The sequence below is a fragment of the Pinus tabuliformis genome, chromosome Q, assembly GCF_031772625.1.
Source record: "Pinus tabuliformis cultivar Carrire ecotype Pingquan chromosome Q, CPIR1, whole genome shotgun sequence".
In the NCBI taxonomy this organism is placed as follows: domain Eukaryota; kingdom Viridiplantae; phylum Streptophyta; class Pinopsida; order Pinales; family Pinaceae; genus Pinus; species Pinus tabuliformis.
Window position 1 is genome coordinate 64,660,981 of NC_142296.1, and position 72,089 is coordinate 64,733,069.

Genomic DNA, 72,089 nt, shown 5'->3' on the forward strand with positions numbered 1-72,089 from the left:
GTGAATGGAATGAGATACATTTCACACATATAAGCATCATATGGCAATACAAACATATGGAAAAAGGTTCAAATACTTATTGAATAGAAGAAGGAATTACAACCATTGTGTCTGATTCAAAGCCATTCCTCCAGCTTCGATCCCATCCAAATCACATAAAAAGCATGAAAAAATTGTAGCATTACAATACTTACCTCAAAGCCAATTCTCATAGCAACATTATCTCCTTACAATTCATCATATTCTAGCCGTTGATCGCTTAGATGCGTGGTCACTTTATAGGGAGATGAAGGAGGTTATGTCATAAATGGTGGTATTGAATGGCCTTCCATACTTAGAATTAGTTTCATGGAGAAAGTAATGATAGGATAGGATGAATCTTAATTCATTCCTCATCCATTTTTGAGCTTATACGAGTTGATAAGTGAGGTAACCTTCTAGATGACTCCAAAAGATAAGAATATTCCCCAAACCCTATGTGAATTTCGCTCAATCTCTCCTAGCGTGGGTGAATGAAGGCCTAAGTGCTCTGTAGAGCACCTTGGCATGGACTTAACTACTTTGTAGCGCACCCCTACATGGGCCTACCTTTGTTGGTCCCTCTATAGGTCATTTAAGGATGTCTTCAAGTCATGAAACTATTTGGGAAGGAGGCATTCAAAAGGGTGACTTGTTTAGGTCATGTAGCAATTGAAATTAGGGTTTGATGAGAGCTAAAACAGTGATCTGGATGATGGGAGTGATGTGCCCAAATGGATCTGTAACAACCTTAGCCCTTGTAGGTCATCATAAGAGTTGACATAGCTATCAAGTTGTTAACACTTATGGCAAATGCTTTAGGAACTTGAAGGGTTACCTCCTAAAACAGGAATCCAACATGAGATTCATTTGTAGCAAGATGCACCACTTACAAATATTGGCATGTACATAATGTTGTTTTTGGAGAACGCATAAATGAAGAAGAAAATTCAAGAGTTGCTTCACAAAGGGGTCATCAGGCCTAGCACATCTCCTTATGGGTCTCCTATCATCTTGGTTCCAAACATGGATGCTACATAGTGCATGTATGTGGATTTTAGAGCTTTGAAAAAAATCACGATAGAGAATCACTATCCTCTTCCTCATATTGATGATTTGCTAGATCAGTTAAAGGACATTGTCTATTTCTTCCTCATGCCTTGCAACAGTTTGGGAAGTAGAAAACTTGGGAGCTTCAGGTTCACTGCATGAAGAGACATGAACCAAGCACTCGAACTATTATTTCAAGAAATCCCAATTCACATTTTCTTCTGGAATTTCATAGCAAAGGTGAAGAAATCGATCAGAAAATTTCTCAACTAATTTGTTAGGTTCCATTCTTAATAGTTTGATTCTTCCACAAACATATTGGTAGTTATACTTACCGAATACTTGATGGAGATCCTTGAGGAAAGGGAGAAGGGAATGGACAGAAGTAGCTGGTAGGGTATAACACCACTGATTAGCACGAAATTCAAGGGTGAGGAAGAAAAACACACAAGAAGACTCCTCATTATCGATTTCATAAGGTTCGCAAAATCAAATAAAATCATAAATGTGCTTGGATGTGGACATTCCATCCTCACAACCAAAATTTAACTAGGACAAGTGATAGAGAAGCTCATCGGTGAGTGAAATTTTATCGAGGGAAAAATTGGAGAAACACGACGAGAGCATGATTGGTTTATGAGCCATTTTAGATAAGAGAGTCAAACCAGATGCAATGTGCTCAACTTATCACCCGGTCCTCCTTCTAGCGACATTTTGTTGACGATGTTGGACCCACCAACAAAGGGGATCTCCCTGGCATGAAGTCCCAACTAGACCTCACACCGTTTGGTGTAGGAGTCCCATATGGTACGATGGCCTGGTTGCCATTATCATACATATCTACCTTGGCTCTAGCTATAAACACATGAGGGTGTTACCCTGGTATCCACAAATAACGAGGTACATGTTCCTAGTGAGATCGTAATGTAACTCGTGTCTAGGTTATCTTACTATAAAATGGGAAAGTGAAGTGAACCTCTTAATGAGAAAGAGTAGTCCCAACCTAGGAAGAAAAACACATGAAAACAACAAGGTTTTGTCCAACATCTAGTGGATAGTCCACATCAGATGAGATAGTTGTTAAGACCAAAGTTGAAGAGAAAACACGTACACCATTCAATGGAATAGTCCACATGGGGGTGACAGTCATTAAAACCAAGAAAACGCAAGGATGGTATGTCTAATGACTGACGGAGTAGTCCATACGGATAAGACAACAATGATAAACAATACAAAACATCTTCAACAATGTAAGTACTAAAATAACCTAAGTAGTTGAACTATCTTAGTACAAGTTAAGAAAACATGCATTATAAACATTTAAAGAATAGTCTTACAAACATATACAAAACATGTGTGAAAGTGTGCTGGCTTGAGACAGGTTTCTCAATTAAGAAAAAGTTCCAAGACACATCCATACTCCATACATCACTAACCCCAGTAGTGGGACATTGGATCCACTCCTCCCTCCTCAAAGAATAGACTACAGACTCTCAAGTCTATGTGGGAGGAGCTAAGGTGAAAAGTCCCTTGCTAATACAATGAGGGGGTATATATAACCAAGGGGGAATAACTGACCCTTGTGACTCTTTGACTTCACTCATGACTGTTTGACTTCCTATCACTTTTCGAATTTACATGATTCTTCAACTTGATATGTGGGTCTCTTGGACTTCCACTTTATATTACATTGATTACAACAAGTATGGCCCATAGTAGTGATGTGGCTGAGACAACTCATGACACAATGTGATATGACACTGCTGACATGTACTAGATGACTATGGTGTCCGTGTCAAGTTGTTGTGATGCTGAGTGATGGTATACTCTCGGTGTAACATGTCTTCACCTTTGCATGGCAAAGTGCATGCAGTCTTCGATGGTCTTGGTATTTTCTTAATAGTGCATGTGTATGTGTCCCTTCCACTCGCTGCTCAATGTGTTTCGTGTTTTCGTTCAACTACAAGCAAGTCTTCTAGCATGCAGTCCTTTTTCCATCTTGTTCGTCGTCACACCATGTTTCATCGATGTACTTGTGCCTACAGTCACTCATGATGAGACAAAATCAAATCAAAAAATCTCGTAGTCTAGCATGATGCATTATTTTCCATTTTGGTGTAGGTGACTAGGAGAGGGACAAAGCACTGAAACTGCGTAGAGCACATCTCATGCCTAAGTGCGAGGCTACGGAGCACTATCGGGAAAAACTATGAATATGTAACTAGGAGGCAGATTTTCACAATTTGGGATAACAATTACTGCAAGGGGGAAGAAAACCAGTTGGGAGGTAGAATTGTGCAGTTTCCAAAAGGAAGGCTAGGTAGGGTATTGGGGAAGTGCTGGGCCAATCTGCACAATTTCCAAGGGGAGCACTCGGCAAGACATCCAGCTGGAGCTTGCGCAGTTTCTCTGGGGAAGACAGTGTGGGCAATAGGAAGCATTGGTAGGAAAATATGCCCATCTTTCCTGAGGAAGACATGATCAGGCTGTAGGAGCTGCTGGGCAAAATTGCACAATTTTTGGAAACAGTTCAGAATTGGACATAACTACGCAATTTCTTGGCTGATTTTAGAGCAAGGAAGAAGAGCTAGTGATAGGAAAATGTTAGGCCCATGTACTACTAGTGTAACCCATTATTGTTAGTAGTACAACCCCCTTATTATATTGTTGTACCCATGTAGTCCCCATATTGTTATTATTGTGCCCCATAGAAGCCCATTATTGTTATTATTGTGCTCTTACATTATTATTGTTATGTCGGCTCTGATCATATTATGACCCCTTAGACTTGGATATATAGAAAGGAGGTCTTGTCATTTGTATCATCTAAGAATTATTCATTTGTGTAATGTAAAGGAGGTTTCCCACTCGAAGAGGCTAAATTATAAGGCATTGATCTATCTTTTCTATCTTTTTGTGAGCTGGTTTCATAACATTTGGTATCATAGTTGAGGATTCTAGGGTTTCGTTGCTCTAAACAGGTCATCGTGGAATTTTCGCTATAATATTTTTGCTACGAAGTTTCATAAGCTAAAAAAAAACCCATTTGAGAAGAAATCGGTCTCAACCTCGCGTCTAAATTTGAGATATTGTCTTGGTATATTTTCGGAGATATGACCTGAGGAAGTTAGGGTTTTTACATGCTCTAGAATTTGATCTCAAACAGGTCATCGTGGAATGTTCACTATAATATTTGTCCTATGAAGGTTCAGACTCTGAAATTAAAACCCATTTGAAAGGAAATATTGGTGAAGCTTATGTCCGAATTTTAGATCTTGTCTCGCTATATTTTTGGAGATAGAATCTGAGCCACTTAGGGTTTCTGCAGGTTCCCGAATTACATCCTAAACAGGTGACCTAGGGAAAATCATCTTAACTTTCTCTCTGAGCATCAAATTGAAATTTCGTAAGAAGTTGAAGAAAGAGGACGAACTTTAGTTTTCTGTGTATCAGTTTTCTATTGGGGAGTTGACATAACGCTTCTTTACAAAATCCAATCTTGATCAGACTTTTAGGATTAGAAAGAGGACTCAAAAGGATACTACAAGATGAAATTTTAGGACTTGGAGATATGAAATTACAGAGTTACAATCATTTCAAGATCGAGCTCCTAAAATCAAGAAAAATCGAGATGAGAAAGTTATATGGCAAGGATCTTATAAATTGGATATTACAAATGGAGAAATATTTTGATCTACATGGTGTACCATTGTTACAAAAGGTATGTATTGCATCTAATTATTTAGAACCAAATCATTTCTTATGGTATAAAGGGATTTGTTCTCATAAATCACTTGTTACGTGGTCAATTTTCATGGAGGAAATGATAACACATTATGAGGATAGAAAGAGAAACACCTTCTTTAGCCTATTGATAAACCTCAAACAAAAGTGTTCAATGGTAGAGAACAGTGAGGAATTTCAAAAATTGAATATAAGGGAAAATGATATTCTAGAGAAGTAGAGGATTGATGTCTCCATAGGGACTTTAAAGGATAACATTCAACATGATTTTCATCATTGGGAACTTGATTCATTGGAGAGGGCAAGAAAAGTGCAAAGCAAAATTATGGCAACAAGGAATTCTACCCCTCACAACTATAAACATGGAATTATTGTTTCTCCTATCCTTCCACAACCTACAAGGTTGACACCACAACAATTGGAAGAAAAAAGTGCAAAAGGGCTTTGTTACAATTGTGATAAAAAATACACTAAAAGTCATAAGTGTGCCGGGAAGAAATTATTTTACACAAATTATGAAGAGGAAGAAGAAAAGTGTTATGAAACCAGCTCAAGAAAAGATAGAAAAGATAGATCAACGCCTTAGAATTCAGCCTCTTCGAGGGGGCAACCTCCTTTACATTACATAAATGAACAATTCTTGGATGATACAAATAACGAAACCTCCTTTCTATATATAGGAGTCTAAGGAGTCACAGTATAATCCAGCCGACCTAACAATAATAATATAAAGCCACAAAAATAACAATAGAGGGATTCTATGGGGCACAGAAATAACAATATGGGGGTAATAGGGGCACAACAATATAAATAAGGGGTATAACTACAATATTAATGGGGTAATCACTAGTATTATAGGGACCCAACATGCCCCTCTCCTTCAAAAAAGTGTTGTCCTCAACGCTTGAGTAGTTCTGGATACTTCTGCATAAAATTCTCATCCTCCCATGTGGAATCTTCAGCGGATAAGTTCTTCCACTTGATAAGATACTCTGAAATTGATCGATTTCGTAGCTGTCGAGTTCTTGTTTCTGTGACTGCTTCCGGTTCCAATATAATTTTTCCTTCCTCATCAAGTTCTGGCAATATTGTTTGAATTGGGAGCTTGTCACCTATAACCTTCTTTAAACATGAAACATGGAAAATTGGGTGCAATCGAGAAGCTGCAGGAAGCTCCAATTTGTATGCCATAGTACCAATCTTTTGCAACACCTTGTACGGACCATAATACTTTGGTGATAATTTATTATCCTTCTTAGCTTGCTTTAGGGACATTTGCTTATATGGTTGTAGCCGTAGGAATACCCAATCACCTACATCAAAACTTCTTTCACTGCGATGTTGATCTGCCTGTTGTTTCATTCTATTTTGTGCCAACACGAGGTTATCCTTTAAGAGTTGGAGGACTTGTTGTTGATGTTCGATGTGATGTTCCACTGCCTGAACCTTAGAATTTTCTCTTAAATATGATGTGATGGATGGTGGTTGATACCCATAAAGTGCCATAAATGGGGTCATTTTTGTTGCTGTATGGAAGGAAGTGTTATACCACCATTCAGCCAGAGGCAACCATTTGACCCATTGTGTCTGTTTATCAGATACAAAGCAACGAAGATATCCTTCCAAACATTTGTTTACTATCTCAGTTTGCCCATCAGATTGAGGATGATAAGATGAGCTATGAGCTAACTGAGTACCAAGACAAGAAAATAATTCTGTCCAAAAATTTCCAGTGAAAATGGGATCTCTGTCACTTACAATAATCTTTGGGTTTCCATGTAGCTTTTGAACTGTTTCCATAAATGTAGTAGAAACTGTACTGGCTTTAAATGGATGTGATAATGCACAAAAGTGTGCATACTTGTTAAGTCTGTCAACTACCACCATGATGACACTCTTTCCCTCAAACTTGGGTAAACCTGTGATAAAATCCATTGAAACCTCCTCCCAATGTTGGCTTGGAATGGATAAAGGTTGTAATAGACCCGGTGTCTTAATTGTTTCAACTTTATTTTGCTGGCAAACCAAACATTCCGCCACAAACTTTTGAATATATGATTTAAGGCCATCCCAAAAAAATTCCTTCTTAACCTTGTGGTAAGTTTTTAAAAATCCTGAGTGCCCTCCTAAGGGAGAAGTGTGCAATTCCATAAGAATCTTTTGTTTTAGCTGGGAATTCTTACAGAGGTATAAGCGATCTTTGTACCATAACGAATCATTTTTCCAGCTAAATGTATCAGAAGTACTGGAATCTTGTTGTAGCTTTCGAATAAGTGCCCACACTTCTTCGTCTTTCTTCCATTCCTCCCTTGCTTCATTTATCCAATCTGGTTGGATAATAGAAATGGCACACAACAATGCTTCCACATCCTCATCCTTTCTTGAGAGTGCATCTGCCACCACATTTTGCTTCCCTTTTTTGTAGATGATTTCAAAGTCATAACCCAACATCTTTGTGACCCACTTTTGTTGCTCTTCAGAGGATAATCTTTGTTCTAAAAAGTATTTAAGGCTATCATGATCCGTTTTTACCTTGAAGTGTCTTCCCATTAGGTAGGGTCGCCATTTCTTAAGTGCATGGAGTATTGCCAACATTTCCTTCTCATAAATAGCTTTGCTTAAAAACTTTCCCTTGATTGGACGACTTTCAAAAGCAATGGGTCTTTCATCTTGCATTAGAACAACACCAATTCCATTTCCTGAAGCATCACATTCCACAATAAAGGTTTTTGTGAAGTCTGGCATAGCTAAGACCGGTGCTTGGCACATTGCCTCTTTAAGATGTTCAAAGGCCTTTGTTGCTTCTGGAGTCCATGAAAATGAATCTTTCTTCAATAATGTTGTTAGAGGTGCTGCTATTCTCCCATAATTCTTAACAAACTTGCGATAATACCCTGTCAACCCAAGAAATCCTCGCAGATGCTTTATGGATGTGGGGATTTTCCATTCCTTAATGGCTTTAATTTTGCTAGGGTCTACCTTAACTCCTTCATGAGATACAATATGACCCAAATATTCCACCTCCTGGACTCCAAAGAAACATTTGGATCTTTTTGCATATAATTGTTTCTCCTCCAATAGTTGTAGCACCCTGTCAACATGTTCAACATGATCCTTCCAAGACTTGTTGTAGATTAGTATATCATCAAAAAATACTAACACAAATTTTCTAAGGAATGGTTTGAAAATTGAATTCATCAAACCTTGAAATGTTGAAGGTGCATTGGTAAGGCCAAAAGGCATGACCAAAAATTCATAATGACCCTCATGAGTTCTAAATGCTATTTTCGGAATGTCTTCAATCTTCATTCTGATTTGATGATATCCCAAACGAAGATCCAACTTGGTGAAGTAAATTGATCCATGCAATTCATCCAATAATTCATCAATAACAAGAATGGGGAACTTATCTTTAATAGTGAGCTTGTTGAGCTCCCTATAATCCGGACACATGCGCCATGATCCATCCTTCTTGTGCACCAATACTACTGGAGCTGAGAAAGAACTTTGACTTGGTTGAATTATACCAGCCTCTAGCATTTCTGCAACCATACGTTCAATTTCACTTTTTTGGGCATAGGGATATCTGTACGGCCTGATGTTTGGAGGAACACTTCCTGGAATCAGATGAATAGCATGATCATGATCACGCATAGGTGGGAGACCTTTGGGAGTCTCAAATACCTTGGAATGATTGTCCAGGACATTTTGGAGATCTGGAGAAATAGATGATTCCAATGTGGAAACATCTAGCGAACATAATTGTGCAATTACACCTCTTTGCTCCTTTTTAAGAAGCTTAGTCATGCCATTAGAGCTGATTATCTTTCCTGGTTTCCCTGCAATACCCCTTAATTCAACTTCCTTTCCTTCTATAGAAAATTTGATGAAAAGTTCTTGAAAATTAAAAGCTATTGTACCCAAGGATTGTAGCCATTGGACTCCTAGTACAACATCAGCACCTCCCATTGGAATGGAAAGCATTGGGCTAGTCAATACATATTCTCCCATGGATAGCTTGATATTATGGCACTTTCCAGAGCAATTTATTGTTCCTCCATTTGCAATCATCACTTGACACTCTGGTGCTGTATATAGGAAGCAATTCAATTCTTTTGCTACCCTACAATGAATAAAATTGTGGGTGCTTCCTGAATCAATCAACACTATTACCTTTTTCTTCTTGATTTGTCCTTCTATCTTGATGGTTTGAGGAGTGGTAATTCCTGCCAATGCATTACAAGATATGGTCGGATTTATTTTTTCTTCATCTAGGCTTTGTTCTTGGAGTATATCTTCTTCTTTTGACCTTTCTTGCTCTGTTTCTTCTTCCTCTTCACAATCTATGTAGAATAATTTCTTCTCAGCACACTTATGACCTTTAGTGTATTTGCTATCACAACTGTAACAAAGCCATTTTGCTCTTTTTTCTTCCAATTGTTGTGGTGTCAACCTTATAGGTTGTGGAAGACTAGGGGCAACAACACTTCCGTCTTTATAGTTGTGAGTGGTATGCTTCCTGGTTGCCATAATTTTGCTTTCCATTTTTCTTGCTAACCTGAATGCCTTCTCTAATGAATCAGGTTCCCAAAGGTGAACATCATGTTGGATATTATCCTTTAAAGACCCTATGAACACATCAATCCTATGCTCCTCTGGATTATCTTTTACCCTTATGTTCAATTTTTGGAACTCCTCAATGTGCTCCATTACTGAACCCTTTTGTTTGAGACTTATCAATTGGCTAAAAAAAGTGTTGCTTTTTGTATCTTCATAATGTGCTATCAATTCTTCCATAAAAATTGCCCAAGTGATAAATTTTTTATGAGAGCAAAGCCATTGATACCATACAAACTGATTTGGTTCCAAATATACAGTTTCCATACGTACCTTTTGTGCGTTTTGCACATTATTGAGATCGAAGAATTGCTCCATCTGTAATATCCATGTGGCGGGATCCTTGCCATCAAACTTCCTCATATTGATTTTTGGAATATGGTGATTCTACGATCCAACATTAGCGTCTATGGAATCATGATTAACATTTCTTTTGTTCTCATCATGAGTTTCCTTTACTACCTTTTCACCATTAGTGACCCATTCTTGTAGCAACCTCTTCAATTCTTCAATGTCTGTCTTCAAATCTATCTTCAAATCTGCCATCGAATCCTCCATCTTAGCTTCCATGCCCTTTATCTTAGATTCCACTCCATTTATCTTAGATTCCACGCCACTTATCTTAGCTTCTGTTAGCTTTTGTGAGCGTGACATTTGTTGCACTTGTTCTTGTAATTTTGATATATCATGTAGCATTTCTTCCTCTTCTTCATGAGTCATGCTAGAGATTTCAGGTTCCTTACTAGGTGTTTGCATTTTCTTTCCTCGGGGCATCAGTTACTGATAATAATGCTTTACTATGCCCTTTGAATTCCTTTAAACCAAGCTTACACAAAAATTTAAAAAAAACTAGACACCTTTTTTCACTTTATAGAAGCCTGATATTGAATCTGATGTATCTCTGTAATTTCAGATCATCCAGTTCTGAAATTGCTACCTGTAGTAGCCTTCTACCTCCTCTTTCCAATGCCACAAGTGTGAGCCAAATTGGATTCTCCAAGGAAGAGTTATGTGAAATCTCCCATAGTGACTTGCTTTTAGACTGATTCAGTAGAGTGAACTTGTACGACGTGCCACGCATCACTGTTTCAACCTTTGAATCTGAAACATACACACAAGAAGCTACAGTCTGTCCTCTTTTTGTACCTTCTTACGAAATTTCAATCCGATCCCCAGAGAGAAAGTTATGACTATTTTGTCAAAGTCACCTGTTTTGAATGTAATTCAGGAGTCTACAGAAAGACCAACGTCCTCAGATCATATCTCCGCAAATATCGCGTGAAAAGTTCTGAAATTTGGACCCAAGGTTCAGCACGATTTCTTCTCAAATGGGTTTTTTTGCGACTTCTGAAACGTCACAGAAAAATAGTTATAGCGAAAATGCCACGATGACCTGTTTGGAGCAGCGAAACCCTAGAATCCAAAGCTCCGATACCAAATGTTATGAAACCAGCTCAAGAAAAGATAGAAAAGATAGATCAACGCCTTATAATTCAGCCTCTTCGAGGGGGCAACCTCCTTTACATTACGTAAATGAACAATTATTGGATGATACAAATGACAAAACCTCCTTTCTATATATAGGAGTCTAAGCAGTCACAATATAAACCAGCCGACCTAACAATAATAATATAAAGCCACAAAAATAACAATAGAGGGATGTTATGGGGCACAGAAATAACAATATGGGGGTAATAGGGGCACAAAAATATAAATAAGGGGTATAACTACAATATTAATTGGGTAATCACTAGTATTATAGGGACCCAACAAAAAGGATCAAGAAACATCAAAAGAAGAGGATATACACCAGGAACCAACCCTAGAGAAAGAATTTAATCCAACGATATCTTGTAAAGCATCGGCAATAATTACCACTCCTCAAACTATCAAGATAGAAGAACACATCAAGAAGAAAAAGGTTCAAGAAGTGAAAGATCACATCGAGAAAGAAGAAATGAATCTGACCATATCTTGTAATGCATTGGCCAGAATTACCACTCCTCAAACTATCAAGATAGAAGGACATATCAAGAAGAAAAATGTTCAAGAAGTTAAAGATCACATCGAGCAACAAGAAATGAATTTGACCATATCTTGTAATGCATTCAAAGAAATTACCACTCCTCAAACTCTCAAGATAGGACATATCAAGAAGAAAAATATTCAAGCAGTGAAAGATCACATCGAGCATCAACAAGTTCTCCAACTTTTAAAGGATAACGCCACTTTGGTGTAGAATCGAATGAGACAATAGGTAGATCAACATCGCAGTGAAAAAAGCTTTGATGTAGTTGATTGGGTATTTTTACGACTACATCTCAAGCAAGCTATTTATGAGAAGGACATGTTGGCAATACTACATGCACTTAAGAAACAATGACCTTACCCAATGGCAAGACACTTCAAGGTAAAAAATGGGTCATGATAGTCTTAAATACTTTTTAGGGAAAATATTATCTTTAGAAGAAAAAAAAAATGGGTCACAAATATGTTGGGTTATGACTTTGACATCATCTATAGAAAAGGGAAGAAAATTCTTGTTGCAAATGCACACTCAAGAAAAGATGAGGATCTGGAAGCATTTTTTTTGTTATTTCTATTATCCAACTAGATTGCATAAATGAACCAAGGGATGAATGGAAGAAGGATGAAGAAGTGTGGCCACTCATTCAAAAGTTGCAAAATATCCCAATTCAAACAATATTTCCAGAACTTGAAGAGGAAGGAAAAATCATATTGGAACCTGGTGCAGTCACAAAAACAAGAACCTAATAGCTATGAAATCTATCAATTTCAAAGTATCTCATCAAGTGGAAGAACTTACCCGTTGATGATTCCACATGGCAGGATAAGAATTTTATACAGAAGCATCAAGAACTACTCAAGCACTAAGGACAACACGTTTTGAAGGAGAGGCGCATGTTAGGCCCCTATATTACTAGTGTAACCCATTATTGTTATTAGTACAACCCCCTTATTATATTGTTGTACCCATGTATTCCCCATATTGTTATTATTGTGCCCCATAGAAGCCCACTATTGTTATTATTGTGCCCTTACATTATTATTGTTATGTCGGCTCTAATTATATTATGACCCCTTAGACTCTTTGTTGTGGAGGTAAATCCTCTCTGCGGACAGAGACGATCCCTACTAGCCCAGACCGGGTCTACCAACAATCACACAATGCTATCACGCAAGTTCCTAATTGCAAATAAAAAATGGATGGTGAGAACCTACTTGGATTCCAACGCTAATGTTCGTAGAAGAGACGTCGCTCTCGTTCCTTTGCCTCGGCCGGTCACGATCCCCACGATCTCCGTGATTGGACACCTGCACATGCAAAGAACAACATGAATAAGAGCATAAAATCTAGTAGATGCAATTATATATCGGTCAGAAAAGATATAACTAAACATCAAACATAGGACAATGAGAGTGGAACCATAATGATAGTCATCTATTATTGATAATTAACAAAGAAGAATACAACCATTGTTCTGACGTCAAATCCTCCTTTGGCTGGGTCGTCAGCTACACAAGTCTCGCAAAGCTTGTTGGGATGGGAACAAGCCTCTCTCTCTTTGGGTGACAAGAATCTCCTTACTTAGATTTGGCCTTATGGGTGCAAAGAAGGCTCTTGCAGCTTCAAACTCTTGAACTCCTGGAAAATACTGACTAGGACTACTAACTAGCTTGCTCAAGGCATAGAGGCAAGCTTTTATAGATAGAGAGGGAAGAGATAGGATCAACCACATTATTCATGGGATTGGCTTTATCACTTGGAAACTTCCATGAAAGGTGGCAAACCACTTCCCTTCTATGGAGATTCGAAGCCAAACCATCCTAGCTCAACATAGATTCAGTTGGTGAATGGGTTGAAGAGAACCTTCGGAAGTTTGTTGGTTAAAAACTTTACTCAAGTTGGTTGGCGCGAGTGCGACTCTGAGACAGAGCGCCAATGGCGCGCCCTCTTTAGAGGATTTCCCTCATTGGCGCGGGCATTACACTGTGGACCCGCGCTAACGCAAAAAGAGCTGTTTTCATGGATATTCTGTAGGAGATGTCTTCAGGGCATATGAAGCTCATACTTAGAGGAATGTGATGCAAGTGGTTTCAGGTCATGTCACTTCTCACAGGTCCTAGAATGAGTCCTCCAGTGCGTGGGTGAGGGGTAACGGGGACGGTGAAAAATGGTGACAAATTGTTGTGTAACAGATGCCTCCTAAAGCATGAGGCCCGAGAGAGAGAGGGGTGAAATGCTTTACAAGAACATGCGTGACTGAAAACACAGCCGCCGTAGAACCTACGTAAAGAAGTACAATTGATATCTCAAGTACATGATATATGTGGTGTGGGCGCAGCCATCCATAACAGAGCACATAATAATCTAGATCCAAGGTATGGGCGCAGCCATCCAGTGAGGATCGATAAATAGACTCAGGCATGGTCACAGCCATGCAATGAATGAGTCATGTAATGATCATAATAAGCCACAAATCGCAGCCTGGATTCCAATAGACAAAATCCAGGGTCTTGCGCTCCATCTCGACCCGAACAGAGTACAAGTTCAGGCATGCGAATACATGAGTTGAAGTCGAACATGCATGAACATTGTCTGATTACCAGTCAATGATGAAAACTGTTAATAGATGCGAGAGGTACCACAAATAATGACAATGGTCGTCAAGGTACTATAGGTACAATCTACGGCATGAGAATCAATGAGCTGGCGTCGAACACCCACAGAATCATTCGATCAGAGGCCAATGATGAAAACCTCTCGTCGAACACGAAGAACCTGCCATTGAGGCATGCAGGCTCCAAGGCACCAGAAGGGAGTCTCTAGATCAGCTTCCTGGATAATGAGCTGAAGTCGACAGGAAGTGACCTTGATCAAAGGTGGGCCATAATGTTTCCCACATCATTGACACGAGACAGAGGAAGAATGTTGTGGTGAATCATAATTATGTGAGGTATCAGAGGAGGGTTGTAATTCTGCAGAGGTCAACTTCTCTTGAACATATCGGTGGCACGACAGTGGACTTGGAAGTATTTGACATCAACGAATCAAAGGTCATGGTGACGAGGCAACGAGTAGATGAGAGGTCAAACAGGATCACCCAAAACCCACAGAGGCAAGTGAAAAGCGAGATGAGATGTCCCCACCTAGACACGAAAGCAGTCAAGTGCCATGTTCAAGAGCGACATACTGCCGACACGACAATAATTATGGTTCCATTTTCCCCACCATTTCTGGCGAGTACCCCAGTTATTTTTTATCAACAAGCTTGACGGGGATAGCATAGGCTTGTAAAACGTCATTTCGCATCATCCAATGTCATTAAATTTTAACGAGTCTGACAAAGGAAAACTCGGCGTCTTTTCATGCTTAGAGAGTTTGAAAAGACAGCAGAAAAGGAAACTCCAGGGGTGTCCTTTTTCATAAAGTTGTGCCTCCCGAGCCCGAAAAAGTATAAAACAATGCTCGAAAGAATCGCCCTATCATTACAATCGAGGATTACTTTTCATGTGTAATGACATCGACTTGAAAAAGTAAAGAAGCGATTCAACATCACGTCGTTTCGTAACCATTAACGAACCTGAAACGACAAGGGTCCGACGATCTTTTTGTTTTTACACGGTCGGAAAAGGGTTTAAAGATGACCGCCTCTTATTCACGTTTAACGAGTCAAGAGGGATAACTCGGCGATCTTTTCATTTTTAGCGAGTCAGAAAAGAGCTGAAAGATGACTCCACAGTGACTTTTTCGTGTATTTATCGAGTCCGAAAAAGTATAAAATACAACTCGTTTCACCATCGAAGTTGCAAAAAGACCTGTCATGGCACCAGAGGCAAGCGTAAAATCCATTTTCGACCAAAAATATATTAAAATATTCAAAAAACAACTTTTTAAACCTAATTACAAGTCAAAAAGTCTATAAATATGGTGAAAATGTAAAAAATAAAATTACTTTTACTTTTTACCTCTTGCATAGTAGTAGTGGTCCATTTGGGGAGCGAACTTCGAGCAGTGATTACCGCCAATCCGTGCAACCATTTGAGATTCCGCCAGTTCCAGGTAAGAGGTGCTTCCTTTAGCTCCATTTTCATATCCTTTTTATGCATTTTGTTTCCTGTTTGGGCCTCTACAAAGAGGATTTTAAAATTTAGGGTTGCGCCCCATTGGCGCGGGTATCCGGCACGGGTCCGTGCCAATGGGGTGATTTTCCCAAAGGTGCCGCGCCATTGGCGCGACTGTTTTAGAAACAGTCGCGCCAACCGCGCGACCTAACTTTTTACTTGAATTTTCTCATCATTTTTGAAATTTGTCCGGTTTGTAAGCCTACCAGTGTCTCAATAATGATTTATTCATCCTTGTGGGTGCAGGAAACCAGCAAAAATGGTGGTGGAATGGAAAGAACGGGAGCATGACGTCGTAGATGCCTTGGCCATAGGGGATGAGGGATGTATGAATGCTTTGAGAGACTGTGGTCTCAAAAAGTTCTTCCTCACATCTTATCTGCGAGCTCAACCGGAGTTATTACAGTTCATAGTAGATGCTTGGGATGTTGATGAACAAGTATTTCGTTTACGGGATCAAACCATAGAGCTGGATGTATCTGATGTGTACTTCATTACTGGGCTGTCACGGAGAGGGGTGAGCCCTATTTTTACCGGAATAAGACCTTCCGGAGAGAAGATAGGTGAAGTGAAGGCTCGAGTATGTCCGGAGGCACAATTCGGGAAGAACAGTGCCAAGGTGGATATCGCCACCATCCATGATTTAGTTCTTAAGGTGATACTATTCACCATCACACGTGCAGCTGGGGTACAGGCGCCCCATGAGGTGAGCAAAACTCATTTGTTACTATCGATAGAATGCCTCAACCCCACCATATTTGACTGGACTACAGCAGTGACTACAAGTATCAAAAGGCAGCTTACAAAGTGTAAGCACGGGGGAGTGAAACAGTTCGGGTATGGCTCGATTGTGGTGTCGTTCTTCTTGGAACGATTACCCCTCTTTCAGATCCAGGGAGCTGTAGTGGCAGATCCATTGCCACGAGAGCCTAGGATGGTTCGCTGGGCGGCATTGATGCCCAGAGGAGGAGGAGGCCAGTAGATGTCTTGGCGGCCCGAGTTCTTCATATGGCTTCGCCGTCAGCTGATTGTGGTAGAGGATTGGACATACGCGGGAACCAACTTCATGGGAGATCCAGACCTCCCACTGCCAGAGGGAGAGGAATGGGAAGAGGAGCTAGGTATGACCTCTTCGTTTTTTGATGTTTTATGTATTTTCATTTTTTTGTCAATACATGCATGTTCTGATGATAGTTGTATGTATATGCAGATGTGGGCCCAAAGCGACCAGCCGGCATGTCTCCTATAGCACGGAGGGTCCAACCGACAGCTGATCCTCAGGCAAGAGGTGCCATGGGGGAAGAGCTGGCGCGGAATCTCGAGGGACTCACCCAAGGGATTCCGGGTTATGCTAGATTGGCGGACGTGCCTTTTGCCTACCAGAGGCACACAGTGGGGGTGCCGACTCGCATCCATCATCTGTTGAGACGTTTGGTGCGCGCGGTGATGTGCTATCTGGAGCACCACCACGAATAGACTTCTAGGCTCCTTCCATGCATATTTTTTTTGAGGGACATGTCGTCCCAGGATGTATCAGGATGAACATGTATTATTTTTTGAACTATGTAATGCACGTGGTGCAAACATTACGACACACATATATATACATATGCCTATTGTTTATATGGATCTTTCACATGTGATGATGTGTTATATGCTATGCGAATATTTGACACAAAACGTAATCTAATGTATCAGTTGCGTAACAAACGACCCATTGTGAAATGTATTTACACACACGTATATTTTATTTTTACACAAGCTTGAAAACACACATGATACTCACATATGCAAACTATGCTTGAAGATAAAGGAACGGGCATGCCCCCCAACATGGTGTCTCAATTCGAGGTACATGCCCCCCAAGCTTCAGTCCATTAAAAATGGAGTGAAGGTTGACATTAGTGTTATTGCGCTCGAATTGCACGAGCTCTTGTTTCATTCTTTTAACGAGGTTGACACAGGTAAAAGAATTATCCTCGGAACACGTTGTTTCATTTTTTAACGAGGTCGTTACAAGATCAAAACTATCCTCGGGACACCTAGTTTCATTGTTTAAGGAGCTTGACACAGGGAAACGAACTATGCTCCATGGGAACTTCACCATAATGGATAGGAAGTTGGGGCTTCCAAGATTGCCACTCCTGGTGGAAGGGAAACATCTTGGAAGTCAGGGCCCAATGCCCCCAGGACACTATGCACGATGGCGGCATCACTGGATCCAGGCAAGGGATAGGTGGCCACGTAGTTGATCTGTGATGGGGCATATGCAACCGGTGGATGAAAAATAGGAGGGGATGAAAACTGCGCAGGAGGCACCCGAGGATGGACGAATGATAATTGTTCGATTGTTACGATTCTTCCATCATGTGGAAAGCAAACCACCCAGAAAAGTGAAGAGACCAGGGCCCCCATAGCATAAACATAGTCACGGCCAAGGAGAAGACTGAAGTCTAAAGAATCTTAGGTAACCGATACGTCTATATAGACGGTCTTGGCTCCCAAAGTAACAGGGAACTGTGGAAGGATCCCTAATGGTTGACTAGTTCCTCCGTCAAAAGCCATCAGACTAGGTGCGGCTGGCACAAGCTGTGGGGAACCCAAGGCTTGCCAAGTAGTGGTAGGCATAAGACTAACTGATGCTCCCTCATCCAACACAGTGCCACGTATCACCTTATTATAGGCATGTACCGTGACCCAGAAAGGCACATGGGATGGAAGGGGGGAGGTAGTCAAATGACTCCAGTCGAAGGAAACGACTGAACTACTTGGTGGGGGAATCATATGATTGCCCCCCTGCTCTAAAGGAACTAAAGCAGGACTCTCGGGAGTAGCGGGGATAGGAGAGTCATTTCCGGACTCAGGAGAATCTGAGGAGACGAGAAGAACATGGGAGTGATGCTCTTCTGAAACAGAGTGATCGACGGGTGGTGAACTCGAATCGACACTCTCTCCGACCAATGGTGGGTCTGGAACAGGCTGGGCACAGCCAGGTTTGGGAAGAGGAGGCTGGACAAGAGAAGAATATGAATCAATCTCTTTGTCAGCAGGGGAACGATCTGTGGCTACAGAGAGACGTTGATAACCAGCGGGAAGTTGGGGTGAAGGAGCTGTAAGACTTTCCAAGACAACGGAGGCTTTATCCATGAGTGGACAAAGGTGAAGGGGATGATTGCCTTCACAAAGTCTACAAGGGATTCGAATCTTCCCTTTTCCCTTACCATTCCCAACTGACAAGGTAGCATCGTCGTGAGCTTCAGAGGACGATGAGGGGCGGGTCAGATCACGAAACCATACTTCTAGTACCCTTGGAATGCTAGGACAATCGCGAAGAAGATGGTCCTCCTTGCATAATCGACAAGGAAACTTGACCTTCCGCGGAGGAGTGGAAGGGGGCCCGACTTCAGGTGTATTCGAGGGGGTATCTGCATTTGTAATCTCTCCCTTAGGAGCCTTTGTCTTCTTCGTCTTCTTCTTCTTCTTCTTAGCCACCTGGTGACTCGAATCTAGACTTTCACCAGGTGAAGTAGAAGATGAGGACGTAGAAGTGGGCATAGAAGGGGAGAGATCCACATTAGAATCAACATGATGTTGTTCAGGTGGAGGGACGGATTGACTAGACGATGAGACGATAGGGACCAAAGAGGTTGAGAACAACCAGACCGGCAACCCAACAGTTAACCCTGGGAGGGACAACGTTGCCATATAAGGAGCACCAACATTTCCAAAAGGAGTGAAATGACCAGGGTTCCCGTCAGAGGGGATCCCTGGGTTGGTGAACCCCGGAAAAGCTGCCATCGAGAAAAGAAGCCTACTCAAGCTAATGCACACAAGATCTAACCAGGTAATGTTAATCATGGCCAAATAAATTTTAAGACGCAAGGACACAACTTGACCTTTTCATGTTTTAAGAGTCGAGAAAAGGACAAAAAGATGACTCTAGTCGCCTTCGAATGTTTTGTGAGCCTGAAGTGACAAACTGCTCAAGTGAGCCTTTTCTTTTAAGGAGTCTGAAAAGAATCAAAAGTGACTACTCTGGAGAACTAGGAAAAAGGGTTTACCAAACAAATCCGTAAAACTGCATATACACCTTGGCAATCGTATGAAAACCAAGGACTTCCCGTACGGCAGTAAATCTTTCTGAATGCTGTGTTTCGTGCGTTACGGCTTGTAAGGCAGCAGACACGGCTTCCTGTGTGTTGGGTTGTGTTATATTCTTTCCACGTAGTTAATAGGGGGTTTTAAGGGCACCCGTAACCCCACTTTATGGGGTCCGGGGCAGCGCCCTGGAAAATTTTGGTTTTGGATCATATGTTAGGTTGGGCGGACCCACCTATGGTTTTGGTGCATGATTTTCACACATGTTTTTTGGACGCGATGGTTTTCGGTCCATGGTATTGGACGCGATGGTTTTTGGTCCATGGTATTGGATGCTTTGGCATGTATAAATATGTATTGTAACATTGAAAGGAACATAATGAAAAATCAAGCTGGTAGTCCCGGTTTTGGGATCCAGGGAAAAATCTCTGTGTATATGTGTTTTATGGGTTATGCTCTCGCATTGTTTATTTTCTTTGTTTAAGAATTCGTATGCAGGTAATTTTTGTACAGGGTTAAAACCTACATTTGGTATCAGAGCAGTTTTGACTTCAAGGGGACGCCTTTGTTGCTGAGGGGTTTCGCTCGGGCCTGTGGTAGACCCTGTTCAGTGGGAGATCTGTGAGATCGATTTTGGTGGGGAAAGAAGATGGTGAGCAGTGGAAAGATAGAGATTGAGAAGTTCAATGGTTAGAATTTTGAGTTGTGGAAACTCAAGATGGAGGACCTGTTGGTGGATAAAGATCAGTGGATCGCGGTAGATCCGGGTACTAAACCATCGGGAGTGACCGATGAAGAATGGAAGAAGTTGGATCGGAAGGCAAAGAGCAAAATACGATTGTGTGTCTCGGATTTAGTATTGCTGAACGTATCAGGGGAAGCTACGACAAAGGCTTTGTGGGTCAAGTTAGGGACTTTGTACCAATCTAAGTCTCTGGTGAATAAACTGTTCCTGCGGAAAAAGCTCTATAACCTGAGGATGAAAGATGGAGACTCGGTGACAGAGCATCTGAATGCGTTTAATACTGTGGTAAGTCAGTTATTATCTGTTGATATTAAAATTTCAGATGAAGATAAGTGCATCAGTCTGTTGTGTTCTCTACCAGATTCGTGGGATAGTCTGGTTATTGCAATAGGTAGCAATGCAACTGCTTTGCAGTTTGATGAAATAGTCTCAGCCCTGCTGACGGAGGAGATGAGACGGAAAAATATGGACAACCAGAATGGTGATGCCTTGTCTGTACGAGGACGGTCCCAGAACAGAAACAAAAATAAGTCATCGAGTGGGAGATCTAAATCTAGAGGGAGATCTAAATCTCCAGGAAAACCTACGAAGGTGGTGTGCTGGAAATGCGGAAAGGAAGGGCACTTCAGAAGGGATTGTAAATCTAAAGCTCCTGATAAAGCATAGGGATCTGATGATGCTCCTTCTACAAAGGCGAAAACCACCTCAGATGAAGGTGGGGATGTGTACTTGGCTTCTTCAAGTACACATGTAGATCATGAGGCATGGTTGATTGACTCAGGAGCATCCTTTCACTTCACTCCCCATAGAGAGTGGTTCTGCGAGTATGAGAAATATGATGGTGGTGATGTCTTCTTATGAGATGATAGGAAGGCTAGAATCATTGGTCGGGGAAAAGTAAAGTTGAAGTTGCAAGGTGGAAGGGTTAGAACACTTCCGGGTGTTCTACATATTCCTGTATTGGCCAGAAATTTGATTTCTGTAAGCAAGTTGGATGATGCAGGTGTAAAGACGGTGTTCGAGAAAGATACCTACAAGATGATTTGAGGAGCACTGATATTAATGTGGGGAGTTCGGATTGGAACTCTGTACAAGCTGTAAGGTAGCACTATTGTTGATGGGTGCAATAGTTCTATGGTTCCTGAAAATGGAGTAGAGAATCTAGTGGTCTCTAGAGAGAAGACCATGTTGTGGCATCAAAGGCTTGGACATATTAGAGAGAAGGGACTTCGAATACTTCATGGTAAGGGTATGGTAGAAGGTATGAATAATAGCTCTCTGGATTTTGATTTCTGTGAAAATTGTGTATATGCGAAGCAGAATCAGGTGAGTTTCCCCTCTGGTGGTAAGAGGATGAAACAGATATTAGAGCTTGTGCACAGTGATGTGTTTGGACCTATGAAGGTTCCATCACTGGGTAAGTCTGTGTACTATGTACCATTCATAGATGACTTCTCAAGGAATACATGGATATATTTTCTTAAGAAGAAATCTGAAGTCTTTGACAGGTTTAAAGAATTTAAGGCTCTGGTGGAAAATCAGACAGAGAAAAACATAAAGGAGCTGAGGACAGATAATGGTGGAGAATTTTGCAGCAAGGAATTTGAAGAATTTTGTAAGAAGTGTGGTATAGCACGGCAGAAGACTACTCCATATACACCTCAACAAAATGGATTCATAGAAAGAATGAACAAGACATTGATGGAAAGGGCAAGAAGCATGCTCAGTGGTGCCGGGTTAGGACAGGAATTCTGGGCAGAGGCGGTGGATACTGCATGTTACCTGATCAACAGATCACCTTCATCAGCGTTGGAGGATAAGACTCCACAAGAAGTATGGACTGGTAAGAAACCCTCTCTTTCACATCTAAGGGTATTTGGATGTGATGCATATGTACATGTTCCAAAGGAGAAACGAACCAAGTTGGATAGTAAATCTGAAAAGTGCATCTTTATTGGGTATAAGGATGATTTAAAGGGTTATAAGCTTTGGAACCCAGTCACACGGAAGGTTGTGTACAGTCAAGATGTGTTGTTCAGAGAGGTAAAAGATGTTATTCAACATGAAGTCCAACCAAAGGAACCTGAGAAGATAGAGTTTGAGCCAAAGGAGGAAGAATCAGACTCTGCAGCAGAGGAGGAATCAGAAGATGAAGAGCCACAAACTCCGGCTGTGAGAAGATCAGTTCGAGAAAGAAGGTAGCTAAAAAGGTATAGTACATCTGCTTTCAGTTCAAATTTTGCTTTGTCTGTTACTGATAATGATCCCAGAACTGTGAAGGAAGCAGTGGATTCAGAGGATGGAAAACTCTGGAAAGAGGCCATGGTCGATGAAATGGCATCTTTGCACAAAAATGAGGCTTGGGATTTGGTGGAGTTGCCGACTGGAAGGAAACCCATTGGCAGCAAATGGGTGTTCAAGAAGAAGACAAATGCAGAAGGAAAGGTGGAGAAATACAAAGCTCGGTTGGTAGCAAAAGGTTATTCCCAGGTGCCAGGAATTGATTTTGGTGATATTTTTTCTCCTGTTGCCAAGGTAACGTCTATTAGATTACTTTTATCTGTTGCTGCTGCTTTTGATTTTTAGGTAGAATAGATGGATGTAAAGACAACATTTCTTCACGGGGATTTGGAAGAGGAAATCTACATGAAGCAACCTGAAGGCTTTGCGGTGAAGGGTAAGAAAGAACTGGTATGCAAGTTAAAGAAGTCTCTGTATGGGTTAAAACAATCACCAAGGATGTGGTATCAGAAATGTGATACATTTATAGGGGGACTTGGCTTCACGAGAAGCAAAGCAGATCATTGTGTGTATTTTAAATTAATTGGTGGCCGTATTATTTATCTGGTCTTGTATGTGGATGATATGTTGCTGGTTAGAAATGACAAAGAAATTATCCAGGATTTGAAGACCCAATTGTCCTCCGAATTCGACATGAAAGATCTTGGTGCTGCAAACTATATTTTGGGCATGGAAATTAAAAGAGATCGGTCAAAGAGGAAGCTCTGGTTAAACCAGAGGATGTATGTCGAGACAATACTCCAGAGGTTTAATATGCAGGATAGTAAACCGGTGAAGGTTCCTATTCCTGTAGGTGTGAGGTTATCTGCTGAACAGTGTCCCAAGACACAAGAAGAGGAAGAGGACATGTCTCGTGTTCCATATGCAAGTGCAGTGGTTAGCCTGATGTATGCAATGGTCTGTACTAGACCAGAAATTGCACATGCAGTGGGAGTATTGAGCAGGTTTATGTGAAAACCTGGGAAGGAGCACTGGACAACAGTGAAGTGGGTTTTCAGGTATTTGTGTGGCACTAGTGATTATGGTTTGTGATACCAAGGAAGACCAGGATTGGACAGAGTGTTGGATATTCATGGCTTTGTTGATGCAAAATGGGCTGGAGATCTGGATCAGAGAAGATCTACAAGTGTGTATGTGTTTAACCTATTTGGAGGTGCAATCAGTTGGATGAGTAAGAAACAATCTGTAGTGGCACTATCAACTACAGAGGCAGAATACATGGCAGCCACTCATGCAAGCAAGGAAGTAGTTTGGTTTCAGAGATTGTGTTCAAGTATGGGGTTAGTACAGGGAGCTATAAGAATAGACTGTGACAGCCAAAGTGCAATTTTCTTGGCAAAGAACCCTGCTTATCATTCAAAGACAAAGCACATTGATGTTCAGTATCACTTTGTGAGGGATATGATAGAAGATAGAAAGGTGCTGCTGGTAAAGGTGGGCACTTTGAAGAATACTGCAGATGCATTGACAAAATCTGTGAGCTTTGACATGTTCTCTTGGTGTAGAGAAGAAATGGGAATCTCAGGGCTGAAAAGATGACTAAGCTCTCATGTGGCCCCCTGTGGAAAGAAAACAACAAGTGGGAGATTGTTGGGTTGTGTTATATTCTTTCCACGTAGTTAATAGGGGGTTTGAAGGGCACCCGTAACCCCACTTTATGGGGTCCGGGGCAGCGCCCCAGAAAATTTTGGTTTTGGACCATATGTTAGGTTGGGCGGACCCACCTATGGTTTTGTGCATGATTTTCGCACATGTTTTTTGGACGCGATGGTTTTCGGTCCATGGTATTGGGCGCGATGGTTTTCGGTCCATGGTATTGGATGCTTCGGCATGTATAAATATTTATTGTAACATTGAAAGGAACATAATGAAAAATCAAGCTGTTAGTCCCGGTTTTGGGATCCAGGGAAAAATCTTTGTGCATATGTGTTTTATGGGTTGTGCTCTCGCATCGTTTATTTTCTTTGTTTAAGAATTCGTATGCAGGTAATTTCTGTACAGGGTTAAAACCTACACTGTGGATAAAGGATGATAACCTAGTGGGGTCTCCCCTATATACACGACGGTACGTGGGAGCTCAAGTCCGTGCTAGACCACTATCAAGTCACAAAAGGAGAAATCACCCAACCGTAATGTGAAACAACAGTGACTAGGTTTAACGACGCCAGAGCACGTCTCTAGCCTAGACCTCTAATCAGTGAGCGTTATGTTCCAATGAATTTTTAAGTTCATTCAGTTCATTTTATGGTTGATCTTTGATTAATTTTCAATTTCCAGGTCCTATCGTATGTAATCTCTCACAATTCCCTAAATGCAAGCTATATGCCAAAGAATATCATTTCGTTCGATGAATACTAACTACGAGAGAGTTGAGAATTTTTCAAACAAACAAAATGACCACAAACAATCAAGAACCACTCTAATGCAGCTAATAGCAGTAATCAAAACTTTTTCTTTGTTTTAAATCACTAATCAATGAAAAGCTTCTAATTTCAATTAGCTAATTCAATGCAAAAGAGATTGTTCGTTTACTTTTCAATGGCAAAGTGCACTAAACAAATTTTGAGAGACAATAACACCGAGTAAAAATAAACAAATTTCACTCAATGAGACCACAATCAAATCCTCAAAACACCAAGATAGTCCTTCAAACCAAGACGAAAACACAAAGACCTCTATGAGCTATGTAATCTAAGCCCAAACGAAGCTAAGCGAAATCCAAGCGGAAAAGAAACAAATCACTTGAATACCAACCAAAAAGGCTTTGACAACTACTGAGCAAGTGCGAAAAGTAATCACAAAGTCGACTGGACGATCAAATAACCCAAGACTCCTACGAAAGGCTCGATGCACAAAGCCACTAGATGCCCTAGGGCTAAAATGTGAAATCAATAGAAAGAGGCAAACACCCGAAGGATGGAGGTCTAAAATCTGTCAAACAAGGATAAAACACACTCTAGTAATCGAAAAAGACGTAGCAAGATACAAATCCAAGCTCAAAGGGCTTGAAAACAAGCAAACTGGAAAAGTTGACAGGCCTGGCGCGACTGTCAGGCTGCAACTCGCGCTTTTATGGGATTTGCGCGGGTTGTCTTTGAGCAACATGCACCAATGGGCGCAATTGTTAGGCTAAAAAGCGTGCTAATCAAGTTTGCTAAGTCAAAAACAAAAACAAGCAATCCAGGGCTTGAAAACAGTATCTAGGTAAACCAGGAAGCAAGAAAAAGCAAGAAATCCAACCCAGAAAGATATCTAAGCAATCAAAACAAGAGGGACCAAAGAGACAAGACAAACTCCAAGTTGTTTAGTTCGTAAACCAAACTGGAGATTAACTGAAGTGGCGTTGATCTACTTCGCTAATGCAAAGCAATAGCATTTCGAAGGCTACCTGGCCGTACTTCAGGCTCCGTCTAAAGTTTACAAATCAAACAACAAGTTAACTCCCCAGTGGAGTCGCCAAATTTTTGTGGAGGTAAATCCTCTTTGCGGACAGAGACGATCCCTACTAGCCCAGACCGAGTCTAGCAACAATCACACAATGCTATCACGCAAGTTCCTAATTGCAAATAAAAAATGGATGGTGAGAACCTACTTGGGATCCAACGCTAATGTTCGTAGAAGAGACTTCGCTCTCGTTCCTTTGCCTCGGCCGGTCACGATCCCCACGATCTCCATGATTGGACACCTACACATGCAAAGAACAACACAAATACAAGCATAAAATCTAGTAGATGCAATTATATATCGGTCAGAAAAGATATAACTCAACATCAAACATAGGACAATGAGAGTGGAACCATAATGATAGTCATCTATTATTGATAAATAACAAAGAAGAATACAACCATTGTTCTGACATCAAATCCTCCTTTGGCTGGGTCGTCAGCTACACAAGTCTCGCAAAGCTTGTTGGGATGGGAACAAGCCTCTCTCTCTTTGGGTGACAAGAATCGCCTTACTTAGATTTGGCCTTATGGGTGCAAAGAAGGCTCTTGCAGCTTCAAACTCTTGAACTCCTGGAAAATACTGACTAGGACTACTAACTGGCTTTCTCAAGGCATAGAGGTAAGCTTTTATAGATAGAGAGGGAAGAGATAGGATCAACCACATTATTCATGGGATTGGCTTTATCACTTGGAAACTTCCATGAAAGGTGGCAAACCACTTCCCTTCTATGGAGATTTGAAGCCAAACCATCCTAGCTCAACATAGATTCAGTTGGTGAATGGGTTGAAGAGAACCTTCGGAAGTTTGTTGGTTAAAAACTTTACTCAAGTTGGTTGGCGCGAGTGTGACTCTGAGACAGAGCGCTAATGGCGCGCCTTCTTTAGAGGATTTCCCTCATTGGCGCAGGCATTACACTGTGGACCCGCGCTAACGCAAAAAGAGCTATTTTCATGGATATTCTGTAGGAGATGTATTCAGGGCATATGAATCTCATACTTAGAGGAATATGATGCAAGTGGTTTCAGGTCATGTCACTTCTCACAGGTCCTGGAATGAGTCCTCCAGTGCGTGGGTGAGGGGTAACGGGGACGGTGACAAATGGTGACAAATCGTTGTGTAACACGCTTATATATAGAAAGGATGTCTTGTCATTTGTATCATGTAAGAATTGTTAATTTGTGTAATGTAAAGGAGGTTTCCCCCTTGAAGAAGCTGAATTCTGAGGCATTGATCTATCTTTTCTATCTTTTTGTGAGCTAGTTTCATAATAGAAAATCTACACAATTTATGGGTTGATTGCATAACAGGCCTGCAAGGAAGTATGTTGGGTCCCTATAATACTAGTGATTACCCCATTACTATTGTAGTTATACCCCTTATTTATATTGTTGTGCCCCTATTACACCCATATTGTTATTTTTGTGCCCCATAGAATCCCTCTATTGTTATTTTTGTGGCTTTATATTATTATTGTTAGGTCGGCTGGATTATATTGTGACTCCTTAGACTCCTATATATAGAAAGGAGGTTTTGTCATTTATAATCATCCAAGAATTGTTCATTTATGTACTGTAAAGGAGGTTGCCCCCTCGAAGAGGCTGAATTCTAAGGCGTTGATCTATCTCTTCTATCTTTTCTTGAGCTGGTTTCATAACATTTGGTATCAGAGCTTTGGATTCTAGGGTTTCGCTGCTCCAAACAGGTCATCGTGGCATTTTCGCTATAACTTTTTTCTGTGACGTTTCAGAGGTCGCAAAAAAAACCCATTTGAGAATAAATCGCGCTGAACTTTAGGTCCGAATTTCAGAGATTTCGCGCGATATTTGCGGAGATATGATCTAAGGAAGTTGGTCTTTTTGCAGGATCCTGAATTACATTCAAAACAGGTGACCAGGGGAAAATCGTCATAACCTTCTCTCTGGTGATCAGATTGAAATTTTGTAAAAAGGTACATAAAGAGGATGGACTGTAATTTCTTGTATGTGTGTTTCAGATTCAAAGGTTGAAACAGTGACTCGTGGCACATGGTACAAGTTTGATCTACTGGACCAGTCTAAAAGCAAGTCACTGTGGGAGATTTCACATAACTCTTCCTTGGAGAATCCAATTTGGCTCAGACTTGTAGCATTGGAAAGAGGACGTAGAAGGCTACTACAGGTAGAAATTTCAGAACTGGATGATCTGAAATTACAGAGATACATCAGATTCAATATCGGGCTTCTATAAAGTAAAAAAAGGTGTGTAGTTTTTTTTTTTTTTAATTTTTGTGTAAGCTTGGTTTAACGGAATTCAAAGGGCATAGTAAAGCATTATTATCAGTAACTGATGCCCTGAGGAAATAAAATGCAAACACCTAGTAAGGAACCTGAAAGCTCTAGCATGACTCATGAAGAAGAGGAAGAAATGCTACATGATATATCAAAATTACAAGAACAAGTGCAACAAATGTCACGCTCACAAAAGCTAACAGAAGCTAAGATAAGTGGCGTGGAATCTAAGATAAATGGCGTGGAATCTAAGATAAAGGGCATGGAAGCTAAGATGGAGGATTCGATGGTAGATTTGAAGATAGATTTGAAGACAGACATGGAAGAATTGAAGAAGTTGCTACAAGAAAGGGTCACTAATGGTGAAAAGGTAGTAAAGGAAAGTCATGATGAGAACAAAAGAAATGTTAATCATGATTCCATAGACGCTAATGTTGGATCGAAGAATCACCATATTCCAAAAATCGATATGAGGAAGTTTGATGGCAAGGATCCCGCGACATGGATATTACAGATGGAGCAATTCTTCGATCTCAATAATGTGCAAAACACACAAAAGGTACGTATGGCAACTGTATATTTGGAACCAAATCAGTTTGTATGGTATCAATGGCTTTGCTCTCGTAAAAAAATTATCACTTGGGCAATTTTTACGGAATAATTGGTAGCACATTATGAAGATACAAAAAGCAACACCTTTTTTAGCCAATCGATAAGTCTCAAACAAAAGGGTTCAGTAATGGAGCACATTGAGTAGTTCCAAAAATTGAACATAAGGGTAAAAGATATTCCAGAGGAGCATAGGATTGATGTGTTCATAGGGTCTTTAAAGGATAATATCCAACATGATGTTCACCTTTGGGAACCTTATTCATTAGAGAAGGCATTCAGATTAGCAAGAAAAATGGAAAGCAAAATTATGGCAACCAGGAAGCATACCACTCACAACTATAAAGACGGAAGTGTTGTTGCCCCTAGTCTTCCACAACCTATAAGGTTGACACCACAACAATTGGAGGAAAAAAGAGCAAAAGGGCTTTGTTACAGTTGTGATAGAAAATACACTAAAGGTCATAAGTGTACTGAGAAGAAATTATTCTACATAGATTGTGAAGAGGAAGAAGAAAAGGAGCAAGAAAGGTCAAAAGAAGAAGATATACTCCAGGAACAAAGCCTAGATGAAGAACAAATAAATCCGACCATATCTTGTAATGCATTGGCGGGAATTACCACTCCTCAAACCATCAAGATAGAAGGATAAATCAAGAAGAAAAAGGTAATAGTGTTGATTGATTCAGGAAGCACCCACAATTTTATTCATTGTAGGGTAGCAAAAGAATTGAATTGCTTCCTATATCTAGCACCAGTGTGTCAAGAGATGATTGCAAATGGAGGAACAATAAATTGCTCTGGAAAGTGCCATAATATCAAGCTATCCATGGGAGAATACGTATTGACTAGCCCAATTCTTTCCATTCCAATGGGAGGTGTTGATGTTGTACTAGGAGTCCAATGGCTACAATCCTTGGGTACAATAGCTTTTAATTTTCAAGAACGTTTCATCAAATTTTCTACGGAAGGAAATGAAGTTGAATTAAGGGGTATTGTAGGGAAACCAGGAAAGATAATCAGCTCTAATGGTATGACTAAGCTTCTTAAAAAGGAGCAAAGAGGTGTAATTCAAGGATAATTTTAGGGGCGAATGTTCGCCCTTTGGCGAAATTAAGGGGTTTTAAATTTTTAGTGGGCGAATATTTTGTATCATAGTACATTTTTACAAATCACCTCAAATAGCCCACCTTATTTTAAGGGAGACGGTAAAAAAGGTAAATTTAGCCCTTGAAATTAGGACTTACAACCTTCCATTCTCCCATTTTCAAGAATAGGTTTTATTTAAGTGAATCCATTCGCCCATTTTCAAGAATAGGTTTTATTTAAGTGAATCCATTCGCCCATTTTCAAGAATAGGTTTTATTTAAGTGAATCCTATGGGCCAAATACCATATTTATAAAATAGGTATGATAAATTAATAAAAATATAAATAAATGAGAGGTATGGTAAATAAATAAAACATTTTTTATATTTACTCCATAAGTCACCATATATACATGTAAGGGTGTAAACAAATAAAAATATAAGTAAAGTGGAGGTATGGTAAATAAATAAAACATCTTTTTATACTTACTCAAAAGGTATGGTAAATAAATAAAAATATAAATAAACTAGACGTATCGTAAATAAATAAAACCTCTTTTTATATTTAGTCCATAACCCTTGTTCTATTTATGAAGGCTCAAGAAAGAGGTTTTATTTAAGTGAATCCTATGGGCCAAATACCATATTTGTAAAAGAGGTATGGTAAATTAATAAAAATATAAAGAAACGAGAGGTATGGTAAACAAATATAACATCTTTTTATATTTACTCCATCTTTTTATCTTTTTATATTTACGAACACTAAAAAAATGGGTGATATTTAGGTGAAACCTATGGCCAAAATACTATGGGACAAATACCATGGACTAGATTGTTATTAATACCATGCAAAAAACTATTATTAACCCTAATATTAGAATTAATAAAAATAAAAATGGCACATGGTATTGACCCATGGTATTCACCAAAATGGCACATGGTATTGACCCATGGTATTCACCTGGAATGTAGCCTATTTAAATGGGGGAATTTAACCAGCATGTAGCCTATGCTAAGATTCACTAGGACTTTACAAAGTTTTATTATTTAGTGAAAGACTCGCCAAGATCCTACAAGATTTTATAATTGAGTAAAATAATCGCCATGCCTGGTGAGAGATTCGCCAAAAAATTATATATACATATTATATTATTGATAAAATCGCCTTCCATTTTTCCTATATACCATGGAGATTCACCCATTTATTATATTTATAAATTTAGGGACGGTTCTTAAAATTTTCCGTGGTGTAATTGCACAATTATGTTCGCTAGATGTTTCCACATTGGAATCATCTATTTCTCCAGATCTCCAAAATGTCCTGGACAATCATTCCAAGGTATTTGAGACTCCCAACGGTCTCCCACCTATGCGTGATCATGATCATGCTATTCATCTGATTCCAGGAAGTGTTCCTCCAAACATCAGGCCGTACAGATATCCCTATGCCCAAAAAAGTGAAATTGAACGTATGGTTGCAGAAATGCTAGAGGCTGGTATAATTCAACCAAGTCAAAGTTCTTTCTCAGCTCCAGTAGTATTGGTGCACAAGAAGGATGGATCATGGCGCATGTGTCCGGATTATAGGGAGCTCAACAAGCTCACTATTAAAGATAAGTTCCCCATTCCTGTTATTGATGAATTATTGGATGAATTGCATGGATCAATTTACTTCACCAAGTTGGATCTTCGTTCAGGATATCATCAAATCAGAATGAATATTGAAGACATTCCGAAAACGGCATTTAGAACTCATGAGGGTCATTATGAATTTTTGGTCATGCCTTTTGGCCTTACCAATGCACCTTCAACATTTCAAGGTTTGATGAATTCAATTTTCAAACCATTCCTTAGAAAATTTGTTTTAGTATTTTTTGATGATATACTAATCTACAGCAAGTCTTGGAAGGATCATGTTGAACATGTTGACAGGGTGCTACAACTATTGGAGGAGAAACAATTATATGCAAAAAGATCCAAATGTTTCTTTGGAGTCCATGAGGTGGAATATTTGGGTCATATTGTATCTCATGAAGGAGTTAAGGTAGACCCTAGCAAAATTAAAGCCATTAAGGAATGGAAAATCCCACATCCATAAAGCATCTGCAAGGATTTCTTGGGTTGACAGGGTATTATCGCAAGTTTGTTAAGAATTATGGGAGAATAGCAGCACCTCTAACAACATTATTGAAGAAAGATTCATTTTCATGGACTCCGGAAGCAACAAAGGCCTTTGAACATCTTAAAGAGGCAATGTGCCAAGCACCGGTCTTAGCTACGCCAGACTTCACAAAAACCCTTTTTGTGGAATGTGATGCTTCAGGAAATGGAATTGGTGCTGTTCTAATGCAAGATGAAAGACCCATTGCTTTTGAAAGTCGTCCAATCAAGGGAAAGTTTTTAAGCAAATCTATTTATGAGAAGGAAATGTTGGCAATACACCATGCACTTAAGAAATGGCGACCCTACCTAATGGGAAGACACTTCAAGGTAAAAACAGATCATGATAGCCTTAAATACTTTTTAGAACAAATATTATCCTCTAAAGAGCAACAAAAGTGGGTCACAAAGATGTTGGTTTATGACTTTGAAATCATATACAAAAAGGGAAGCAAAATGTGGTGGCAGATGCACTCTCAAGAAAGGATGAGGATGTGGAAGCATTGTTGTGTGCCATTTCTATTATCCAACCAGATTGGATAAACGAAAAAAGGGAGGAATGGAAGAATGACGAAGAAGTGTGGGCACTTATTCGAAAGCTACAACAAGATTCCAGTACTTATGATACATTTAGCTGGCAAAATGATTCGTTATGGTACAAAGATCGCTTATACCTCTGTAAGAATTCCCAGCTAAAACAAAAGATTCTTATGGAATTGCACACTTCTCCCTTAGGAGGGCACTCAGGATTTTTAAAAACTTACCACAGGGTTAAGAAGGAATTTTTTTGGGATGGCCTTAAATTAGATATTCAAAAGTTTGTGGTGGAATGTTTGGTTTGCCAGCAAAATAAAGTTGAAACAATTAAGACACCGGGTCTATTACAACCTTTATCCATTCCAAGCCAACGTTGGGAGGAGGTTTCAATGGATTTTATCACAGGTTTACCCAAGTCTGAGGGAAAGAGTGTCATCATGGTGGTAGTTGACAGACTTACCAAGTATGCACACTTTTGTGCATTATCACATCCATTTAAAGCCAGTACAGTTTCTACTGCATTTATGGAAACACTTCAAAAGCTACATGGAAACCCAAAGATTATTGTAAGTGACAGAGATCCCATTTTCACTGGAAATTTTTGGACAAAATTATTTTCTTGTCTTGGTACTCAGTTAGCTCATAGCTCATCTTATCATCCTCAATCTGATGGGCAAACTGAGATAGTAAACAAATGTTTGGAAGGATATCTTCGTTGCTTTGTATCTGATAAACAGACACAATGGGTCAAATGGTTGCCTCTGGCTGAATGGTGGTATAACACTTCCTTCCATACAGCAACAAAAATGACCCCATTTATGGCACTTTATGGGTATCAACCACCATCCATCACATCATATTTAAGAGAAAATTCTAAGGTTCAGGCAGTGGAACATCACATCGAACATCAACAACAAGTCCTCCAACTCTTAAAGGATAACCTCATGTTGGCACAAAATAGAATGAAACAACAGGCAGATCAACATCGCAGTGAAAGAAGTTTTGATGTAGGTGATTGGGTATTCCTACGGCTACAACCATATAAGCAAATGTCCCTAAAGCAAGCTAAGAAGGATAATAAATTATCACCAAAGTATTATGGTCCGTACAAGGTGTTGCAAAAGATTGGTACTATGGCATACAAATTGGAGCTTCCTGCAGCTTCTCGATTGCACCCAGTTTTCCATGTTTCATGTTTAAAGAAGGTTATAGGTGACAAGCTCCCAATTCAAACAATATTGCCAGAACTTGATGAGGAAGGAAAAATTATATTGGAACTGGAAGCAGTCATAGAAACAAGAACTCGACAGCTACGAAATCGATCAATTTCAGAGTATCTTATCAAGTGGAAGAACTTATCTGCTGAAGATTCCACATGGGAGGATGAGAATTTTATGTAGAAGTATCCATAACTACTCAAGCGTTGAGGACAACACTTTTTTGAAGGAGAGGGGCATGTTGGGTCCCTATAATACTAGTGATTACCCCATTACTATTGTAGTTATACCCCTTATTTATATTGTTGTGGCCCTATTACCCCCATATTGTTATTTCTGTGCCCCATAGAATCCCTCTATTGTTATTTTTGTGGCTTTATATTATTATTGTTAGGTCGGCTGGATTATATTGTGACTCCTTAGACTCCTATATATAGAAAGGAGGTTTTGTCATTTATAATCATCCAAGAATTGTTCATTTATGTAATGTAAAGGAGGTTGCCCCCTCGAAGAGACTGAATTCTAAGGCGTTGATCTATCTCTTCTATCTTTTCTTTAGCTGGTTTCATAACAAAGTATGTCTGTTAGATCTATGTAATTTCCTAAGACAATGCAGTGACATGCAGAAAAGGCCTGGCCCACATGTTTGTACAGTTTCTACAAATAGTGTGAGACAGTCAGGTTGGGAAAGTTTTGTGCAGTTTTGGAGATCAATGTAGCCCTAGGCCACAACTCAAGTCAATTTTTCTGGTTCACCAGTAGGAAGCTTGATGGGAGATATTTTGAGAAGCTCATACTAGATTGTGTTTTGGGACAACTTCCATGCAGTTCTAGGAGATAGTAATCTGGATCATTTCTACAATTACGTAGTGCAGGCTACTTAGAGGACAACCTCAAGCTTTGCAGAATTCTTGGCACGAATGCAAGGTCATTGAGATCGAGGTCCGGTTGAAGGAGGGTTGTCTGGTCGACCGATTTTTAGGAAAATGACTAAGTGTGAAAGCAAGTTCACTTGTACATACATGACAATGTGATCACACACTTAGCATAACTTGATGACAAGACACGTCAAACCAGGAAGACAAACATGTGCTCAATGAGACTGACTCAAGGGTTAAGAGTCACAAGTGCGACACTTGAGATATGTCTTCGAATGACTACGATGACAGTTACCCAGAAATTTTTAAAACTTTGTGTGTGAGTATGACCAATGTCAATAGAGTGAAAACAACTAATCCACACAAAGACAACCCTTCAAAATTGCCAGAACAAACTCGCAAGCATGACATAGCGATCAAAATGCCAAAAGACGACTGGAGATCAATCAAGCAAAAAGGGTGTGAAGACTCGACAAGAGCTCATGGGATGAGCCTAAGAGTTTACATCCATCAAGGGAAAAACCAAGGAAAGCTCTAAAATTTGGAAGCAGGCCAAAAGTTCGGAGGGTGTTGCAGCCACTACAACATATAGCTATCAAGATTCGGTGAATGGGAGCGAGAAAATACCGAGTTACGAGTGCTTATGGTCCGAGTTGGTACAAGAGGAAATAAGGTGGAATACCAGAGATGGGATTTCATCCAAGGGCGAGCATGAAGAAGAATTTTCATTGGCTAGAAATGAAAAGAAGGTAAAAGGGAAGAAATCCTAATCCAAACCTAAATCTAGTCAAGGGGGCAGTAAAAAGGTTCTTCAAAAATTAAATGCTTCCATTTTCATGAATTCAAGCACTATGCCATGAAGTGTCAACACAAGAAGGAAATCAATAAGGCCTTAGGAGGACCAGTAGATGAGGCTTTGGATTCATAGTTTTAACTTGACATTACCCTCATTGCATGCATGGGAAGCATGGTGATTGGGAGTGTGTGGTACTTGGACTCAGGTGCATCGTTCCATATGATGGGGAATAAATACTTTTTCAGTGACCTAGATGAAAAATATTTTCAGATGCACATCAAGATGGTGGAAGACAGAACGTATAGTGTGATCGAGATTGGTACAGTCACCTTTCAAAGGGAGTCAGGCTCCACCCTCAGGCTCAAGGATGTCATGTTTCTTCTGGGCCCAAAGAAAAATCCTGTCTCTGTTGTATTTTTTGAAGACTATGGTTATGATGTGATCTTTAGAAAAGGAAAGTAAAAACTGATACACATAGCCATGGGATAGGTGAAGCAACTCCGGGTTTGTGTGAATAATTTGTACAAGCTAGATGTGAAGGATTGTGCTTCATTGAGCACAAAGGTGGAGAAGCCACATAACTGCAATGTCAATTAACTTTTCCATAGAATACTTGGCCATTTCAATCGTTGCGCTATGAATATCATGCATTAGATAACTAGATGCCTCCCCAAATGAGCACCTAAGCAGTCTGATCGGTCATCCCATTAGGCTCACCTGGAGCATTCACATAAGGTGCATGAAGAAAGGAGTGGGGTGAGCAGCATGGGATATGTGGCAATGCCACCATATGTCTCAATCAGGAGCAATGGTCGTACAGGGTTGCGGCCCACCAAAATGACATGGCTTGGAGATAGAACCCAAAGGCATTTCCCCGAAACATTTTTAAAAGTGCAAGAAAAGGAGAACCAAGATTAAATCATAAGGTTGATGTGACAAGATGATTTGGCACTATGACACACACTTGGTGTTGCTTCTATTGGCTGGAGGGTTGGACAACAACCGATGTAATCCCAAATGCGTAGCCCAAAAGAAGGAAAATTTGACATAATGGAAAACAATAGGAAAAGCATGGTGGGATGACGGAGAAAGGGTACATGGTCACGACCACATTGTTGTGGTAATGATATTGGTCAGGGAATATCCCACCATCCAAGTCAACGAGACGATACGACACTGGAAAAATAATGAGAAGCTACAATTCAGGCTCCAGTTTGATTGAAGAGGGATGAAGTGTCACAAGTGGTTATGTCAAACCAATGGGAAAGAGGCCATATGACCCCACCATCCATGCAAGCTTGGTAAGTGAAACTCGACGAGAAGTAAAGGGAATTTTTGGGTAGTGTGCTAGAAGGGACTGAATGGGATGACATGGGTCAGTTGTCTACCTATCCATGTAAGCCTGACAGAGCTCTCATTTAGAGGGAGGACCCATAGAAAGGTCATCCGACGTTGTGTTCTCGGTGTAATAGAGATTCATCACAAAAGACAATGTCTCAGGAAAATGTGAACTTGTGGATACAATGATAGATGGAAAGATTTGGACCTATGAGGAAGAGTTAAGAGGAGCCCAATGTCCATGTAACCAAGAAAAAAGATCCTCAACGGGTAAGCAAGCGTACAGTTTGGGAACTGTCAAGAGAGGGTAAGCGGGGTGATATATACAGTGGGACACAATCCCAAAATGAAATTGGTTAATCTGGAGAGGAAATGCTTGTTAGATGTTCATCGGGCATTATATGTGTGTGTGTGTGTGTGTGTAATAAACATCAAACTATTACATTAGAGTTAACAAAAAAGAAATAATAACTACCCCATTCCTCTAATGGTAACTTGGGGGGTCGGATGATATTACAAAGTGGTATCAAAGCATCCAGGTGCAATGCTTGGAATGGATAGTCTTCATCATGGGCAAGGGATGATTTTAAAAATTGACTAATTAATTGTTTGGGTGTTAAAAGTCGGTCTGAATTATTGATTATTGTATTGTTGGTAAAATTATTTTGATGTGAATTGGTTGGTTGATAGTAGCTCAGTGAGAGTAGGAACATGGCCATACATATTTTTTTTATTTTTAATTATCATGATAAAATGATTGAATAATTGATACATATGATTTTTGAATGTGTCTTCACACTAACATGGTTGTTTTGTCACAGCAAAAAACCCCATGGCAGAATAATGAATGAAAGGTCATGGTCATGATTACATGTTTATTTGTTATTTTGAAATGTCTAACAATGTGTGTCATTGACAACACGTCACAAGCAACGTAAATTAGAGAATTTACAACAATGAGTAATAGAATGGTTGTGTATAGTTATGATCAATCACAACATGGAAGATACGGGGTGACAACTAATGAAGAAGAGAGATCAATTGGCCAAGGGGGAGGAAATCACTCCTCAAACTAGATGGACAACTTGAGAAGCCTAAGGGATGATGTGAGAAGCTTTAAGGTTTATAATGAGAGTGTGGTAAGAGGCCAAGAAATGAAATCATAGATTAATGCAGTCATCCTACAAAGTCTCTCAGATTGGTAGAGACAAAGGACATAAGAGATCAAGGCCAATCATAGAGACAAGAAAAAACTTCATGAGTCAGAAGAGAACACCAATGGAACAGATGGTGGCAAGTCAAGAAAGAGACATAGGTGAGGAAGTTAGGACACTATGTGAGGATGTGAGCCATTGAGCTCTCTAAGGGGAGGAACTGACACATATGTGCATTATTCAAGCAAACAATCTAGTTTTTTTGCCTCGAGGCACCACTATTTTCACCATTGCCATTATCACAATTCAGAAAGAAAATAAAAGGGACATATTTCTGAAGAATTTAATGAGGCTAAGCCACCCACATTTGATGGGGATACGAAGAAAGTAGAGGATGAAAAATTTTAGCTACTAGAAATGAAGAAGTTTTTTAGAATACATGACTATTTTGTGAATATGAAAGCTAGAGTTGCCACTTATAGCCTTAAGGGAAAATTAAATATATGGTGGGAGAAATTGAAGAATTTTGAAGGTATTTTTGAGAAAGAATTTACTTGGGATGAGTTTGAAAAAATATTTAGAGAGAAATAATTGTTTGAATGCTATTATGATAGTAAGGCAAGAAACCTCTCTGGACTCAAATGTTAACCAGTGTTGAGTATGTCGCCAAGTTTTTATAACTATTGAAGTATCTGTCATATCTCAAGGATGAAAAAGCCAAAATTTAGAGATTTGTTAGTGGATTTCCTATGGAATTCAAGGATGAAATTGAGTTGTTGGAACCTCAAACCCTGATAGATGTTATTAATAAGGTAGCACATTCCGATGAGTGTTTTGGGAAAATTTAGTGTTCTTGGACAAACGCCTAACCCTCTAGACTTAGTAGCAGGTCTAGAAACAACATATAAAGTAATATCTACATTTTCTATAAACAATAGGTAAAATAAGAGAACATAGAACCTACGTGTAGCTTTCGCTTGTTCCTTATCTCCTTTGACCAATTTTGTTGCTCCTTCCCGTACTTAAATCGCTTGAGAAGTAACTGCACATAGACAGAAACAAGAACCCATCAAAGAAAATGATAATGATCTATTTCTTATAAATAACATGGAATCAAGAACATCATATACATATGAAAGCATCAACATATAACACAAGCACAAGGGAAAAGGTTTTGAAGACTTTATTGAAAGGAGGAAGAATTACAACCCATATGTGCTCGATCCAGCGACACTCTTCCAAATCAATTCCATCTTCTTCACCTCATTACAAGTAAGACACTTCAACACTATAAAAATACTTGCACTCAATTCTAATCTCATATCACCAGCATCTCCCTACAATTCAATAATTTCCAGCCCATGATCTCTTAGATGACTGATCTTTTTATAGGTGAATGAAGGAGGTTATGCTACCAATGATGATAATGAATACCTTTATAAATTTAGAGATCATTTCCATGGAAGAAGGGATAGGGGATTGATGTTTCCTAACTCCCTTCCTCATCTAAATGCGAACTCAAAGGAGTAGGTGGCATTGAGAAACTTCTAGAGGCTTCCAATGGATAAGGAATCTTCAAACCCTCATAGAAGTTCACTCAAATTCGCCCAGCGTAGGACAAAGAAGGACCAAGTGTGCTACATAGCACCCTGTTAGTGTATGGTTTGCATTGCAGCGCACCCTAATGAAGGCCTAACTGCGCTGATCTTCTTAGAGGTAGTTTTTGGATGTTTTTAGTGATGGAACTTCTTGGGAAGTGAGGTGTTCTGATGCCTAACTTCTTTAGGGAATGTAACAACTGCACTACGGGTTGATGGGCCTTAATAGTATCGACCTATAAGTTGGGGTTGATGTGCCCAAATGGATCTGTAACAATTTCTCCCTAAAGCATGAAGTCATAAATATATATGTCAAGTGAAATGCTTTATCACAAGGAGAGGAGGTTTCAAAACAAAAGGTGACCTGCTTCAATTACAATACATATATCATGATAATTTAATTTTTCTCATGAACTAGCTGAGGGAAGACATACACATGCTCAGCTTATAAATTTCATTACATGTACAAATATAGTCATCTACACATATAGACCCATGAATGGTTGACCATGAATGTAAGACCATTGTACATTTGATTTAGTACACCTGAAAATATTGCAGCCTAGATGGATGGAACTAGATCCGGGGTCTTCAATATCATTCAATCTTTTGCTCAAGTAGAAGTCCAACCATGTGAATAGATGTTCTGAAATCGAACATGGAAAGACATCGTCTAATTACCAGCCAATGATGTAAGCTGTTAACAGACGCGAGAGGGATCACCGATAATGATAATGACCCTCAAGGTACTATAGTACATTTCACATTGTGTGGATAAATGATTTGATGTCGAACACCATACAAATTCTTTCTGTTGAAGGCCATTGATCTCAACCTATCACCGGAAGTAAGAAAACTACCATCGATGTATGCAAGCTTCAAGGTACTGAAGGGGTGTTTCTAAGTCAACTTCTTGGATGATGTGCTGATGTCGACAAGAAGCAACTTGTCGCAGGAGGGCCTTGATGTATCCCACATCTATGACACAAAACGAGATAAATGATTTTGGAGATGAAAAATCCACTGACGACACAAGGTTTAGGAATGGCAATCATGAAAATGAAGGTTTATGGTATTGCAAAGGATGAAGTTTGAACTGAATGACTTCTCTTGAACATGTCGGCAACACTAAGATGAATTGGTAGCATTTACCCAAAAAAAAGTAATGGATGGTATGATAGACCAATGGTGTGATAACCATCAAGCTGAATGACCCAACCCACATAGTCACGGTGATTAGGTGAAAGTGTCATGTTCAAGAGTGACTTGCTACCATAAAGTTTTCTTGGCTTTTTCCATTTTCCCCAGTGATTGCTGACCACTACCTCTTTATTTTTTATCAAGCTTGAGCAGGATAACATATGCTTGTTGTATAATTTCACCCTTCGGGCAAATCCATCGCTATTTGATGCTTTAACGAGACTAGCAAAGGTGAAACTCGACCTTGTCTAGATGGAAATTTTTTTCGCTATTTGATGTTTTTAACGAGTTTAATGACAAAGACAACTTAGTCCTTTTCATGTTTAGAGAGTTTGAAAAGGGACGAAAAGGAAACTCCATAAGTTATTTTTCGTAAAATAATCTCTCAAGTCTGAAAAAGCGTAAAATAATGCAAGAGAGATATCATTTGCAATCCATTAATGCGCTGGAAAAGACAAGCGCTCGGTAATCTTTTCATGTTTAGAGAGTCTGAAAAGAGCTTAAAGAGGACTTCATTTTGAGGAACAAGTGGTCTCTAGGGTAGCAACTGGTTCCAGTGATGTTAAAACTTCTCAAAACATGCTGATGTATGTGAAGAGGCTGGCTAATAAGACCACTCATTGCAATTGTTCCTCAAAAACAGTAAACAACCAAGTGAAAGCATATGATCGGCCAAAGGGATGGTTGTGATGGGTTGAAAATAACCAAGGCTCATCTGAAAAAAGGCTGATAGAATGGAAATCATGAGGATTAAAAATGGAAATGGGTTCATTTTTAAAGAAGCTTGAACCATAGGGAACTATGCTTGATTCAGTTTCATGTTTACAGAAGCTTGAAATGAAAAACTATGCTTGGATTCAGTTTACATGTCCCAAGCATGATGAAAGGGAGAGTCTAAGTAACCAGATGGAAGTCACTGCAGTGAAGCGAGACAGTTATCCAACACCCTTTTGGCTTTTTCCAGATAGGGACAAAGGTGAATGGAGTGATTCCCTTCACATAACCTACAGGGAAACTTAACTTTACCACTAGGTGCATGGCCCCCAAGCTTCATTACATTCACCTAAGTATACTACTCATGGCTACTAGGTGGAAGGAATGAAGGTCCTTTTACGAGATCAAGTGAAAGACTCGACTTGGATTTTACGAGATCTAATCAAAGACTTGACTTAGAACTTGGGACCTTGTTTCATTTTTTAATGAGCTTGATATAAGACAAGGAACTCTGCTCAGATTCCTTGTTTCATTTTTTAACGAGATTGAAACAAGACAAGGAACTATGCTCATACTCCTTGTTTCATTTTTTAATGAGGTTGACACAAGACCAGGAACTATCCTCATATTCTTTGTTTCATTTTTTAATGAGGTTGACACAAAACAAGGAACTATCCTCATCGACCCTTGTTTCATTTTTTAGTGAGGTTGACACAAGACAAGGAACTGTCCTCATAGGAGCTGTTTCATTTTTAATGAGGTTGACATAGTAAAACAACTATCCTCATTGACCTGTTTCATTTTTTAATGAGGTTGACAGAATAAAAGAACTATCCTCACATTCCTTGTTTCATTTTTTAACGAGGTTGACACAAGACCAAGAACTATCCTCATGGAACCTTGTTTCATTTTTTAACGAGGTTGACACAAGACAAGGAACTCTCCTCATGGGGCTTTCTTTCATTTTTTAACGAGGTTCACACAAGACAATGACCTATCCTTGGATTCAATCACAACTCATAAGAGGTCGTGAAGGAGAGATCTAGTTCCAATGCCCCAAGTACATGATGTACAACATCACCGAATTGATCGTCAGTTGATGTAGGTATGGAACAAGTTACCACATAATTAACCCATGGTGGAAATGATACCATTGGTATAAATGGACCATCTAGGGAAGATGGTTGACTAGGAGCCATATTTGGAATGAGAAATGAAAGTTGGTCAATGGTGACAATTCTGCCTTCATGCGAAAAACAAATCGCTCGAAAGAGTGTTGAAACAAAGCTCCCATGTCATAAACATAGTCACGCCCTAGAAGTAAATTGTAATATAAAGGGCCTGGGACTACCATCACATTCAAATAAACGATTTTTCCTCCCAAAGTAATAGGTAACTGTGGAAAGACCCCTAATGGTCGATTGGTTCCTCTATTAAATGCCAACAGATTCTGGGTAACTGGCATAGGTGGCGGTGAACCGAGCGCTTGCCAAGAAATTGAGGAAAGGATACTCACGGATGCACCTTCATCTATAATAGTGCCTGATACAATCATATTACAAACTTGTACTATGATCTGGAAAGGCACATAAGAAGAAATATGGAATCCAGCCAGTCAATTCCAATCAAAGGAAGTGACTAGACTACTTTGATGGGGTACCGTAGAAACGGGAGAATTAACCCCTTGAGTTACGAGAGCGAGAGGGATTTCCTCCTATCTTGATGGAACAGGAGGACTACCCTAAAGCTCATTAGAATCTCAAGAAACAAAAAGAACTTGAGTGGTATCATATTCACTCTCTTCAGGAAAGGTACGATTTGCTGAAGGTGACATCGGGTCAACTGTTACCTCAACCTGTTGATTTGGGTCGGGTATAGACTCATAGGATTCACTTTTAGAGAGAGTGGTTTCGACCGACTATTGATTTTGGTTAGTAAATTCATCAGCTAATGAAGGATTTAGGTAGAGTATCCTGTAACCAGATGAAAGTCGTTGCGGTGAAGCAGGACAATTATCCAATACCTTCTTGGCTTCGTCCAGATAGGGACAAAGGTGAATGGGGTGATTGCATTCACATAACATACAGGGAAACTTAACTTCACCCTTGTTTCCATGAACTTTACTATCACTAGTTGATGGTGTGTCACTAGCATGATCTCCAGAAGTTGATGACACAGGATGATGTGAACAAGAAGACCATTCTTCTAGGATTTGAGGAATATTAGGACAATTTCGAAGAAGATGGTCTCCCATACAAATTTTGCATGGATATCAAACTTTGGGAGGCTTGATGGATGCTTTCTTATTAGATGTTGCATTCAAAGCAATGGTTGGTTGGTTGCCCCTTTGCTAAATTTGCTTACTCTTCTTCTTCTTCCCTTTCTGCTTCTTCTTAGCCACCTGGTTACTAGTACCAATACTTTCAATAGGCAAAGAGGAAGAAGGGGAGGGAGAAACAAATGAGGAAGAAGGAAAAGGGTCGAATGTAGGATCAACTGGAGGTTGATTTTGTCCAGTTGGAGGTGTACTCGATTACGGAGAAATCATGACATTTTGAGCCAGAGGAGTTCTGGGATGGGTGACCTCCTGGGAAGTCCTGGTTACCGGGTGCAAGCCACGGAAGTGATGATTGATGCTATGTGATTCATTTCACTAGTTTCAATCCCACTTCTTCACCCCTGTGAGCATCACCCGATGCAATGAGTGCTAAGTGAACTATTCAAAAATCATGAGAAATTAGTCAGTTACGACTACCTCTCATGGAAATGGTCATACGTGAATGACTTACTTAACGCAGTTGAATCCCAAAAATGATATCTAACAACCATACTGGCAAGCCAATGGTAAATTCTGGAAGGGACAATGTAGCCATATAAGAAGCACTAATATTTCCGAAAGAAGGAAAAAGACTAGGAATCCCATCAAAATGAATTCCTTGATCGATGAACTTTGGATTTGTTGCCATATGTTTCAACCTAAGATCAACTAATTAGCGAGCGAGGATGATGTTATCTGTAGTCAATTAATTTTATTTTAATCAAATTAAAATGACAAAACAAAAGAGGGATAATCTAGGTAAGAAGGTTTACCAAGCAACTGTGAACTGTAGAATACCTCCTGGCGAACCAAGAAGTACAAGCAGGCAATCTCCCCGAATGTTGTGTTCGGTGTATCACAATGTACAAGGTGGCTAACTCTGTTACCTAAGGATGGATAGCAACCTAGAGTTGTCTTGCAATATATACCCGAAAGTACATGGAGGCCAATCCGTATAAGTGTTGTCTAATGCAAAACCGCATAGTGAGAGCATTCCCATATACTTTACGTACTGTAACACCACCCTATATACCTGAAGGTACATGGATGAGCTATTATATACTCACGTACGTGGAATGAGGTATCACACTCGGGATGTATTGCAGACAAGTTAGCGACAGTTGCTTTGTTTTACGACGTCGGAACATGTCTCTAGTCTAGACCTCTAAATCTTTTTCGTTAGGTGACAATGCTCCATTAGGTAAATTCAGATAAATTTTAAGTAGATCTTCTTTAGAATTTTCCTTTGAAGGTTCACCACGTGATGTATGTTTGCAATTCTTAAAATGCAACTAATATGAAAAGCATTCTTTCCATTCAATTTAACAATGAAAATCCTAGCTACAAGGAATAGAGAAAACAAGTACTTTTTGATCAATCAACAAAAAGCACAAACTAGATGCAATTCCCTAAACCATACCTTTCAAGAATTCACAAAATTTAATATGCAAAATGCATGTTTTTCTTTTCAAATCCCTTAATGTTATGATGAAAAAAAGGAAATATGCACAATCGATCAAAAATCTATTTTCATAGAAATGACGATTTTGTGACAATTTCTTTTCAGGGAAAGGAAGAATTTATGACACTTTTGATTTCAAAGAAATGAGGAATTACGACACTTTCAACGAAAAGACAAACCATATACACATATCAACCAATCGATCTTTTATGAATGAAGATTTGATGACAATTCAACTTTCGAAGGAAAAGACGATTTTATGACACTTTCTTTTGCTAAAGATCAATCGATTAAAAACTAACTTTGACTATAGACTGATAATGACAAAGAAAATATTAAATAAACATTAATCAATCCAATCAAAGTAGGGCTAGCTAAGGAGATGAAAAGACTGTTTCCAGAGATAATACATCATTAATATTCAACAAGCAAGAAATCAGAAGAATTTTAGCAAAAAGTCAATCCAAAGGAGGGAATTTAACCTAAGGTTGATTAGCACAGGTCAAAGAGGGGCTAACTACATTGCAGAGCACTGTCTCTCACTAAAGCATGCACTGATTTCAATGATTTCAGGATTGATCAGTGCAGGTCAAAGAGGGCCTATCTGCACTAATCAACGTAGGACAAAGAGGGCCTAACTGCGTTGATTAAAATATTCCTTTGTTAACCAGTGTAGGTCAAAGAAGGCCTAACTGCACTGCAAAGCACTGTCTCTAAGGCTAGCATGTGCTGATTCCTGTGAGGCCACTAATGAGTCATATAACCTCAAATTTTGACCACAATTCAATGCAAAAGGATAAATTACAACAAGTAAAGTATGTGAAGGTGTCTAAGGAGGTGGATAAGCTACTAAGATAGATAATCTCATCCCGAGTGGAGTCGCCAATTTTTTTTGGGAAAATTTAGTGTTCTTGGACAAATGCCTAACCCTCTAGAGTTAGTAGCAGGTCTAGAAACAACATACAAAGTAATCTCTACCTTTCCTATAAACAATAGATAAAATAAGAGAACAGAGAACCTACTTGTATCTTCCTTTTCTTCCTTATCTCCCTGGACCGATTTCGTTGCTCCTTCCCGTACTTAAATCGCTTGAGAAGTACCTGCACATAGACAAAAACAAGAACCCATCAAAGCAAATGATAATGATCTGTTTCTTGTAAATAACATGGAATCGAGAACATGATATACATATGAAAGTGTCAACATATAACGCAAGCATAAGGGAAAATTTTTTGAAGACTTTATTGATAAGAGGAAGAATTACAACCCATATGTGCTTGATCTAGTGACACTCTTCCAATTCAATACCATCCTCTTCACCTCATGACAAGTAAGACACTTCAACACTATAACAATACTTGCACTCAATTCTAATCTCATATCACTAGCATCTCCTTACAATTTAATAATTTCCAGCCCATGATCTCTTAGATGAGTGATCTTTTTATAGGTGCATGAAGGAGGTTATGCCAACAATGGTGATAATGAATCCCTTTCTAAATTTAGAAATTAGTTCCATGGAAGAAAGGATACGCGATTGAGGTTTCCTAACTCCCTTCCTCATCCAAATGTGAACTCAAAGGAGTAGGTGGCATTGAGAAACTTCTAAAGGCTTTCAATGGATAAGGAATCTTCAAACCCTCATGGAAGTTCGCTCAAATTCGCCCAGCGCAGGGCAAAGAGGGACCAAGTGCGCTGCATAGCACCCTGTTAGTGTGTGGTTTGCATTGCAGCGCACCCTAATGAAGGCCTACCTGCACTGATCTTCTTAGAGGTAGTTTTTGGATGTTTTTAGTGATGGAACTTATTGGGAAGTGAGGCATTCTGATGACTAACTTCTTTAGGGCATGTAACAACTGCACTAGGGGTTGATGGGCCCTAATAGTATCGATCTGTAATTTGGGGTTGATGTGCCCAAATGGATCTGTAACAATGAGCAAGCAAGATGTAGGCTTTGATGAGAAAGGAAAAAAAGAGTGTTGCACGGTAGGAAAAAGGACATTTTAGTAGGGTTAATCACGAATATGCAAGCCAAATGCAACAATATAAAAGGATGCATCTTATTTGCAGCGAAAGTTTCCAAGAATGAGGAAACTTACAGTGAAATAGAATATGAGGAAGCTGCATTGCTACAAAAGTACCGTGTTTTGCAGTAGTACATAGATATCTTTCCAATGGAGGTTCCTAGATTACCTCCTCACACAGAGATAGATTTCTATATTGAGATGATACCTAGAGAAATACCAACATCCAAGACACTATATAGAATGAGCACTCTAGAATTGGTTGAGCTGAAATTACAGCTAAGGGTTACGTAAGGCGTAGTGCATCCCCATGGGGAGCATCAGTATTATTTATAAAGAACAAAGATGGAATATTTAGATTATGCATTGATTATGGGTAGTTAAATAAGGTAACCATTAAGAATAGGTACCCATTATCAAGGATTCATGTTCTCTTTCATTAGTTGAGAGGAGCAACAATTTTCTATAAAATTGACTTGAGGTCAGGCTACCATCAAGTAAGGATCAAGGTAGAATACATTCAAAAACTTCTTTCAGAAAAAGACATGGGTACTATGTGCTTGTAGTGTTATTCTTTGGGCTTGCCAATACCCCTTCCACATTCATGTGCCTAATGAATAGTGTGTTATGTCCTTATTTGGATAAGTTTGTCATTGTGTTGATGACATATTTGTGTATTCAATGGAAAAATAAGAACATGAGAAACATTTGGCTACAATGTTACAATTCTTGGGAGAGCACAAGGTTTATGCAAATCTTAGCAAGTGTGACTTATTCCAGTCACAGATACATTACATGGGGAATATTGTTTAAAAGGAAGGAATCTCAGTTGATCCTGAAAACATCAAAGCCATAATGGAGTGGTAAACTCCAAATAAAGTGGATGAAATTAGATTATCCATGGGACTAGAAAGATATTATAGGATATTTATCCAGAATTTCTCCAAGATAGGCCATCCCATTACAACCCTGCAAAGAAAAGGGAAAATATTTGAGTGGACTGCACAATGTGTAGAAATATTTGAGCATTTAAAATATTTTCTCACCAATGCACCAGTGTTGAGAATTGCAGGTCTTGACAAGGATTTTGTGGTGTGTATAGATTCCTATAAGGAGGGACTCAGTGGAATCATAAGGAAAGAAGGGAAAGTTGTATGTTATAAGTCTAATGATTTAAATGAGGATGAGGTAAATTATGTAACGCATGATTTAGAATTGGCTGCCATCATTCATGCCTTAAAAATGTGGAGGTGTTACCTCCTTGGTAGGAAATTCATGCCCATGACTTACCATATTGGGCTCAACTATTTGTTCGAAAAATAGAATAATGATAGGTAAGCAATATGGCTAGACACACTTAGTGAATTTGACTGTGAAATCAAGTACATGAAAAGTTAATAAAACAAGGTTGCTTATGATTTGAGCAAAATAATCACTTGGTAGCTATAATTTCATATATGATAGATCTGATAGAAAGAATCAAGAGTGCTAGACTACAAGATGAGAATTATCAGCAAGTGAAAGAAATGTTTTTGCGAAAAGGCAGAGATGAAGATTTTCACCTCACTAAGGGTGGCCTAATTAGGTTCGAAGGAAGAAATTATGTTCCTAATAGTGATGAAATGAGAAGATTGATAATGAAAGAGTTTCATGTTATTCCTTATTCAAGCCACCGAGGGTATCAAAAGACTGTGAAAACTATTAAAAAGAACTAATACTAGTTGAATTTGAGGGAGGAAGTGGTTGATTTCATGGAAAAATGCATAGAATGCCAATTGGTGAGGGCCAAGTGTAAGTATCTGGTAGGATTATTACACCCTATCCCTATTTTGGAATGGAAGTGAGAGCTGATTTCTATGGATTTCATTATAGGATTTCATAAAATGTCCAAGCAGCATGACACAATCATGATACTAGTGGATAATTTGAGCAAGGTTGGTCATTTTGTAGCAATCAAATTCACTAATTCTTCTAGTGACATAGAAAAAAATCTTCATAAAGGATATTGTGAGGCTACATGACATCCTAAGAATATTGTGTTAGAAAGAGATGTCAGTTTCACTTCCAGGTTTTAGAAGGAACTATTTGCAGGAATGGTAACATAAGTGGCATTTAGTACAGTCTATCATCCACAAACAGATGGGAAAACATAGAGGATTAACAGAATCCTTGAGTACATGTTAAGAATATATGCGATTCATTAGCCCAAGAAGTGGGAAGAATATCTCCCACTTGTGGAATTTAGATACAACAATAAATACCAAAAGTCCATAAAGATGAGCCCATTTGAGGCATTGTATGGCTGGTGTTGCAACACTCCTATTAGCTGGAGTGATCTAGTGAATAGGGTACATGTAGGGCCTAATATTCTCAAGGATATGGAGCAGGAAGTCTATATCATAAAACAAAATTCGAAAGTGGCATAGTATATGCAGAAAATTTGTGCAGATCAACATAGAGAGCGCCAAGAGTCCCAAGTTGGGGGACATATTTATTTGCGGATTAAGCCCAAGAAGAGCTCCCTGAGGATTGGGACATGTGCCAAGTTGGCACCACCATATTGTGGGCCATTTGAAATCCTTGAGAGGATTGGACCAGTGGTTTAAAGATTGGTTTTACCTCCAATTAGAGTTTGTGATGTTTCCCATGTTTCTTTACTTAAACAATATGTACAAGAATCTAATCTTGTGACTGATTAGTCTGTGTTATAGGTGGAACTATAGGGAGAGTTCCAGCCGGAGCCAATGTGCACTCTAGATAGGAGGAGTCTCATGCTACAGAATCGAGCCATAACGCAAGTCAATGTGTAGTGGAACCACTTTGGGCCAGAGTATGCCACATGGGAAATGACCGAGGCCATGAAATTTAATTTCCTATCATTGTTTACTGGATAAATCAAGTTTGAATGTGATTGTACATACTGTATAAAGCAATTTATATAAATCTCCATGAAATAATATGTGTTGTGTTTTGTTTTTGGTGTTTCATACGGGCACATGAACATTTAGGGCAGTGTTCCCTCAAGGGGGAGGGTACTGTGACAACCCCACCCATGGTCCTCTTTTAAAATACATTGTAAATATTTTTCTATATGTGAACTTTGAAAAAGGGGGTTGAGTGAAAGGGACACATATTCCGGAGCTCGGGAGGAGAATTGCTTACTTAGGATTTTGTGGTTTCTTTTGCAAGAATCCTGAATTGTAAGACAACCATTAAAGATTGGTTGGTGTAGGAATTTAAGAGACTGTTTATTGAAATTAAATGGGCTACAAAAGAAAGTAAGCAAGCCCATGTTGCTTGGGAAACAACAATAAGGAAAGAGCAAGAGCACAAACAGTCTAGCAGAGATACTACATGTTGCAGGACGACAAGGACTTAACAACAAATGAAAAATGAGGAAAAGACAGTGGGAGGACTCATTCAAAGGTAAGGCTAGAAGAATTCAAAGGGTACAAGAGGTAAAAAAAGAAGGGAGATAGGAGTTCAAGCATCTAGTGAGAGAAAATGAGAAGGAAACCCTGAAGAGAAGAGAAGAGGAGAGAAGGGGATTATTTCTCAAGCTCCATGTTGATTGTGGGTTGAGATACTAGTCTCTGGAGCCCTGTAACAACTTAGGTTCCCTAAAGGATATGGTTTGATATAGGATCCCTAGAGCCCTATAACAGCTTGGGTCCCTAGAGGTTGTGGGTTGAGAAAGAGGCCTCTCGAGCCCTGTAACAACTTGGGTCCATGGAGGTTGTGGGTTGAAATAGCAGAATTTGGAGCCCTATAATAGCTTGGGAAGAGGTCATCCTAAAGGAGCACGAAAGGAAGACCTGATTGAAGACTTGTGGTTACTAAACTTTTGAACAGTGGATTCTAGACTCCCTAGGAGGGGGTGAATCACTGTGAGTGCACTGGGGGGTGAGTTAGATTACCTTTGGACTCCCTGTGTTGACAAAAGAAGCGTCATTCAACTGGTGGGATTGAGGAAAGGGGTCCTATGAAGTCCATGTTTCAGCTGGTAGTTAGTGTCTTAATCCCTTAAGAAAAGATCCCCATCAGACTCTGGAATCTGGACCGGTGGTGGCTAATGCAAGTAAGTGTGGCTGCAACTGTCAATGGTTGAGTGAAGACTTATCCTAGACTTAATTTCGTTGCAAGTTCAAAGATAAGTATCTTCTTATAATTATTATCTGTTGATGAATGTAGGATTCATTTATGACTATAATGGTTCTCATTTTTTGGTATTGCATTTGTGTTGTTAATTCTTGAACATGTGGTTACCCCTCCATGGGGAGATGTCACTGAATGACATGTCTAACATATCTATGTGTATAATTATTTTGTAAATGAATGGCATTGATAATGAAATAAGTAATATGAAACTTCTTAATGTGAAAATAAAAATGTTGTGTGATTATGCTTAATGATGTTGAACACAAAACATTTAATGTATGAAATATGCAAAGAACCACATGGTAATAAGGATTAGTGGCTATAGCATTGTGATAAACCTTATTCTAAATGAAATTCTTAACTGTACTGAGAAAAACACACAAATGAATAATAAAGTAACATAAGGTCATGTTGTAGGGCGCAACAAAATCCATAAGAGCTTGGAATAAAATTTGAAATAGTGGGCTCAAAAACCCATTTATTTATATAAAATAGTTACTTTGAAGACTGTCAGCTTAGTAGGGTCGGCTTTAACTTACATCCATTTATTTTTTTCTGTTACAAGCATCTTTGTTGGGCAATAGAAATTGTATTAACATTTAGGGATGTTTCCCTTGGGGCCAGATAGGCCCATCAAATTTACCTCAATGGTCTTCAACTTTGCATTCTCACAAGGTTGTATATCTTTCATTGGCATCCCAATGTCACTAGTGAGGCACTAGAAGGCTCTTCATATCTCCATGGAGCTACTTACAAGCTCGAAATGGATTTTGGCATTGTCAGTGTGTGGAAGACAAGGTGAAAACCTCTTAGGATTCCATTCCAAGCCTACGACAGGTAATGGTCATTGGAGAACCTATGCCAGCATGTGTGGAAGTCCCTGCCTAAGAACGAGAGTGCAGGTGGGCCAAGAACTCCTTAGAATCAGATTTGGCCAAGATTAGGAGGGGTAGCACCATTGAATGCCTTAATAAACAATTGGTGTTCACATATGGCCTTGACGTTTATCTAGAGGTTTTTCGAACCTTTGAGGTAGAGCCATGTTCGATAAGACTAGCTCTAGGAAGTTAGTGCTATTGTATAGCTTGTTTTTGGGGCGATCATAGCTTGACTAAGGCAGGAACAAAGTCCGTTAGTCAAGCCATGGAAGAGAATGAGAAGGAAAGACTTGTTCCAGAACATATGGGCCAAGCCCTAAACTTAAAAGACAAGTTTAGGTAACCTTATCCTTTCACAGATCACTCCCTAGCTTTAAAGACTTTCGATTGTTGCAGTTGATTTTCCCCTTACACGATTGGTCGTGATAGTGATGGCGTGACCTAGAAGAAATACACTGGAAAAATGTTTTTTGAGGAAAAAGGGGGCTAATAGGGATAGTGAAAGTCGAGACACGATGGTGGCCACATAACCTTGACAATTATGTTGTTGGTTAGGGATGGACCTACCTGAGAGGTCATCCTATTAGGCTCACTCGGAACATTCACATAAGGTGTCAGTGGAAAGTTGCGGGGTGAGTAGTGTGGGATGATGTGGAAATGCCACCACATGTCCCAATTGGGAGAAAGGTTCATGCAGGGGTGTAAACCACAAGACTGGTGTGGCCTGGAGATAAAACCCGGAGGCTTTTCCCTGGAACATTTCTAATGGTGCAAGAAAAGGAGAATCAAGATCGAAGCATAGGGATGACATGACACGATGATGTGGTACTATGAAATGCACTTATCAATGTTACTATTGGCTAGAGGGATGGTCCACAACCCACAAACGCCTGGACATCTAGACCAAAAGAAGGAACAAGAGGTGAAATGGAAAATGTCATGGAAATCCTAACAAGATGACATAGAAAGGGCACGTGGCTTGGCCTGCACCATTGTGGTAACGCATGATTGGTAATGGACTAGCCCACCTATCAAGTCAGCCTGATGAAAGGACCCCAGCAGAATAAATAGGATCCATATAGCAGGCTCTAGGGTGAAGGAAGCAGGATGGAATGGCATGTGGTTGTGGCATACGAATGAAAAATAGGCCATATAGACTCACCATCACAAAATCCCGGTAATTGTAACCTGAAGGGAAGTAAAGGGCACTTTTAGGTAGCACTCCATAAGGGAATGAACATGATGATGTGGGTTAGCTTCATGGAAATCTGCGCAAGCCTGAAAAAGCTCTCATAGGTAGAGAGAGGACCCACAAAAAGGTTATCCCGATGTTGTGTTCTTGACAGAGTAAAGAGTCATCGCAAAAGATGATGCGTCTAGATAACATGAACTTGTAGTAGCAGTGATCGACAGGCAAGCTTGGGCCTATGGGGAAAAAGTAAGAGGGGCCCATTGTCCATGCAAAACCAGAACAGAGAGCATGGCAGATAACCAAGCACGCAGTTTTCGAATTGCCAAGAGAGGGTAAGCAGGGTGACATGTTCAATGGGGCCCACCTGGAAGGAAATTAGCTAATGCAGAGAGTGAAGGCTCATTGGATGTTTGGCAGGCGTAGAATATATATGTATCATTGATCTATCATCAAGGTGCGAAGCCGCCAGAGAAGAAATAGGAGGGGCAAGGACCCGGAGGGGCTTGCGCTTCCTAGTGCAAGGTTATTCCCCTTTCGCAAGTCGCCTACATTGGCAAACCTATATTTGGGGCGCCGCCAAACCTATATTTGGGGCAAAGACGTATTTGAAGGGTAAAGGACCCCCGGCACTAGGGCGGTAGATCTCGGTTCGAGTCCGAGCGTCTTTTCTTCGTTAGCACCTTAGCTGGATTGCTTTCTGTGTCTCGGTTCCACTGCGGAGTCCGCCATAAAGAAAGGGTTCGTTTGGGAGCATGCTGCACGTATGATTGTTCGTGATCTTTGAAACGTAACCACCCCATCCCTTTAATGGTAACCTGAGTGGTCAAGTGACTTTACACTGTTACAAATAATGATGATGATGATGATCTTGATAATACCAAGCTAGAGGATGATAACGTGTTAGTTGAAATTCATTTTCCAAGTGAAAAGGAAAATGATCTTTAGATGGATAAATAAAATCATAAAATATTGAAGATGAAAAGCATAATAGAATTGTGGCACTTGAAGTTGAGATTGAAAGGCTCACCATTGAGAAAAAAAGAAAAATAAGTCACTTGAAAAGTTTGATGAGAAGGAATTTGTCTTCAAATAAGAAACTATTAGATTAAAAACTAGGGTAGAAGAGTCAAGGAGAATTGAAGATGTAATGGGAAGGTAACTTAAAGGAGTTAGTCATCGTAAAAAACTTGTAGTTGAAGTAGTTTCAACAAGAACAGAATTAGAAAATAGTAGATATAGATCAATGAAACTATAAGAGATGATGAAGAAGCTTTCAGAAACTCTAAATTAGAGGATGATAGCAACATTATTAGCAAGGAAGCAAGCAAGAACAAGGGGAAAATAAGTAGTCAAGAAAGGAGAGGAGGAAAGTACCTTCATCAAGAAAATCCTTTGTACCTTTCTTGAGATCTGTAAAGTGCTTAAGTTGTCATAAACTTGGACACATTGCAACAAATTTCATAAGTAAAAGGATAAGATCTTCCTATTATAATATACATAAATATATGTAGCCAAATAAAGATCCCTATCAAGAAAATAATAAAGGAAGATTTCTCCCATCACAAAGATCATCTACAATCCGGTACAACAATTATTTTTATGCCTATTTTTACTCATGTAGTAATGTAAGGCATATTAGAAATAGAATATATGCATATGCTTATTCGTTTCTTGGCCACATTTGATGTTATATGTCTAACCATCTTGGCCAAATTTCTAAATATTGCAAGTTTACTAGTTTCTTTAAGGAATCAAATCAAAAGGTGAAGGTCATTCAAATCAATCTAGACAAGAATGCAAAAATAGGTGCACATGTTAGACATTAACCCATCGAAGTTTGGGAGTAGTAAGAGACTTCTATGAGAAATTGAGGCTTGCATGGTGTAAACAGGATCATATGGTATCATCTTCGGATTTCATAAAGGATTGTTGAAGATGCAAGCATAGCAGAAGCATTGTGTGTGGAAAAATCGGCAAGTTAGGAAAGAGGTGGACAAGGTTTGAAGGTTTATTTTTAAATCATTGATTCATCTTTGTTTTAGCTTGATAATTATTGGTTTAGACATGGTAACCAAGCATATGAAATAATGTGTATGTTCAAGGTTCTAATAAGGTGTGAGTTGAGTTTTCTACTACATGCTTGATTGATGTAGTCACTGTTGTATATGATGGCAGATTATATTGTAAGGTCATTCGAAGTTTGTGTTATTGATTTATATATGTTGCTAGGATTTATGACCAGATTGTGACAAAATTTTGTATTGCCATAAATTGTGTTAATTTGGTCTATTGATGACCATCTTTTTGGCATCGGTCATATGCTACGAAGAATTTTATGATACTAGTGTTGAATCTTCTAAGACTGCAATGATCTGGGTTTTGATAAAAGGTTTGTGATTGATGAGTTTTTTAAATTTATGATATGAATATGAGCATGAAATTCTCAGGTAGAGAGTTGTCAAGGCATGGAGATCATGAAAATATGTCACAGGTCCACACGGGGCATCTTAAATGCTTTTAGTGGATCAAAAATTGATTGTTGGCATTATGATCCCTTGCTAGTAGAAAAGGGAAAAGACAACATTTGTATGAGCTTCTCATGCAGGGGTTATGAATGCTCCCTTTGGTTGAGCATATGCTAATAGAAAAAGTTATGGATATCTATGATGATGCTTTAGTTGGCCAAGTTAAGAAAGAATGTGCATTGGATTTTGTGTAGCTAAGGTTTGCATCGCAAAACCCTTATTCTTGTTGTTTTATGGAATAAGATTCTAAATTGTTGCAAAAATATTTGTACTCCTTTAATATGTTTATTTGATATTTTCTCATGTATCGTGTGTCAATTAGTATGTTGATCAGTTTTTGTGAAATATAGATATGTTGTGAATGATGACCTCTTCGATGAAAAGATCTGTTTCTCTCCACTATGAATTCGTGTTAACTTAGAATTTCGATGCACTTCTTGTCAACTCATAGAAGCTATTGATTATTGAGATACACTTAGGGTTTTAGTATTTGTTGTGTCATTGAAAAATATTTTGTTACATAATGGATGATTGTGAATAATTTTTTGCTACTGCTTCAAGAGAATGTTGTTTCACTGCTTCATATGTTGATTATTTGAATATATGTTGATGACGATGAGTCATGTTATGATGCTTGCTAGCTTGTTATCTAAAGTTAGGGTTTGTGTTGTAGGACTATGAAGTCTTGAGAAGAACTATAGTTGTATGTCATTAAGCCTCATTGATGATATAATCCTATATTGATGAGGAGATGTATTGCTAAAAAAATCTTGTGAGTTTATTGTATTCTCGTAAGCTATGCTTTGTCATATTTTTTTCATAGAAGGTTCAGAGTGTGTTACCCACTTATATTGTTAATGTATAGTTGAATCAACCTTATTTTTGTATTAGTGTAATGTTTCTACCAAGGTTTGACATATTGTTGAGAAAACTATTGTTGATGAGGGATTTGTTAATGTTGTTAATAACACGTTATTCACTACGACCAACTGATTATTCACCTTGTGATTGAATATGTATGAAAAATAAGTATTAATGTGTATTGCCAATGTGTTGATAAAAATCATCATGTTGAGAATGGACAATTGTTATTGTTGGGTTGTATTCCTTGCTAAAATTTTAGATAAAGAAGGAAAAGTATGCTTTTGGCATGTCAGTTGCTAATTAGTGGTTTTGCAAGAATGTGTTGGCATGTTTTATCTACCTCACAAGATGTTACCCTTTGTCATTGATGTCAAAGGGGGAGAGAGAAAGACCAAATGGTTGTCTATTTGCAATAGGTTTTCATCATGCCAAAGGGGGAGATTATTGGCATTACAACAAGTCAACATTAATGTCAAGTCATGATTATTTCATTGTTTGATGATGTGGACACTAAGTGTTTAGTGTGTCGTTGTGGCATGATGTTGGTGCTACAAGCAACTGAACTAATCCTTTGTAGTGGGATGATGATGGTGTTGAAGTTAACAATGAATTTGGGCAGTGATCCTTTTAGGTTTCTAATTTTATCAAGCTTTCGCAGGCTTGTTAGAGCATCCACACAGCATTATCGTTGGCTTGTCATGATATTCCAATGAAACTGCCATAGGATTTCCATTCAATGCTCGTGGCATTGCATGTAAATGAAGAAAAGAAAACAAAAGGTCACACCATTCAAATTTCCCATGGAATTCCCAGTGATAGAAGCAACTGACTTGATCTCTAATTTTCATAAGATAATTGATTATGTAATGAGTTCAAATTGGTATCATAAACATGTAAATGCATTAAAATTCTGAGTGATTGTTTGATTTGGTCATGTAATGCAATAATTTAGTTTCCTTTCATTTATTTAGAAGTTTGGACAGTAAGGTTAAATGTTTGTGGTTGTGGGTCTCCTTTTAGTGGCATGGTGTGAAAATTATCTCTTATAGCTGATCGATCTGAGACACGTGAATAATGAATAAAATCTATGTGAGATTGTAATCCCATTCAAAGAATGACCAAGATGTAGGGTGGATATAATTTAATTACTAAGCGTTGAAGTTGACTAGACTGTGAGTATGTTGTGCATCTGAAGAATATCCCAGTGCATGTTAGAGGTTGAGGATAGAGTGAGTCCATGGAAGATATGTCACATTGCATATACCTATAACAGTTAGTGTGTGGTTTTCCATGTATGTAGAGGATGACATAACGAGTGGTTGTTCCATTACAGATCAGAATGAGTGTGCACCTGAGCAAAAGTATAGCCTTGTAGAGTGGTAGTAACCTCTTGTTCTATGAAGTGCAATTTTCAGGGTCAATGGTAGTGATAATTGAGAAAAAAATGTTGGAACAAATGTACTGAAGTGTTGGTTTGCGTAACATAGCCATAAAGGGTAGAATTTCCTGAGAATTTTTATGATTTTATTTATAAGGTTGTGTTGAAAGGAATCATGACTTTGGGGTTATTAGGAAACTGTTGTATCATTCATATGCCATAGATGATTTGAGTCTTCTCATTGTAGTGCTCATTCACTCTATATAGGAAAATACTTTATATGTATGACTGATCTTCGAGATATCTATTCCATGTACTATTATTTATGCCATGTACACTTGTTTGTGAGGAAGAATTATGTATGGTCAAGTGAGAGGTGTTTTTATATGGTGCTATGGCTTACAATTGCTGGGTGAGTTTATTGCTAGGGGTTATTTTTTAGGAATTGTTTGTTAAGAGTGTTCTCTATTGTATGGTTGAGAGTATGTTTAAATGTTGAGTCAAAGGGATGAGATTGTGATATTGATGCTTGGGTTATGTTAGAGTGAATGTTGAGTTAGTTGTTGTTGTTGAGCCTTGAAATAGAGATTTTCTTTTATAATCTTGTATTGATGATTTTTTTGGAGAGAGAAGTCTATGTTGATGTAATAATTTTGGCCCAATCTGAAAATGCATGAAAGGATGACCCATAGTGATTATGGAGGTTGTGGCCTCCAAAAAGTGGTGGCTTGCTAGCTAGTAGTGGCTGGAAAATCATTTTAGCGGTGTTGGCTCCTTGTTGGTAGTGAAAAATAGAATTTATATAGAGGAGTTGTGGCTCCTAGCTACTTGGGCTAGCACATGAATGTAAAAGATATTTAAGAATAATTAAGAAAAATGAAGCAAAGTTGCAGGGTGGTTTTTCTCCCCTTCAGGGTTTCCACCATAAGTACTTGTTTCTCATCGTTTGATGACTTTCATGATTTTTTTGTATTTTTTCATGTAATGTTGATTGTTTAAAGATGATAAACCTAGTAAAAATGTACAAAATGACACTAGTGATTAACCCCGTAGTGATATGGTTTCCAATATTTATGATTACAACTAGTGATCATGTAAGTTACTTGATATTGTGGCTCAATGAAGCTCCACAAATCAACGTGCAAACTATGGAGGTCTCTATCTCGAGTGAAAATTAGAAGGCATGAATTCTCTATTGTCAGTGTAACTTTGGCACAAAGATGGTTGTGGTGACTACTCATGGATTATTCAACCAGAATGAATAACAAATTTTATTTATGGGCAGCTCTATAGACTGTGGTTGGAGGCTTTTTTTTTAACTCCTTTAATTCTCTCTCTCACATACCAATATGATAGATGGACAAAAAATTAAACCCAAAAATAAGACACTCAAATATGAGTTGATACTCTATAAATTGCTTCATTCAATTCCTTATGATTACAAGATTATAAAGATTCAAAACCACTACAAATAATCCTGCTAATATTTACATACACATGACATACACATCACTGATAGCTAAATTTATCTTTCTAAATATAACTTGAACTAATAGCTAGTCGATCACTTTACTTAAAAGGAGAGATTATTCTCTAACCATATGTGTTTTCGATCTGTATCTTCTTGAACAAAGTACAAGATTTAGTGTACAACTAACACTAAGTTTTTGGGTCTTTAATTGCACTGAGAGGCGATCTAACCCAATATAAGGGGAGATGTGTAGGTGCAATTTTTTGTATATATATCTATATATGTGTGTGTGTGGGGGGGGGGGGGCTCAATTAAAAAAATAATAAAAGGGTCAAAGTAATATAGAGCGCAGTATGATGGAGATGTTGTAGTGTCAGTGAATGAGTGCAACCATTTAAATTTGGCTAAATTAATAATAGAAAGTTAAAAGTAATAAAATTCAGTTTTTTATATTGTAATTTTGTTTTGTAGGCCTCAACTCAAGTTAGAAATTATGTTATAGAAAAATATTGTATAAGTAATTGTAAATGCTAAAAATCAGCATGTAGTCTTCCTTTGAAGGAACTAATAAATTGAGATATGAAGTGGATAAATAAATGACTTCCTGAGGCAGAAAAAATTGTATAAATTTTGGTGGTACCACTACTAAGTCTACATATTTATAGTTTTACTCCTACATAACTGCGCAAGAAATCATACATAATGGTGGGAATAACTCCTAGTAAGTATAATTATTTACATCTGATTCCTATCCATTTTTTATGTAAGGGCTTTCTTAAACTATGGTGGGAAGTAATTGATGGTAAATATGTTATTTATTTGAGTGTAAGCTATTTTGGTGGGAGGTACTTGAGTGTAAGATATTTTCAAATATTTTATATTTGGATGGTTTCCCTGCAAAGCTTAAGAAAAAAATTACTGCACAAAGACTAGAATAAGAGCTTCAAGTTATGGTCCAATCAAACGTTTAAAAATTAATTTTTTAATAATAATGAAAAAAATATATTTATTTTCCAAATTTAAACATTATAATTTGCATTGGCCATGATCAATAGACAAATCGATTGTTAGAGTTGTGCCTTGGCAGTGACTAATAATGATTCCATAATCACATTTAAGTTTTATTAATAAGCACATAAAAATTTAATACTTAAAATAAATTCATTCTTAACCATGGATAGTCACCCCCATTTTACCATAGATATTATTAACTTGTGAATAGGTTTTGTTACAATACCAGGGGAAAATACCATGGCTTATCAATCATTTCACAATAAAAAAAATGTAAAATATAGTAGACCTTATATCATTGATTACATAGAGTGACAATTTTGGATCATATGGATGGAGAGAAATAGGGGGGAGAAAAGGAGAGTGGGGAGGAGATAGTGGAGAGAGATATTGGGGGCAGAGAAGGAGAGAGATAGGGAGATAGTGATAGTTGGAGGACGTAAAGAGAGAGAGAGAGCAAAGAGTGAGAGAGATGGAGAGAGAGGAGGGGAGGGGGAGAAGGTGAGAGGGAGGAGAGAGATGGAGTTAGAGGGGGAGAGAGAGGGAGGGAAGAAAAATGACATAGAGAGATAAAGCTAGAGAAAGAGGGAGTGAAAGGGAGATATGGAGAGAGAGTGAGGGGAGAGGAGACGTGGGAAGATAGATGTAATGAGAGGAGAGAGAGGGGGAAAGAAGGATAGAGGGATGGAGAATGTGACAAAGTTTGATGGTAGAGAGAGAGAGAGATGGGGGGGAGACAAAGGGAGGTGTGTGTGTGTGTGTGTGAGAGAGAGAGAGAGAAAGAGAGAGAGAGAGAGAGTGATGGGGGGGAGACAAAGGGAGGTGTGAGAGAAAGGGAGAGAGAGAGAGGACTTAGAAAGAAGGAAATAGGGAGGGAGGAGAGGGATTTAGAAGGGGAGAGAAAAGGAAGAACAAAAACATATAGAGATAAAGGTGGAGAGAGAGAAAGTGAGTGACAAGGGACAGATGCACCTCCAGAAATTTGATCCCTCTTGGGGCTTGATAGATCTGGGGTTAGGATGGATTTAGACTTGTATAAATGGTTACAATTCTCGAGAAACATTGTGACTCACATCCATTTCATATGTAATTTACATTAATTCTTTGTCCCTTCGTAATTTCATGTTTGACAAATTTCAAGTGAATATGTAGGGAATATTAAATTCCATAAGAATTTTATGCACAAAGAATTCAATTTCATCATGAAATGAGTGTAGTATTTAACAATTGGTAGTTGCTTAATGAGTTGTATTTTTTTTCAGATTTATTAGTTGTTTATTGAATTGATTTTTTTGAGTGATTTTATTGTTTATTTGGCTTTGAGTTCTATTAAAATTTGAATAAGATCTTAATTTTAAAATTTTAAGTCTATATGATTCAAATGTATTAAATTTTTCCAAATTGAATTTAGCTATATAGGGAACATTGTTACCTCAACAATAAAACATTATAATCTTTACCAAAACATTTAAACATTATATCTCTACTAAATTACAACTAGAAAAAATAAAAAATTACTAGTATAAACAATTCCAATAGATATAGAAATAACATCTTTATGTACAAATAATTAAGTTGCCTCATCAACAGGTTCATTGTTAAAGGTCATGACCCAAACAACTTTGAAACTCAGAGTATGCCAACAATTTCATTAATGTGCATAAAAATTTATAATGATAAACAATAAATGTGTTAAAAAAAAATTATTAGTGTAAATTGAAATATATATAAAAATGTGATTTTGTATTAATTAAATATAAGTATAAGAATTTAGTAAATAAAAACATACCTGAACATATAATCACAATTGATTCATTGTTTTAGATATAACCAACACTAACACCTCTTTAATCTAAAAATAAAAAGCTACACTAAAACTTAATTAAATACCAATTACAAGCTCTAAGCAAGGAAAAAAAACTTAAGAATAACCTAATTTTAGATATAACCAACACTAACACCTCTTTAATCTAAAAATAAAAAACATACCAAAACTTAATGAATTACTAATTACAAGCTCTAAGAAAGAACATGAAAAAAACTTAGAAAATACCTTTTCTCTTTCGGAAAAGAAAAGAAAAAAAAGACAAAAACAAAACAAAACTCAACTCAAATAAACATGAACTGTAAAACTGTATATCAAATCGATGCATTTAACTAAAACGCTATTTCATTATATTTTATTCCAACATGCATAAGCTTACACCTTACAATCTTTGACTTAATAAAGTTTCCTTTTTTGCCAACTATTTATAAAAAGTTTCATTCCTGATTTTGACCCAGAAAAAACCTAAAGCATACACTAAACTGAAAATGAAGCTATATGTTTACCATTTCAGATCAAAATGCAACGAGACTTCCAAACCAGTACCCTTTTGTATATGTAAACCTGTTGGCAGTTGAACATGTAATGTAATATGACTCTTTCAATGCGTCTTAATCAGACTAGCATCTGATTTACACATGGCAGTAAAGTTTTCATACTCGAATTTAACGTTCTACAATTCTCATGCCTTCATGAACATAATCTGTGCTTTGGAACTATTTCATGAACAACTTAGTAAATTGATATTCTATGTATATGGATGCAACTACTTTACTCAGTAACTATAAACGCAATTAGATATAATCACTGAACAAATGAATATGCAAATATCATCTTCCTACACCACTGTTCAATTTCGCCACGAAAGTTCTGAAGCTTACAAAAGATTTGATTTTCATAAACATCCTCGTGGACAGCCTTGAAGCCAGCTTATTCTTTTGAAAGTTATGACCAAAACTTATTTGAAACACATAGGATTGCCTACAATTTAATTGATGTGCATATAAACTTATAAACTTTGAACGAAAGTAGTACCTTCAGGCTGGTGGCAATGTTTGAATTTGAGAGTTTCAATAGTGAAATGCAGCCAAAAGCACAGACCAGGAGGTCACAGCTCAGAAATACATAGTAGATTGGCAAAAATGTAGCAGTATAGTTTCGGTACTGTATAATATGACTAATTCCATACCACTGCCAGATTTCAGTACTATATGCATGAATATATGCCAAGGCCTTAAATCTCAGTACTATATGCATGAATATCATAAGGCTTAAGGCAAGCCAATTATTGGTTTACAGCATTTCCATCTTGCACTGCGAATAAAGTGATAATAGTGATATTCAATAGATAGGAAGAAAAGCATTAAGGCAATTATATTCACCCATTGCATGCTTAGTATATGCCAGGGTCTCACAGAAGATTTTGTTATAAAATCCAATCCAATAGACAGAAAAAATATTAATCATCTTTTTCTGCAAGCTCAGGGAGATTCAAATTGAATCCCAGTGGGGACAGTACCTTCACTGCAGGAGGCGAGGCAGAGAGTTGCAAGTCTTCATTATTTTCTTCTGGTGTGAGATTCAAATCGAATCCCAGTGGGGACAGTGCCTTCACTGTAGGAGGCGAGGCAGAGAGTTGAGTGTCTTCATTATTTGCTTCTGTTGTGAGATTCAAATCGAATCCCAGTGGGGACAGTGCCTTCACTGCAGGAGGCGAGCCAGAGAGTTGTGTGTCGTCATTATCTTCTTCTGTTGTGATATTCAGATCGAGGGACCGCATAATCGCCTTCTCGACTTCAGGAGGAAGAAGTTGGGTGTCTACCGCTCTAGAGGTGGAAAAAGAATCACAATAAGAGGTTGCATGAAGTAGATTCTTCGGCCCCTTGGAGGTGGAAAAAGAAAAAGAATCACAATAAGAGGTTGGATGAAGTAGATTCTTCGGCGCCGAGGCTGCTCCTACCCGCTCATGGCCTTGGTGTGTGTCGATCTGAGTCCCCACAATCCTCCCGAACAAAATCACCGCCACAGGTGGCTGCTGCAAAATATCCCCACGGTAGTCGACAAGATTGAGGGAAGAACTAGGGTTACGTTGAGGGTTTTGGTTAGAATTATTAGTTCTCACCCTTTCATTGTCCACTTTCTGCATTCCCACGTCACCCTTTAGGTAAGGGTGTGTCCAGGGCTTCTCCTTTTCAGGCTTGACGCTTCTGGCAACCAACTTATTATTGATTTTCTCGTGAAAATTATGCTTTTGAACCGCGGGAATAAGAGGAGGGACGTGAACGTTTGTGGTTGTTGCTGAGGGCGATACTTGATGAATGGCTGTCCACCTGTCGAACGCGGCGCTTTGGCCCTGCGTGCCGCATCTGAGGTTGTCAGGAGAGGGGAAATTGATCTTGGCATGCGGTCCTTTCAGAACTTTGGCGGCTCTGTCATATTCCCTGGCTGCCTCTTCGGCAGTGTCCCAGGTGCCCAGCCAAACGCGACATTTCCTGAGGGAATCTCGTATCTCAGCGCCGTAACGGCCCCACTTACGCTTTCTAACGCCAATGTAATGGATTTCCTTTGGGGCATTGGCATTGCCATCAACTACACTTTTCTTACTGCCATCGCCTTCCAGATCTCTGGGAGCCATGGAATCCTTTCATCAAAGCAGGACGAACTGAAAAGCGTATGCTGAGCTCAGCGAAGGAGTGAAAAGGGAGTGGGGACGGGAAACTAAGAGTCCCGTTCTAGTTATAGCAGAGCAGAGCTGAGGTGGACTTTGACAGCTGGCCCGCTACGGCTCGCTGAACCTCGAGTCTGCACTTACAGCGGCAGATGGGCATTAGAGCGCTGAAAGGCTGACAAGGCGACCTTTTTTTATTTTTGGCTTTGGTTTGAAATTGGAAAAATTAATTTAAATATTAGAGAGGTTTTTCAAAATATCGTGTCACCAAATCTAGATACAATGTCCAGAAATAACCTGTTGCACCACATTGAAATCGAAAGTGAAACTTATTGCCTACGTGGTATTTAACCAACTTTATCATTCAACTCGTGTGGTTAGTTAGCCCGTGGCACTCTTGTTCCAGCCTCCGGACATTGTTAGTGTGTTGCGCAGCGACGAGTGGAGATGGTTTTGCCCTTTTTATTCGGAATTTGATCATATAATGTATTTTTTAATTGAAAATATATATTAAAAAATTATAAATTTATTATTTAATTTTCTCTTTGAGAGGTATCCGTTTCGCCCTAGTCTAAGTAGTCGGAGGAATTGCTTGGAAAGATGGAAATTCCGGTTATATTTAAAGAAAATCCAGCAAGGATTTTTGTAAATCTGAGTTATAGTTGTTAAACTTGAAAATTTTAGGTGTCCTAGATGTTTTTACGGTGTTGAATCCATTTCCACCATCAAAAACATGATCAAACAATGTCTCTACAAGATTTTTTGAATTTTTTTTTGCCCGGATTCTGACCACTTTTGACCGTCCGGGGAATTCCTCTGCCTCGTTATATGACTCCATTTGTTTCTTCTAGGGTTGAAGGTAGGAAGGTGGGTAGGTAGTTGTGCGTCAAAGGGCAGAGGAAAGTTTAAAAATTGTTCACACATGCACATAAATTTATATTTTTTTAGTGAGGATAATTATTACTAGATTTACTTATTATTTTTATTCAAGGAATAAGAGGGCAAGCTTTCTTAACCTATTTCCTTGTGCCTAAATAAATCAAACTATTAACCAAACAAAACAATTTTAAGACATATTCTAAGTGTAACATTTGATTACATATATATTTACTCATGCATTTGAAATTCAGAATATTTTATATTAATGTAATTTTAAATGTTTAGGAATTTGTTTAAAATTTATACACGAAAACTAAATATTTTATGCTGTAGAAGTCATTTTATGAAGAAAAATGTGGGATAAAGAGGTGAAGGTTTAAGGGGAACATAGGGACAAGAAGCAATAAACATAGGTGAAGAGTAGGAGATTTAACCAATAAATAAATAAGGAAGATGTCCTACAGACATCCCCCTAGTAAAATAAATAAAAAAATTAACATTTTAATTAAAAGGACAACTAAAAAAAGAATCAAAGAAGAACCACAAAAAATGTTGAAATTAAGAATAATAATTATAAATCTTAATTTGAAATTATAATAATAAAACCAAATAAATTTTTAATTTGCCCTAGTAATAATAAATTAAGATTATAATAATTACCTTAATAATAATAATTTCAATATTTTTTGTCTCTTATTCCCTTTACTCTTTTTTTCTTTAAATAAATTTCTCATAAAGAATATGAGGAGAAACATATCTCTCTCCATATCTTCCTTATTTATTAATTGGTTAGATCTCCTACTTTTCACCTATGTTTATTGCTACTTATCTCTGATAAAGAGTGAAGTGTTCACGAGAAACTTTTAACATTTCACCTCTTTATCACACATTTTTCTCGAAAAATAACTTGTACACCATGACTAATAAATATGAAAATATACATTTATAAATATTTTATATTTTCAAAATTTAATAATATAATTGTTCGAAACCAAATTATGTGATGGTCTTCATGGAAAAGTCACACCCTTGAATAAGTCAAGCTTCATCACCTTCCTACTTGAAGTAATCCATCCTTTCTCACTCATTCAAAAAAAATTTATTATAAACACAATGTCCTACCTTCAATGAGTTATCCATCATCACCTTCCTACTCTAGGTAAGCCATCCTTTCTCACTCGTCCAAAACAAAGTTATATTATAAACACAATTGTATACATTTACCTAAAATCCAAAGTGAATTTCTTAGTTACAAGTCAACCTCTTTCTCTCTAAAAATATGCTTTAAATTTATGCATTTTCAAATTATTTCATCGAATTTAAGTTTTCAAGTAATGATTACTTTAATTTTAATTTTAGTAATGATAGACATTTTCACTCATTTGAACATTATATTCTAAACATAATAGTATATATTTCATTTTTAAAAATTAAAAAAATTAATTAATTTAGAGTAAAAACTATTCAAAATATTAAATATTAAATTATATAATATTCAAAGTATATGTGTTTATGTTAATTATAGTTTAGGTGATCGGAGAAATGTTGATTTCGATTGGAGAAATGTTAATATTGGTTGAAGAAATGTTGATATCATTTTTAAATATGTTCAATTGTCACATATTATGGGTTCAATTCCTAATGAGTATATTTTGGGAACTTTGTTGTCTAGATTTACCCATTAAGTGTTTAGATTTACTTGAGGATGCCTAGACAACTTTGGCTTCTGATAATAAATCTATTCAAGCTATTATTTCTCAAATGTGGAAAGAGTACCTAATCATGTACGCGAGTTACTTCAATAGATAAACCTTGTCGTTGAGTAGGGTTCCACTCTTCGATGTACTCCTTAGCATCAAATGCAGGACTCTCTGGATATTTTATGGCAAGTGTAGGAATGGTCAGGAATCCTCATAGAGCACAAGCTACCAATTTATGGTTTGCGGGATTAGATTAAGAAATTTAAGGGGAATGTTGATGTCCTCACTTATCCGTCTAAGAAAAAAAAAGTTGGACTAAATTAAACAAAAGGATGTTGAAGTTATTACACTAGAAGATGCATCACAACAAGTTAAGAAGACTATTTGGGATCTTATGGCCACTAATCAATACCACTAACTATCTATAGTTGTGTCAACTTAATTTAGGTCTATCAATTCTAAGTAGAACAGTTTACTTGTGGCCTGACCAAAAGTTCCAGATGTTGGCACCTCTCAAAATTTTGTTCATCAAGGAAACAATTTGTTGTGAAAGTGGTGACATCACTTGGATGCATATAGATCCTCGTATCAATCAATTATCCAAAATTTTCTTGAGTTGGGTCCTCCATTGGACGCAGGATCATCTGCGCATGCAAAATATTGACTTAAGGGAAATTTAATAAGCTGTGGTTGGGGTCTATTGGGTTTTTCATTTTGGTTCTTCGATTTCGATCGAAAATCAGTGGTGAAAAGAAGAAAGCAAGCAGTAGAAAAAAGATAGCTAGACCAAATTGTTATTTTGGAATTTACCAAATGAGCACGAAAGAAGGATTGACATCATAAAAGAGAAAGGCAGTGAAATTGATTTTATCAAGAATGAAGTTAAATTTGGCAATGTCACATAAGTTAGATTGATCCCATAAAAGCATGCAAGTTAAGGTTGGCAACATCAAAGGAGCGGGCTAATTGATGACATCAAAAGGTCAAATCTATAAAAGAGGTTGTTTGCAAAGTTGCAGGACACAACTACACTCAGCACAAACAAATAGAGAGAAGGGAAATCTAGAGAAGAAAACCAACATGCATTCGGAATTTCTATTCATGTTATGACCATGTACCTGTGTATTTATCATTATGTATCTGAAAGGATTTGATGCATTAAGCATAATGGTAACTTTGTTGATTGGTGAGAAAGAAGTTGTAATGTATGATATATCCTTATATTAATAAAATGAGACTGTATGATTAAAGAGGTACCTTTGATGTAATTTCTTTCGTCTATGCATTATTTGAAAATTTTCTTGTAAGTTCGTAATTATGTTCATGTATCAACTGAAGCTCAATATCGCTTACGTTAATGTTGCAGTGGGAGCGCAGGGAATGGCGGATCCCGGCATGAGTAGTACTGTTGCTACAAACCCGCTTCACCTTCCTATTGCCAGTCCCCACCCTTGTCCTATTTATGGTCCTTCTCCCACCAATCTCATGCACTGGGCAGGCCTTGTGCAGCAGCCGCCAATGGCGACGGGACGGCTAGGAGAGACTGCGGTGTTTAATACGCACAAAATCCATGATGCGGTGCAACTCAGCATGACAAATAATTTACCTCATCCACCGAGTGATTGCTATGACTATTCCTCCGGTAGGTTCTTAAAATCACATGTTTCTCACCCCCTGGACCGAAAACACAGGGCCATCTGTGTTCGATTTGAATCTGCCTCCTCCTAAAAGGGAAGTTGTTTCTGTTTCTTCTGGAACGATATGCGCTGGGCCAAATTTGACGTTGGATTTGAATCTCCTTCCACCTGAAGAATAAGATGATGTAAGTTTGTGAAAGATCAACATTATTGCAGAGATACTCTGGTTTTTTATGTAGGTTTCTGTTTGGTAACAAGTTCCTCTATGAGATCCGCCATTTGGAGGTGGTTATGTTTTTTTTCGGTCTAAGATTATTTGTATGCTCTTGGATTATTGTGTCATGTCAAGCCAAATGAGAGCTATATTTTTTTGGTTATAATATTATTTTTAAATGAAATCTATATTGTTTTGTTTTTATGTTTTTTTGAGAGCTATATTTTTTTTGGTTATAATATTATTTTTAAATGAAATCTATATTGTTTTGTTGTTTTGTTTTTATGTTTTTTTTAGGAAATTAAAGATAGGCTGTTTTTTTTTACTTATTTTAGGGTTTGTTTTGCTTTATCTCAATATATCTTCAAGGAATATATATATATATATATATATATATATATATATATATATATATATATAATATATATAATTAAAGTATTTTATTTGAAAAAATTATATATAATTTTAGAATTTATATAAAATATTTAAAATTTTAATATAATTATTAATATTTTGGAATTGATTTTGTGATCTTAATGAATTTGTATTGGATTTTAGATAAACTAGATTATAATAGATTGGAAAAATTTCTAAAAAATCACACTTAAAGACTATTTTTTTAAGAATGAATTACATACTTGATATATAAATTTTAAATTTTAAATTTAGCATTAGTTTTAGCCTTATATTGCACTAGTTATATAATTATATTGCATTTTTAATTAGAGCATAATTTAATGTAATTAATCCATGTTTTTCATCTCTCAAAAAATGTATTTAACAAATCTCACTCTCAATATGGTGGGTTTGCACCTATTGTTGGTATCCCATTTCTCATATGAGGGCATAATGTCATTAATGTATGTTTTTCATCTCTTTAGTAATGAATTTCATATCCCACATTGACATTCGCATATCCCACGGGGTTATCACTAACAAATGGCACCAAAGCTCCCTCAGTAGTAAATTTGGTCATTGGTGTACATTATTCAAGCTAATTAATAATGATGATTTTTTCTTCTTCGGAAACAAAAGAACCAGAAAGATAGAATACACAACAACAATCATAACATAAGGTGTCTATGTCCAAGGAGAATATTATACTCAAGAAGGGTTTCAACAACTTCAACATCAATGGAAATATTTTTTCCTCCTAACTCAATTTTAAATTGCAAGGATAAATCCCTTAGTCAAGGAAGTATGCCCGTCCAAGTCCTCAAGCATCGTACCTCCTAGCTCAATTTAAAATGCAAGGAAAGATCCCTTAGTCAAGGAAGTATGCCTGTCAAAGGCCTCAAGTGCCGTACTCGAGTGGAAAATTTCTAAAGAACAAGGATCTTTCCATCATGGTGAGACCATGATATCAGTGAAGGATCCTTCATCTATAAGAGTGTGGTAAATATATATGTTAAAGATACGAACTGATATCTGAAAAGTGACCTAATGGGATAACCTATGTCTACTTTTATTAATGTCAAATGTAATCAAATTCGACTCTAAGGGATCACCCCCTTCGATAGTAGTCAACAAGACTATATGTTACGTAGGAAAACTATGTAAACCCTCCAAAGTGGACATGGCATATGGTTCTCTGGCTACATTCTTGATAATATTATAATGTTAGGTAACCCTAGAAATGGGATTTTGTGTCGATCAATAGAGAATACCCTCAACACACAAATCTTTATCTCCAAGAGCTTATCTAGTCTGAGAGGGCCATTAACTTGAGTGGGGATGATAAGGTCTTTGGAATATGGATGAAGAACTACTCTGGAGAGCCTCATAAATTTTTTATCTCTTAAACAATTGCATTTCCTCATGGTACATAAGAATATGTGATGGACCTCCAAGTAAGTTTGATCCTTTTTTTTCCCAGGGCGAGGAGGGGGAGTGTTGCAACCATTCCTTTTTATATTTGGGATGGGAATGGATGTACATACAATGCATGCTACTTCATGGTTGCTAGCTTTTCTAGGAAGCAATGAATCTCGTCCATCCTTGGGAACTCATTAGTTATACGGTCACCATGAAAAAAAAATGAAGGGAGCTTAACTATACGTCTTTGTTCACTTTTATCCGCACCTATGTTGGGTTGGCTTTATTGTGCCTATTGAGAATTTTTAGAAGTGCTCTTTTTTTTTCTCTTCGTCTTACCACCAAGTTG